General features: G+C 41.5%; 6 protein-coding genes across 6 annotated transcripts; 4 read left to right on the plus strand and 2 right to left on the minus strand.

Moving 5' to 3' along the window:
* Positions 1 to 4,564: 4,564 nt before the first annotated feature.
* Positions 4,565 to 5,527, plus strand: LOC139034153 (olfactory receptor 51I2-like). Its single transcript, XM_070464578.1, has one exon. It carries the CDS (start codon positions 4,565 to 4,567, stop codon positions 5,525 to 5,527), a length of 963 nt encoding a protein of 320 aa, XP_070320679.1.
* Positions 5,528 to 17,553: 12,026 nt separating this feature from the next.
* On the plus strand, positions 17,554 to 18,600 carry LOC110131870 (olfactory receptor 51I2-like). Its single transcript, XM_070464583.1, is given in 1 exon segment — positions 17,554 to 18,600. A coding segment is annotated over 1 exon segment (1,047 nt).
* Positions 18,601 to 29,191: 10,591 nt separating this feature from the next.
* LOC110131856 (olfactory receptor 51I2-like) lies at positions 29,192 to 30,154 on the plus strand. Its single transcript, XM_070464587.1, has one exon. The coding sequence runs from the start codon at positions 29,192 to 29,194 to the stop codon at positions 30,152 to 30,154; it is 963 nt and encodes a 320-aa protein (XP_070320688.1).
* Positions 30,155 to 36,254: 6,100 nt separating this feature from the next.
* LOC110131871 (olfactory receptor 51I2-like) lies at positions 36,255 to 37,265 on the plus strand. Its single transcript, XM_020884833.2, has one exon. The coding sequence runs from the start codon at positions 36,306 to 36,308 to the stop codon at positions 37,263 to 37,265; it is 960 nt and encodes a 319-aa protein (XP_020740492.2). The 5' UTR covers positions 36,255 to 36,305.
* Positions 37,266 to 39,805: 2,540 nt separating this feature from the next.
* LOC110131864 (olfactory receptor 51E1) lies at positions 39,806 to 42,811 on the minus strand. The gene has a single exon (XM_070464571.1). It carries the CDS (start codon positions 42,773 to 42,775, stop codon positions 41,822 to 41,824), a length of 954 nt encoding a protein of 317 aa, XP_070320672.1. The 5' UTR covers positions 42,776 to 42,811; the 3' UTR covers positions 39,806 to 41,821.
* Positions 42,812 to 59,709: 16,898 nt separating this feature from the next.
* LOC110131868 (olfactory receptor 51D1) lies at positions 59,710 to 60,683 on the minus strand. Its single transcript, XM_020884830.2, is given in 2 exon segments — positions 59,710 to 60,458; positions 60,461 to 60,683. Coding segments are annotated over 2 exon segments (972 nt in total).
* Positions 60,684 to 70,054: the final 9,371 nt, after the last annotated feature.

Consider the following 70,054-nt stretch of genomic DNA (forward strand, 5'->3'; position numbering starts at 1 on the left):
ATAAAGTAGCATCTAAGTTGCAGAGTTTTTCTGGGCTCTTCAGAATGACGGGCAATAGAGAAGGCTGCAATGACAGGCGGGGTGAGTAACTTGGGTTAGAACCTTTTTTACACTATTAAGAAGGGTGGGGACCTGGTCAGTGAGTCTGAAATTCTCTCTGGCAGCTGCTGTCATGTTGAGGAATCAGTGGGATGGAGGATGAGTAGATGCCAGAAGCAGGAAGAAAAGGATTCCAGACCTTCATGAATGCTAGGTCTGCATCACCAAATAAGAGAGAGGAAGTGAAAAGGCTACTTTCCTGAAAGCACAGATATTGTCTAATTCAGATAATTATGCAGAAACCCAGACTCTGTGTCCAAGCAGATTAATACCTTTTTATTTCTCTAAGAAAGTCATCAATGTAAGGGTATCTTAAAAATCCCACTCCAAAGAGCATCTTGTGGGTGATCTGAATGTTTGCTTGGTTTCTACACTCTCACTATGAGATTGTCCTTTTCATTTTTCTGAGTAAGAAGAGCCTTTTAGAAAAGAAGTTGACTTAAATATTGTGAAATAACTACAACATAGTATTAGATAGCACCTCCATCATGTCACGTAATTACAAGATTTCTTTCTTTCTTTCTTTTGTAAAAAAAGAAAACAACTTGGCTTTGAGGTCACGTAAAGAGTGTATGTTGGATTCAGCCTTTTGTTTCTGAGCTGTTTGACTTTCCAAGACACACGGAGTCACAAGATAACACAATCCTGGAGTGCTAAAGTGGAAAGGATGGAATTCCTCAGGGGAGAGCTATAATTTAAAATTATCTTTGACCCTTTAGTGTCCTGGAGATAATAATAGAAGACCAAACCTGATCTGATTCCAGGTTAAAGTGATTTATTACAAAATGCTGAGCTACATGGGAAGCAAGAAACATTAATCCAACTTGGCTACTAAAATAGGCATTTTAGTAGAAGAACAGGGAGGAAAAAAAGCCTTTCCTTTCTTTCAACACAAAAAATCTTTCTCAATGTTCAGTTCAGTTCAGTCACTCAGTTGTGTCTGACTCTTTGTGACCCCATGGACTGCAGCACACCAGGCTTCCCTGTCCATCACCAGCTCCTGGAGTTTACTCAAATTCATGTTCCATGAGTGTGATGCCATCCAACTATCTCATCCTCTGTCGTCCCCTTCTCCTCCTGCCTTCAATCTTTCCCAGCATCAGAAGAAGTGAAGTGAAGTCACTCAGTCTTGTCTGACTCTTTGCAACCCTGTGGACTGTAGCCTACCAGGCTCCTCTGTCTGTGGGATTCTCAGGGTCTTTTCAAATGAGTCAGTTCTTCGCATCAGGTGACCAAAGTATTGGAGTTCCAGCTTCAGCATCAGTCCTTCTAATGAATAGTTGGGACTGATTTCCTTTAGGATGGATTGGTTGGATCGCCTTGCTGTCCAAGGAACTCTCAAGAGTCTTTTCCAACACCACAGTTCAAAAGCATCAATATTGGACTCCTCGTAACACTGTAATATATATTAACAAAAGAAAGGTAGAAAGGTCATTATCTGGATATAAAGGGGAAAACGGCTTGGTTGTACATAATTTTTGGCAATATGCCTTAAGTGGTATACTATAATTTTAACCCCTTAAGCTCTGAACTTCTTATAATGTTTAGCTTAAGTTACCATTTGGATCCTGATACCACAGCCAAGAGTAATAGATAACACAAATGCCAACAGTTGCATGGGACCTACATATCAACTATGGAGAAAGTCAAGTTCTAAGATAAGGGATTTGAGAATAATTCAATAATAGGTCAGTTAAGGCAGGGTGAAAGAAAGAGAACTGTGACATTCATCCCAGATAAAATTAATCCTCAGATTCCTTCAAATTAAGTGGAGAGCTGACACATTCTATTTTGATTTGTGCTGCCAATGACAAAGAGTATCTCCTGGGTTGATCCTAAGCAAATCCAAATAAAATTGAATAGTAATAAATATTAACTGAAGAAACCACTGATCTTTATACAAAGTATATAGTTTAAGTTGTGAACATATGGACCTATGAGGTGCTATGTTAACGGCTGAGATAAGGAGAACCAGAAAATGAAATTAAGGTATTTTCATTCAATTATTCATTTTCTTGTTCATTAACTGATTATCCCTGAAAAAAAGAGGATAGAAATTTATGAAATCGTCAAAATCAGAACAGTAAGATGGAATGAGAGCTGAAGAAATATATCCTGGATTAGTGAAAAGAAAAGAAGGAGCAAGGAGATAATTAGCACAATAAAAGGCAAATGTCTTTATAAGAAGGACACACAAGGTAACAGAATTAAGATTTTTGGAGAAACAGGAAGGGGCTTCATTTGCAGCAACTTCAGTCCTATTAACATGGAACATCAGAAGAGAACAATCTCTTCTTGATAATTTGATCCTGTCAGCCCCACACTTAACAAAGCTCCAGTATCTAGTACAGCCCACAGCCAACACAGGAGGTTTAAGACTGTTGAAAGCATGTAAGCCAAAGAGACCTAAATTTGAATTTGGTCTCTTTCCTGGCACAACCTAGACAAACTCTCTAAGCCTCTTCCTTCCAGTTTAATGTATTTTTTTCCTTTTTTTTTTTTTTTTTTTTTTTTGGTGTGTACCATTTTTAAAGTCTTTATTAAATTTGTTGCAATATTACTTCTGTTTTATGTATTGCTTCTTTGGCCATGAAGCATGAGGGATTTTTGCTCCCAAAAAGGGATAGAATCTGCACCCTCTGTGGATGGTAAAGTTTTAACCACTGGATCACCAGCGAAGTCCCTATAATTTTTATTATTTATTAAAAAGATACAGTAACACTTACTTTATGTCTTTTTTTTGAGATAGAGCGATATTATTCACAAACAAGAATGTTGGGGATCTAATATCTGGAACACAAGAGCTTCAATAATTGTTAAATTAGGAAGTTAATTTGCTCAGCATTGTTTTGTTGTTGTTGAGTCACTCTGTCATGTTTAACTCTTTTGCAACCCCATGGATTGTAGACCTCCAGGCTCTTCTGCCCATGGGATTTCCAGGAAAGAATACTGGAGTAGGTTGCCATTTCCTTCTCCAGGGGATCTTCCCAACCCAGGGATCGAACCCATGTCTCTTGCACATGTCTCCTGCATTGCAGGTGGATTCTTTACTGGTGAGCCACCAGCTCAAGATCAGATGCTAAAACTACTAGTACAGATTCCCCCGAACCCTTAAAGAACCTAAATTTATGTCTCTGATTTATGTCTTCAGTTGGCTTATGTGGAAATTCTAACTTGGAGAAGAGAATCTTAGGTCTCATCTTCCTGCAGCTGTGGCCCTCCCAGCTAGGGCTGAGGTCAATGATCAGAGATTACAGGGAGGCCATTCAAGGACAAATCAAGTCTTCCAGATGAGTGTGCTAAGAGGCTGAACAAAAGGTTTAGCTGGTATTCTAAACACTACAGCAAATGTTCAACGAATGCAGTGAGCGAATGATTTCTGTTTAGCAACTTGTAGCCTGGATTGCAAGGGCACCCAATGACCTAGACAGATATTTTCTGGGCAAGGCAGAACTTGACCCCAAACTCCTAAATGCTCTCAGGGGCCTGGTGAGAACCAAGTGTCTCTTCATTTACCAAAGTTTCTTAGTACTTAATATAATTTTCAGCCTAGGTATTTATCAGTACTGAATCTTGATTAGAAGACAGTGTCCTAGGATTTGTACTCAGACACTCCAAACACAAGAAAATCTCAAGTTCTAATAGTTCAGGAAAACGCTGCAGTTTTCTCTTCCTTTGTTGGACTTCAAAATTTCTCTTTTCACTTTAGATAAAATATTCCACTTCTCTATCAGCAAAGTAAATATGAGAGAACATGTGATGACTATGTAAAATTGGGCTTCCCCGATGGCTCAGTGGGTAGAGTCCACCTGCAATGCAGGAGATCCCTGTTCGATTCCTCTGTCAGGAAGATCTCCTGGAGAAGGAATAGGCTACCCACTCCAGTATTCTTGGGCTTCCCTTTTAGCCAGCTGGTAAAGAAATCACCTGCAATGCGGAAGACCTGAATTCAATCCCTGGCTTGGAAAGATCCCGAGGGAAAGGCTTAATCACTTGAAATATAACATCATTTAAAATATAACAAAATTCATTCTCAATGGAATAAGAATAACAACCAGGACACAGGGAGGAGGATGACAATGATCATGAGCATTTTGAATGTGCTGTACATACTAAAGAGTGCTAACACACATCAATTTATTTAAAGAAAACATTGGATGGAAGGGTATAAATTGTATAAAATTTACGTTTAGTAAAAACTAAATCCATTTCAGTCATTTATTTTGTGGTAACCATAGAAAATTTACACTATCTCCTACATGCCTCATCTGTTTTGATGACACAGTGGCTAATGTATGTACATTCCTAGAACAGTTAATAATATAAAGTTAAAGCTGAGAAATGGAAAATCATTAATGAAAGAGCCTACACAGCATAAATATTGACAGGTGTCGGGTCACTGTCTTTGTGTCTGTCTAGATTGAAAAAGTCACAAATATCTGGAGACATCATCTGGCCCCTAAGGATGTTCCCTTCCTGGTCCTTTGCCAACATCTCCTTCTTCCAGCCACCTGCTTTCCTGATGATTGGCATCCCAGGCCTGGAGGCCGTTCATGGCTGGGTCTCCATCCCCTTCTCCTCCATGTACACTGCAGCCCTCACTGGAAACTGCTTGATTCTCTTGGCTGTGAGGAGGACCCCCAGCCTGCACCAGCCCATGTACTACTTCCTGTCCATGCTGGCCCTCACCGACGTGGGCCTCACCTTGTCCACAATGCCCACCACGCTGGCTGTGCTCTGGTTTGACCATCGGCTCATAGGCTTCAATGCTTGTCTGGCCCAGATGTTCTTCCTCCACTTCTTCTCCGTGGTGGAGTCCTCGGTGCTCCTGGCCATGTCGTTTGATCGCTTTGTGGCCATCTCCAACCCCCTGCGCTATGCCTCTGTCCTCACAAACAGTGTCATCATCAGGATTGGGATGGGCATTGTGGCTCGCGCCACTGTGTCCCTCTTCCCATTGCCCTTCTTGCTAAAGAGACTGAGCTTTTGTCCTGGCAAGATCCTCCTGTCCCACTCATTCTGTTTCCATGCAGATGTCATGAAACGAGCCTGTGCTGACATTACTGTCAATATCATTTACGGGCTGTATGTGGTTCTGTCCACGATGGGAATAGACTCCTTGCTTATTGTGCTGTCCTACACCCTTATTCTTCATACAGTGATGAGTCTGGCCTCTCCCAGGGAGCGTATCCGGGCCCTCAACACTTGTGTTTCTCATATTTTGGCTGTTCTGGTTTTCTTCATCCCAGTCATAGGTGTGTCCATGATCCACCGTTTTGGGAGACACCTTCCCCCCATAGTACATGCCCTTGTCGCCTACGTGTACCTGGTGGTGCCCCCTGTGCTGAACCCCATCATCTACAGTGTCAAGTCCAAGCCCATCAGGGAGGCCATGCTCAGGGTGCTGAGGGAGAAGAGGAAAGGTTGATGAAATCAAAAAATAACCTCAGGTCTCAGGGAAAACACGGTCAGACAGTCATAATGTATGTCCGGAAAACTCATTAACCTCAGCTTTTTCATTCAGAGTTTACTTGTGCAAGACTCTGTAGTTGTTATAAGGAATAATATCAAATGAATCATAGGTAGCCTCTTCCCTCCATTAAAGGATAGAAGCTCTAAATAAACAATTGCAGTAAGTATAATAGGGCTGTGAGGGTTTCACACGAAGAGTTATAGGAATGTGGAAGAGGGTTTGCTCCCTTGCCAGGAGAAAATGAGAAAGGAGTCAAGGAAGGAGGCTAAAAGGTGAGTCAGTTAGTTGTCAGGAAGGCAAGAGGAGGTCATACATAATCACTGGAAAAGATTTTAAAAGTGAATAAACTGAGATGTGGCGTTTTCTGGTTGCTTGAGGAAAGGTGAGTGGTCAGATGTGGTTCAGCATGTGTGTATGTGCTGGAGGCAATGCAAGTGCAGTACAGCTCTTCAGAGCTATGGATCCAATGGACATTCCTCGCTCCAAAAGTGTACCTCCTTACTCAAAAATGGCCTTTCTCTGGCCTTTGACTATCACCTGAGATTCTAATGTCAGAGACTCTAGATTTTAATTACACATCATTCACTTCTCCCTCACCTCTTAAAATTCCATGTCCCTTGGCTAGGAGCACCTTCATAGCAAGGTTATCACAAAGAGACCACTCAAGTAGGCACTTTCTGCATTGGCAGCTGCACTGGCAGAAAATCAGGGAGCAGGTAAATTTAAGCAGGGTTTAGGCCTATGTTTTGAAATAAATATTCTCTTATGATGCTACTGCACGTATCTTTTACATCCTGGCGTCCATTTTGGTGGGCATATATTCAGAAGTGATAATTAGATGGTATAGTAGCTCCATATTTAATTTTTTAAGGAAGCTCCATACTATTTTTTTAGTAGCTATACCAGTTTATATTATCACCAATGATGTAGAAGGTTCCAGATACTCCACATCCTCACCTAATGCTTGTTATCTTTTTAGTGGTAGTTGTGAGGCAACATCTCATTGTGGTTTTGATTTGCTTTTTCCTAGAAAGTAGCAAGTTTAGATGCTTTTTATATATGTATTAATATTTCTTCAAAGAAGTGTCTATTCAGTTCCTTTGCCCATTTTTTAATCAGGCTATATTTTTATTTTTGAGTTACAGGAGTCCCTTATATATTGCTATATTAATCCTTTATCAGATATGTAGTTTGCAAATATTTTCTCTTTTCTGTAGATTGCCTTTTCACTCTGTTGATAGTGTTTCCTTTCCTGTGCAATAACTTTTGAGTTTGGTGTATCCCCACTTGTCTAATTTTGCTTTTGTTTGCTTGTGATTTTGGTTTCATATTCCGTAGGTCATCACCAAGTCCAGTTACATGAAGGTTTCCCCCACGTTTTCTTCTGCTAGTTTTATAGTTTATTATCGTCAAATATTTAATCCATTTTTGAGTTAACTTTTACATAAGATGTGAGATCTGGTTCAATTCTATTTATTTGCATGAGGGCATCTAATTTTCTCAACATCACTTGACAAAAAGAATGTCCTTTCCTCATTGTACATTCTTGGGACCCTCATTAAAAAGTAGTTGAGTATATATGGGTGAGTTTGAATCTCTATTGTACAAGACAGGTTTTATACCAGTGAAAGTGAAAGTCATTGAGTCGTGTCTGACTCTTTGAGAACCCAGGGACTACAGTTCATGGAATTATAGGCCATAATACTGGAGTTGGTAGCCTTTTCCTTCTCCAGAGGATCTTCCCAACCCAGGGATTGAACCTAAGTCTCCCACATTACATGCATATTCTTTACCAGCTGAGCCACAAGGGAAGCTTATACCAGTACCATACTGTTTTAAATTGCTGTAGATTTGTAATATATTTTGAAAGCAGGAAGTGTGTGATGCCTTCAGCTTTGTTCTTCTAATTCAAGTTTGCTTTGACTATTGAAAGTGAAAGTGAAGTCACTCAGTCGTGTCCAACTCTTTGCGACCCTATGGACTGTAGCCTACCAGGTTCCTCTGTCCATGGGATTTTCCAGGCAAGAATACTGGAGCAGGTTGCCATTTCCTTCTTTCCAGGAGATCTTCCCAACCCAGGGGTTGAACCCAGGTCTCCTGCATTGTAGGCAGATGCTTTACCGTCTGAGCCACCAGGGAAGTCTGACTATTGAGGGTCTTTGACTAGTAGGGGTCTTTTATTCTGTAAAACATATCATTGAGATTTTTATATAACTTTCATTGACTTTGCAGATCATCTGGGGTAAAATGCACACTTTGACAATATTAATTCTTCCAATCCATGAACATAAAGTGTACTTTCATTTATTTATTGTCTTCTTCAGTGACTTGTAGTTTTCAGTGTACAAATCTGTCACCTCTTTAGTTAGGTGTATTCTTAAGTATTTTATTTTCTTCAATGCTATTATAAAACAGATTGTTTTTTCTTATTTTCCATTTTGGATAATTGATTGTTAGTGTAATAAAAACAAAACTAATTTTGTGTACTAATTATGTACCCTGAAACTTTCTTGAATTTATTGTAAACAGTTTTCTTATAGAGCTTTGGAGATTTCAAATACATAAGATTGTGTAGCCTGCAAACAGAGATAGCTTTATTTCCGATTCTCCAGTTGGATCTCTTTATTTCCTTTCCTTAAGTCACTACTTTGGCTTGGATTTTAGTACTACATTGAATAGAAGCGGAAAAAATGAGCATACTTCCTTTGTTCCTGATTCTCGTTCATGAGAAAAATGTTTCAGTTTTTTACTATTGAGTATAATGTAAGTTGTGGGCTTGTCATATATGTCCTATATTAAGTTGGGATACATTGCTTACATGCTGGTCCTTTAATGGACTGGAACCTGGTGGTCCGGAGTCGATGATAAGAAAGTAAGAGAGAGAAAGAGGCTGATAGAGCTTGTTGGTCCTTTAATGGACCGGAACCTGGTGGTTCCGAGAGTAAGAGAGAGAAAGAGGCTGACATCCCCTGGTTTACGCGGAAAGCCAATAGAGCCCCGTTCTCAGGGCTCGCGCTGCTGCGGAGGCACCGGGCGCCTCTCGAGTGGGTGAAGGCGCAGTGCGCCTTCTCGAGAGGGTCTTAGAAGCCCGGGCAAGAAAGTGAGCTCAGAAATTAGCCAGAAATAGAGAGAGAGAGAGAGAGAGAAGAATAGAAAGAAAGAAAGAAAGACACGGGGACCAAAGCTCTGATGGAGCAAAGGTGTTTTAATCAACATGGCGTGGGCATATATACTGTCTTACAAGGTGGTTATTCTCAGCAAAGACAAAGATTAAAATTCCAGACTTACAAAACATAAGATGATCCCTATCAAAGAGAGAGTTGCAAATGATCACCTTTTACCATTTGGCTCATAATAAGGAAGAGGGTACTTATCTCTGTAATGAGAAATGCCTGGATTCCTCAGCCCTGGGAAAGGCGTGCCTCTCCTCTTAATTCCTGAATATTCAGGAATCAATAAGGGCCAGAGGGTTCCTGACAGATCCTGTGATGCCCGATGTCTGAATCCCCGAGCGGGAAAAGAGAAAGCCTCCAAGATAATGCAACTCACAAAAAGGGAAGTTTATTGCTGACTCGAGTCAGGGCTCCTGCCGCATCCAACGCAGTGGTGCGGGGTCAGAGAGCCCCGAGCCCAAGCTGTTACACAAATTTATAGGGTGAGCATAAGCAGTTGGTAGCTGGCTTAAGCGGATTGGTTACATGTTTGCAAAGCAATTTTATTGGTCCAAACTTTCGCGGGCTTTTTTCAAACTTGGGCGTTCGCGGGCTTTTCAGCTTTCCCCTGATAGGTTCCCTTTTTCTTACTGGGCGCATGTTGATTGGCTGGCTCCAGGTGGCCTGATGGGGTAGGGAATCTTACCATTTCGGGGGAAACCTAAACTTAGGTCCGGGCCGCCTGTCATGGTGTTAGCCCTGGCAGCCTCACAATCCAAAACAGCACACAGGAAGCCTTCTGTTAAATGCTTCCTGACACTTACATATCTAGAACTCCCATAGTCATTTCAGCATTATTCACAATAGCCAAGATAGTGAAACAACCCAAATGCCCATCAGTAGATGAATGGATAAAGAAAATGTGTTATACACATAAAGTGAATTATTCCTTAGCCTTTTAAAGAGAATCCAGCCATTTGCAACAAGGAAACATTTGGAGGTGATGGATATGTCTGTCACCTTGATTGTAAGGAATGATTTTAAGGGTATATAGGTATGTTCAAATGGATCAAATTATATACATTAAAGAAATTCAGTCTTCTGTATATTAATTATACCTCAATAAAGCTATTACACACACATACACACACACACAGATGCTTCTGCATGTTGGCTCTGGGGCCTCCTCATGCTTTCAGTATTATTTTCACTCTATTAGAAGTAAAGGAAGCCCCTGGGGATGGAACAAGACGGAAAGGACAGTGTCCTGGGTAGGAAGGCATGCCGCAGCTCTAAAACACAAGTCCAGAGACATGGATGAGCTCCCATGTCTTCCCCCATTCATCTCTCTGTGTCTTAAGCCGTTTATTCCCCCTCTGTCCTCCCAGGTTACTTGATCCATAGTTGCTATGAAACATGATAGTGTTTTCACAAAATCACAGGAAAAATAGACACAGAAGTGAATCTGCTTAACCTGCAAGGACAACCCTAGGAACCAAGAAGAGAGTGGGGAGAAATAAACACCACTCACCTGAGTGTCCGTAAGGCTCACTTGGAGGAACCAGGAAGTGTTCTGTGTGAGACCACATACTTAAAGACATTGTAAAAAAAAAAAAAAATTGAAGTGCCAACTAAAATCTCCTACAGATGTGATAGCAGGGATGAGCCTAGAGAGGATGTTTCCAGCCCTCTCCTCCACAAATCAGGTGCTCAATAATATAACTTTCCAACCAAAAATACATATTTTGCACATTTTCCATTGCCCAGGAAAGACTAAGCTGAGACTATCCTCTGTGGCTTGTGGCCAGGATGTCCCTGAGGAGCAGCAGCTCAAGGTATCAGGTATAAAGTAGGCTCTTAGTCGCAGAGATTTTCTGGGCTCCTTCAGAATGAGGAACAGTAGAAAAGGCTGCAACGACAAGCAGGGTGAGTAACTTGGGGCCCAGATACAGCCCTTGCTACACATGTTATTTAGTAGGAGGGGGCCCTGGTTAGAGAGTCTGGGATGCCCTCTTGATCAGCTGCTTTCATGTGGGAGAGCCAATGAGATGGAGAAAGCACATGTCAAGAGCAGAAAGAAAAGGAAGGCCAGCCTTCGCAGAAATGCCAGGTCCACACCCATACCCCTCCCCCTCCCAGGCAGGGAAAAGGAAGTGGAAGAGACCACTTTCCTGCAGCATAGAGACTGTCTAATTCAGATAATTATGCAGAAACCCCGACTCTGTGTCCAAGCAGATTAGTACCTTTTTATTTTTCGAAGTAAGGAATCAATATAAGGGTATCTTAATATTCCACCCCAGAGAGCATCCTGTGGGTGATCTGAATATTTGCTTGCTGTCTCAATTCTATGAGATTTGTCTTTCCCATGTTTTCTGAGTAAGAAAAAACTCTTAGAAGAGCACTTGGCTTAAATAATGCAAAATTGTTACACCATAGCATTAGATAGCACCTCCATCATGTCACATAATTATCATGTTTATTTCTCTCTTTTTCTGGTAGGAAAAAAAAAAGCACTTGACTTTTTTTTTGGGGGGGGCAGTGTATAGTTGTTTAATAATATTGTGTTGGTTTCTACTGTACAACGAAGTGAATCAGTTTTATGTTTGCCCTCGATGTTATGCCTCCCACCCACACCCCCTCATTCAACCCCTCTGGGTCACCACAGAGCACTGAGCTGAGGCCTCTGTGCTGTACTGTAGATATATGCCCCCCAAGTCCACATGGCCATTCTCTATGTCTGGATCTCTATTCCTGCCCTGAAAAGAGGTTCATCTGTACCTTTTTTCTAGATTCCACATATAATACACTGTTAACATATGATATTTGTTTTTCACTTTCTTACTTCACTCTGTATGGCAAACTGCAGGTCCATCCACATATCTACAAATGACCCAGTGTCACTTCTTTTAATGACTGAGAAATATTCCATCACATGTACGTACCACATCTTCTTTATCCATTCATCTATCAATGGACATTTAGGTTGATTCCATGTCCTGGCTATTGTAAATAGTGCTGCAATGAATATTGGGGTGCATGTGTCTTTTTGAATAATGGTTTTCTCTGGGTATATACCCAGTAATGGTATTGCTGGGTCATAGGGTAGTTCTATTTTCAGTTTTTTAAGGAATATGCATACTGTTCTCCATAGTGGCTGTATTAACATACATTCTCATCAAGTGCAGGAGGTTTCCCTTTTCTCCACATCCTATCTAGCATTTATTGTTTGTAGATGTTTTGAAGATGGCCATTCTGACCAGTGTGAGGATGCTTCACTGTAGTTTTTATCTGCATTTCTCTAAAAGTTAGTGATGTTGAGCATCTTTTTATGTGTCTCTTGGCCATCTGTATGCACTTGATTTTGAGTTCAAGTAAAGAAAGTATGGTGTATTCAACCTTTTGCTTCTAGGCTATTTGACTTTCCCAGACACACAGAGCCAGAAGATAACAGAATCCTAGAGTGCTAAAGTGGAAAGGATGGAATTCCTCAGGGGAGAGCTATAATTTAAAATATCTTTGACCTTTTAGTGTCCTGGAGATAATAATAGAAGACCAAACCTGGTCTGATTCCAGGTTAAAGTGGTTTATTTTAAAATTCCGAACCACATGGGAAGCACAAAACATATTAATCCAACTTGGCTACTAAAATAGGCATTTTAGTAAAATAAGAGTGGGAAAAAAAGCCTTCCCTTTTTTTTATTTTAAACACAGGGAATCTTTTCCAATATTAGACTCCTCATAACACTAATATACACAAAAAGCGGGTAAAAAGGTCATTATCTGGATGTAAGGGAGAAATTGACTTGGTTGTACATGAGTTGCTCATAATTTTTGGCAATTTTCCTTAAGGGGTATACTATAATTTTAACCCCTTAAGCTCTAAACTTCTTGTAGTGTTCAGCTTAAGTTACCATTTGGATCCTGCTACCACAGCCAAAAGTAATGTTGCTGCTACTGCTAAGTCACTTCAGTTGTGTCTGACTCTGTGCAACCCCATAGACAGCAGCCCACCAGGCTCTTCCATCCCTGGGATTCTCCAGGCAAGAATACTGGAGTGGGTTGCCATTTCCTTCTCCAACGCATGCATGCATGCTAAGTCACTTCAGTTGTGTCTGACTCTATGCGACCCCATGGACAGCAGCCCACCAGGCTCCTCTGTCCACAGGATTCTCTAGGCAAGAATACTGGAGTGGGTTGCTATTTCCTTCTCCAAAATTAATCCTCAGATTCCTTCAAATTAAATGGAGAGCTGACACATCCTATTTTGATTTGTGCTGCCAATGACAAAGAGTATCTCCTGGATTGATCCTAAGCAAATCCAAATGAAATTAGTTAATAATACCTATTAATTGTATTAATCTGAAGAAACCACTGGTATTTACTATATACAAAGTATATAGTTCAAGTTGTGAACATATGGACCTTTGAGATGCTATGTTAATGGACTGAGTGAAGAAGAGCTGGGTAATAAAATTACTGTCTTCATTCAGTTATTCATTTTCTTGTTCACTTATTGATTATCCCTGAAAAAAAAGAGGATAGAAATTTATGAAATCATCAAAATCAGAACAGTGAGATGGAATAAGAGCTGAAGAAATATGCCTGGGATTAGTTCAGAGAAAAGCAAAACCAAGGAAATAATTGGCACAATAAAAGGCAAATGACTTTATAAGAAGGATCTAAAGGGTCACAGCCTTTCCCCTGCTTAGAGCAAAGACTAAAAGAGTTTTGCCAAGAGAACACATTGGTCATAGCAAACACCCTCTTCCAACAACACAAGAGATGACTCTACACATGGACATCACCAGATGGTCAATACCAAAATCAGATTGATTACATTCTTTGCAGCCAAAGATGGAGAACCTCTATACATTCAGCAAAAACAGCACCGGCATCATGAACTCAGATCATGGACTAGATCATGGCTCAGATCATAAAACTCCTTATTGCAACATTCAAACTTAAATTGAAGAAAGTAGGGAAAACCACTAGACCATTTCAGGTATGACCTAAATCAAATCCCTTATGATTATACAGTGGAAGTGACAAATAGATTCAAGGGATTAGATCTGATAGACAGAGTGCCTGAAGAACTATGGACAGAGGTTCATGACATTGTACAGGAGGCAGTGATCAAGACCATCCCCAAGAAAAAGAAATGCAAAAAGGCAAAATGGTTGTCTGAGGAGGCCTTACAAATAGCTGAGAAAAGAAAAGATGCGAAAGGCAAAGGAGAAAAGGAAAAATATACCCATTTGAATGCAGAGTTCCAAAGAATAGCAAGGAGAGATAAGAAAGCCTTTCTCAATGATCAATGCAAAGAAATAGAGGAAAACAATAGAATGGGAAAGACTAGAGATCTCTTCAAGAAAATTAGAGATACCAAGGGAACAATTCAGGCACAGATGGGCACAATATAGGACAGAAATGGAGTGGACTTAACAGAATCAGAAGATATTAAGAGGTGGCAAGAATACACAGAAAAGTTATACAAAAAAGATCTTAATGACCTAGACAGCCATGATGGTGTGATCACTCACCTAGAGCCAGACATCCTGGAATGTGAAGTCAAGTGGGCCTTAGGAAGCCTCACTACAAAAAAGCTAGCAGAGGTGATGAAATTCCAGTTGAGCTATTTCAAATCCTAAAATATGATGCTGTGAAAGTGCTGCACTCAATATGCCAGCAAATTTGAAAACCTCAGCAGTGGCCACAGGACTGGGAAAGGTCAGTTTTCATTTCAATCCCAAAGAAAGGCAATGCCAAAGAATGTTCAAACTGCAACACAATTGCACTCATCTCACACACTAGCAAAATAATGCTCAAAATTCTCCAAGCTAGGTTTCAACAGTATGTGAACCAAGAACTTCCAGATATTCAAGCTGGATTTAGAAAAGGCAGAGGAACTAGGGATCAAATTGCCAACATACATTAGATCATAGAAAAAGCAAGAGATTTCCAGAAAAACATCTATTTCTGCTTTATTGATTACACCAAAGCCTTTGACTGTGTGGATCACAACAAACTGTGGAAAATTCTGAAAGAGATGGGAATACCAGACCACCTTACCTGCCTTCTGAGAAATCTGTATGCAGGTCAAGAAGCAACAGTTAGAACTGGACATGGAACAACAGACTGGTTCCAAATAGGAAAGGAGTATGTCAAGGCTGTATATTGTCACCCTGTTTGTTTAACTTATATACAGAGTACATCATGGAAAATGCTGGGCTGGATGAAGCACAAGCTGGAATCAAGATTGCTGGGAGAAAAATCAATAACCTCAGATATGCATATGCCACCACACATATGGCAGACAGCAAAGAGGAACTAAAAAGCCTCTTGATAAAGGCGAAAGAGGAGAGTGAAAAGGCTGGCTTGAAACTCAACATTCAAAAAACTAAGATCATGGCATCCAGTTCCATCACTTTGTGACAAATAGATGGGGAAACAATGGAAATAGTGACAGACTTTATTTCTTGGAGAGTCCAAAATCACTGCAGATGGTAACTGCTACCATGAAATTGAAAGACGCTTGCTCCATAGAAGAAAAGCTTTAACAAACCTAGACTGCATATTAAAAAGCAGAGACATTGCTTTGCTGACAAAGGTCCATCTAGTCAAAACTATGGTTTCTCCAGTAGTCATGTATGGATGTGAGAGTTGGACTATAAAGAAAGCTGAGTACTGAAGAATTGATGCTTTTGAACTATGGTGTTGAAGAAGACTCTTGAGAGTCCCTTGGACTGCAAGGAGATCCAACCAGTCCATCCTAAAGGAGATCAGTCCTGGGTGTTCATTGGAAGGACTGATGCTAAAGCTGAAGCTCCAATACTTTGGCCACCTGATGCGAAGAACTGACTCATTGGAAAAGACCCTGATGCTGGGAAAGATTGAAGGCAGGAGGAGAAGGGGATGACAGAGGATGAGATGGTTGGATGGCATCACTGACTTGAGGGACATGAGTTTGACCGAGCTCCGGGGGTTTTTGATGGACAGGGAGGCTTGGCATGCTGCAGTCTATGGGATCGCAAAGAGTCAGACACAACTTAGCAACTGAACTGAACTGAAACAGTCACAGAGAAACAGCAAGATTTTTGGAGAAACAGGAAAGGGTTTCATTTCCAGAACCTCAGTCTTATCACCATGGAACATCAGCAGAGAACAAGCTCTTCTTGATAATCTGATCCTGCCAGCCCCACACTTAACAAATCTCCAGTATCTAGTACAGCCAATACAGGAGGTTTAAGATTGTTTAAAGTCTGTAAGCCAAATAGACCTGAATTTTCATTTGGATTCATTTCCAGCACAGCCTAGAGAAACTCTTTAAGCCTCTCCCTCCAGTTTTATTTTTTATTATTATTGTCATTTTTATTATTTATTTAAAATATACAGTAATACTTGCATCATTTTTTGAGACTGAGTGGTATTATTTACTAATATACAAGAGAGTAGAATGTCTAATATCTGGAAGACAAGAGGTATCCAATAACTGATGAATTAGAAAACGTGTTTCCCCAAAATCAACCTAGAGGGGAGGGATGGGGAGGGAGATGGGAGGGAGGTTAAAAGGGAAGGGATATATGTATACCTATGGCTGATTCATGTTGTGGTTTGACATAAAACAACAAAATTCTGTAAAGCAAGTATTCTTCAATTTAAAAAATAAATAAAAATTTAAAATAAAAAAGGAAAAATGCTATAAAAATTTTTAAGATAAAAAAATTTTTTAAATGTTGTGTTAGTTGCAAACAAAAAGAAAATTTATTTCCCCAAAATCAGAAACTAAACTGACATTTCTAGGACAGATCCCACTGAATCCTCAATGAGCCTAAATGTATGTCTTTCATTCATATCTTCAATTGGCTTCTGTGGAAATTCTAACTTGGAGAAGAGAACCTTTGGTCTCATCCTCCTGCAGCTGTGGCCCTTCCAGCTAGGGCTGAGACCAGAGCTGAGAGATGACAGGGAGGTCATTCAAGGACAAATCAAGTCCTCTTGATGAGTGTGCTAAGAGGCTGAACAAAAGATTTAGCTGGTATTCTAAACATTATGGGGAACGCTCAGTAAATGAAGTGAGAAAATGATTCCTACAAAGCAATGTGTAGCCTGGATTGCAGGGGCATTTAAAGACCCAGGCAGATATTCTCTGGGTAAGGCAGAGACGGACCCCAAATATCGAAGTGTTCTCAGCGACCTAGTGAGAATCAAGTGTCTCTTCATTTACCAAAACTTTCCTTGTACTTAACAGCCTAGGTATTAATCATTATGGGTCTTGATTAGAAGGCAACATCCTAGGATTTGTACTCAGACCCTCCAAACACAAGAAGATCCCAAGTTCTAATAGTTTTAATAATTCAGGAAGAAGCTGCAGCTTTCTCTTCCTTTATTGGACTTCAGAATTTCTCTTTTCACTTTAGATAAAATATTTCCCTTCTCTATCTATCAGCAAAGTAATTATGAGAGCACATGTGATAACTATGTGAATCTTTTAAAATTCTGCAAAAAGGAATGATCATGAGCATTTAAAATGTCCTTTATATATTCAAGAGTGCTAACACACATCACTTTGTTTAAAGAAAACACTGGAAGTAAGGGTGGAAATAGTATAAAATTTACATTTATTAAAAACTAAATCTTAAATCTATTTCAGTCATTTATTTTCTGGCAATCATAGAGAAGTTATACTATCTCCTAAATGGTATATTTGTTTTCATGACATATAGGTTGTTATATGTACCTTCTTGGAACAGTTAATAATACAAAGTAAAAGCTGAGAAATGGAAAATAATTAATGAAAATGCCTACACAGAATAAATAAATATCTTCCTAATGATAGCTGTATAGTCAATGTCTTTGTGTCTGCCCAGATTGAAAAGGTCACAAATTTCTGGAGACCTCAACTGCCTTCCCAAGATGCTTGCTTCCTGGTCCTTTGCCAACATCTCCTTCTTCCAGCCACCTGCTTTCCTGATGATTGGCATCCCAGGCCTGGAGGCCGTTCATGGCTGGATCTCCATCCCCTTCGCCTCCATGTACACTGTGGCCCTCACTGGAAACTGCCTGATCCTCTTGGCTGTGAGGAGGACCCCCAGCCTGCACCAGCCCATGTACTACTTCCTGTCCATGCTGGCCCTCACCGACGTGGGCCTCACCTTGTCCACAATGCCCACCACGCTGGCTGTGCTCTGGTTTGACCATCAGCTCATCGGCTTCAATGCCTGTCTGGCCCAGATGTTCTTCCTCCACTCCTTCTCCGTGGTGGAGTCCTCGGTGCTCCTGGCCATGTCGTTTGACCGCTTTGTGGCCATCTCCAACCCCCTGCGCTATGCCTCTGTCCTCACAGACAGTGTCATCATCAGGATTGGGATGGGCATTGTGGCTCGCGCCACTGTGTCCCTCTTCCCAGGGCCCTTCTTACTAAAGAGACTGAACTTTTGTCCTGGCAAGATCCTCCTGTCCCACTCATTCTGTTTCCATGCAGATGTCATGAAACGAGCCTGCGCTGACATTACTGTCAATATCATTTACGGGCTGTATGTGGTTCTGTCCACAGTGGGTTTTGACTCCTTGCTTATTGTGCTGTCCTATACTCTTATTCTTCATACAGTGATGAGTCTGGCCTCTCCCAGGGAACGTATCCGGGCCCTCAACACTTGCGTTTCTCATATTTTGGCTGTTCTGGTTTTCTTCATCCCAGTCATAGGTGTGTCCATGATCCACCGTTTTGGGAGACACCTCCCCCCCATAGTACATGCCCTTGTCGCCTACGTGTACCTGGTGGTGCCCCCTGTGCTGAACCCCATCATCTACAGTGTCAAGTCCAAGCCCATCAGGGAGGCCATGCTCAGGGTGCTGAGGGAGAAGAGGAAAGGCTGATGAAATCAAAAAATAACCTCAGAATCTGAGGGAAAACTCAGCCAAACAGTTACAACCTATGTCCAGAAAGCCCATATACTGAGCCCTGACCCAGAGACATTATCAAGAGAATGACAAGCAAATCACCCTCATACATATGGGTGAAAAGCAGTCCTGATTTCTTTTTAAGTCTTTGTGGCCTCACATTTAATTTATTTGTTTATTTATTTATTTGTTATTTTTCACTGTGCTGCATCGCTTGCAGGATCTTAGTTCCCCAAACATGGATGAAACCTGGAGCTCCAACAGTGAGAGTGCCAAGTCCTAATCACAGGACCACCAGGGACTTCCTCGGTTCTGATTTTTCACTCCATTCATTAAATTCCATTTTTTAAATTTAGTGTTTATTTATGCTAAAATCTGTGGTTGTTACATGAAATATTTAAATGAACCATATGTAGTCTCTTCACTACTTTGAAGGATAGCAGCTTCTAAACACACAACTATAATAATGTGTAACAAGGCTGTGAGAGGTTCACACAAAGTGCTATAGGAGCCTAGAAGTGGATTTGCTGCCTTGACAGGAGGAAATGAGATAAGAGTCAGTGAAGAAGGAGGCTGAAAGATGAGTAGGAGCTTGTCAGGCAGAAAACGTAGGTAAAGGGAGGTCATACCTAATAAATGGGAAAGAATATAAAAAATGATAAAACTGAGGCATGGAGTTATCTGGTTGATGTGAAAAAGTGAGTGGTTAGATGCTGCTCAGCATAATGTGTTAGGTGTTGGAGGGAGAACTGGAGATAAGCTGGAAATGACAGGCAGTGGTGAGACCTCTTTAACCTTTCAGATCTGATTGGACCATTTGGTCTTCATTCTTTGTTTAAAGGTCAGCCTTGGAAAAGCTACTGCAATGTAAGAAGTTGTAGAGGCTTTACTGTGTATCACAAATTAGGAAGGTGAAAGTGAAGGAGAAAATGAATGCAAGAAAAACTTTTAAGAAGTTGTTTTAACAGTCTAGAAAAAAAGAATGTAAACTAAAACTAAGTCAATAATTTAAAAAAAAAATAAATGTAATTTTTTCTTTAATTTCATCTCCACATATCTCTTCTCTGTCTTCTGAAAGTACCTGGAAGCAATGATACCATCATCAATGAGCAAGACTAGTATCTATTCGCTTCTAAATATCATTCACCACTACCTATAACCTAGGATTCTTGGAGTAGTGGCTAATTCCAGGTATCCAGGTATGAAGCAGGGAGAACACAAAGTGAGATGGAATAGTTTATGCCTGAAGAAATAAAAAAACACAAAGACAATAGGAGCATTAAAAAAAATACACAGAAACTCATTCAAAAAGTCTACCAGTGGCCAAATGTAGGCCAATTAGAACATTAAAAATAGTTTTAACAGCAATTGATTATAGCAAATAGAATTCTTTAAGAAAAGTATGAGTCCCCAGTGATACTCAAAATGAAGAGATAGAAAAGAAGAAAACTCTTTTTATAGAAGAATGTCATGAAATAAATGCAAAAGTGTTGATTTATTAATAGATAACCTCTTTGCCATTTTTAAAGCATTTTAAATAATCAATAAATGCTTAAAAGATGTTCAGATACAATATTCACAGTTTCAAAGTACACTGCACAACTTACCTACAAAATAGGAAAGGATAAATCTGTTTGAACAATAAAGAGACTGGCAATAATAAGCAAATAATCAAATTTAGGCTAACCAATAAGATGTAATCTGACCTTATGTGCTTTCTGATAAGAATAAGGACACAAAATCACATATGTAAAAGTCCTACCAAAAATACTCAACCTGAATCTACTATGAGGAAATATCCAGGGAAACAATAAATATGGGAAGTACCACACACACACATACTTACACTAACATACATACATACACTTACACACAAACTAGTAGCCTGGGAAAGTTTTCAAAATACAGTGCTATAAAAGTTATGTCAGGGGACTTAATCTATATTAAAAGAGATCAAAGGGACATAAAAACCAAATGCTAGCATTAATTAGCCATTATTAGAACAATCATGGAATTCAAATATGTATTGTATATAGGCAATAGTGTTCCGTTCAGTTCAGTTGCTCAGTCATGTCTGACTCTTTGCTACCCCATGGACTAGAGCAGCACACCAAGCCTCCCTGACCATCACCAACTCCTGGAGTTTAGTCAAATTCATGTCCTTAGAGGCGGTGATACCATCTAACCATCTCATCCTCTGTCATCCCCTTCTCCTCCTGCCTTCAATCTTTCCCAGCATCAGGGTCTTTTCCAATGAGTCAGCTCTTTGCATCAGGTGGCCAAAGTATTGGAGCTTCAACTTCAGCATCAGTCCTTCCAATGAATATTCATGACTGATTTCCTTTAGGATGGACTGACTGGATCTCCTTGCTGACCAAGAAGACTCTCAAGAGTCTTCTCCAACACCACAGTTCAAAAGCATCAATTCTTTGATGCTCAGCTTTCTTTACAGTCCAACTCTCACATCCATACACAACTACTGGAAAAACCATAGCTGTTGACTAGATGGACCTTTGTTGGCAAAGTAATGTCTCTGCTTTTTAATATGCTGTCTAGGTTTGTCATAACTTTTCTTCCAAGGAGCAAGCGTCTTTTAATTTCATGGTGGCAGTCACCATCTGCAGTGATTTTGGAGCCCAAAAAAAAAGTCTGTCACTGTTTCCATTGTTTCCTCATCTATTTGCCATGAAGTGATGGAACCAGAGCCATGATCTTAGTTTTCTGAATGTTAAGTTTTAAGCCAACTTTTTTACTCTCCTTTCACTTCATCAAGAGGCTCTTTAGTTCTTCTCGCTTTCTGCCATAAGGCTGGTGTCATCTGCATATCTGAGGTTATTGGTATTTCCCCTGGCAATCTTAATTCCAGCTTGTGCTTCATCCAGCCCAGTGTTTCTCATGATGTACTCTGCATATAATTTAACCAGTGTGACAGTATTCAGCCTTGACATACTCCTTTCCCAATTTGTAACCAATCTGTTGTTCCAAGTTCAGTTCTAACTGTTGCTTCCTGACCTGCATATAGATTTCTCAAGAGGCAGATCAGGTGATCTGGTATTCCCATCTCTTGAAGAATTTTCCAGTTTGTTGTGATCCATACAGTCAAAGGTTTTGGTGTAGTCAATAAAGCAGAAGTAGATGTTTTTCTGGAACTCTCTTGCTTTTTCAATGATCCAATGGATGTTGGCAATTTGATCTCTGGTTCCAATGCCTTTTCTAAACCCAGCTTGAACATCTAGAAGTTCACAGTTCACATACTATTGAAGTCTAGCTTGGAGAATTTTTAGAATTACTTTACTAGCATGTGAGATAAGTGTAATTGTGCTATAGTTTGAACATTCTTTGGCTTTGCCTTTCTTTGGGATTGGAAGGAAAACTGACTTTTTCCAGTCCTGTGGCAATGGCTGAGTTTTCCAAATTTGCTGGCATACTGAGTACAGCACTTTCACAGCATCATCTTTTAGGATTTGAAATAGCTCAACTGGAATTTCATCACCATCCACTAGCTTTGTTCATAGTGATGCTTCCTAAGTCCCACTTGACTTCGCATTCCAGGGTGTCTGGCTCTAGGTGAGTGATCACAATAGTATTAGGCTGGTATGATTTGCCTAGGTTTAAAAATAGTTTTGTGATTAGGTAGGAAAATCTATTTTTAGGAAGTGCATGCTTAATATTTATTAAGAAGGGTTGTAATAGCTATAATTTATTTTCAAATGAGTTGTCAAAATAAAATATATATGAGTGCAAGTGTAGAGAGTAAGGGGGGGAAAGAGAGATAGAAAACAGTGTTAAAAATGTTGCTAATCTAGGTGATTGGAATACACGTATCAGAATATTCTTTTGACTCTTGCAGACATTTTAAATTTATAAAAATGAGAAAGTGTAAGTGGAGCATATCATATATATACACATATATATAAAGAGAGAGAGACAGAGTGACCCTCATGCCCATGGTCCTATATTTCAGGAGAGATAGGACAGCCTCTTAGATAATTATTAGATACTGAGGAGATCCTAAGACTGAGCTTGGGTATGCATGTTAGGGATGCTGAATTAGAATTCAGAGTTAGCAAAATAATTATACCTCCTCTTGACTAGAATATCATTTTACTCAAAACAGTAATTGGGACTTCATGAACTCCCACCCACCCCAAGCCAAGTCAGAGAGTTCAACAGTGATCACTGAGCACCCAGTGTTTCCTTCAGTTGTAATACTTGATACACTATATCATAATTATGGATAAAAAAAGAAAGCTTACCACTCAGTGCAGGATGCTTTAATGGATGGATGGATGGATGAACACAGGGAGAGAATGTATCAGTAGCATAGGGCCTCTGGGTTCTCTTCAGAAATGGAGATCTCTGGATGCAGGGTCTCTACTCCTCCCCTAGTTTACCTTCACATGTAGGTAGCAGAGGGCTGGCCCACCACGGCACACCCCTGGGGAGAGGACCTCCAGCTTCTTTACTGCTAGAGTCCCCTACTCCTACTCTCACCATCTTATTTAGAAGACTCTTCTCCTTCCGGAGGAGATAAAAGTTCCTGTCCTCTGGGTCTGTGATCTTCTCTCTGCTACTCCTTTTTTTTTTAATATTTTATTTTATTTTTATTTCTTTTTTTTTCCATTTATTTTTATTAGTTAGAGGCTAATTACTTTACAATATTGTAGTGGTTTTTGTCATACATTGCCATGAATCAGCAGCCATGGATTTACCTGTATTTCCCATCCCAATCCCCCCTCCCACCTTCCTCTCCACCCAATTCCCTACTCCTTTTGTAGCCTGTACACACCTCTCCTAGAACTCTTACCACTCGCTGTTGAAACCATGCTTTGTACTGACAGTTTCTGGAAGGCAACAGTGAAACCTAATTCACATTGAATGCCTTCATTATCTGTAAATGAGATTAGCCCAAAAGTGGCTTCATGAATACTGCTTGAATAAACCTATTTATGAATCGTAACTCCTAAATAAATGCACTGAAGTTTATTCATGTATTTATTCAACAACTACTTATTAAATTTACATCAAATCTCAAGCAATGAAAGCTGGAGTTACAGCTCTTCACAGCTGTGGATCCAATGGACATCTTTGTTGCTCCAAAAGTGTACCTCCTTGCTCAAGAATGGCCTTCCTCTGACTATTTGCTATTGCCTGAGGTTATAATATTAGAGCCTCTACATTTTAGTTACACATAACTCTCTCTGCCTCACCTTGTAAATTTCTGTGTCTGGGATAGAAATACCTTCATTCCAAAGTCATCCCAGAGACCACTCCGGTAGGCACTTTCTTCACTGGCAGCTACACTGGCAAAAAATTGGGGAGTGGGTAAATTTAAGCAGGATTTAGAGGTCAACATCTGTAAACATAAATATTGTCTTAAGGTGATATTGCAGATATCGTCTAGATCCTGATGTCAGTTCTTTTGAGTATATATTCAGAAGTAGAACTGCTGGATGACACAGTAGTTCCAAATTTAATTTTTGAGTAAACTCCATACTGTTTTCCATAGCAGTTTCAACAGTTTACAGTATCACCAACAGTGTACAAAGGTTCTAATTTCTCCACATCCTCACCAATACTATTTTTTAATGACAGCCATCTTAACAGTTGGATCAACTTAGAAAAGACGATGATTCGAGCCCTCTCCTCCACAGTTCAATTGCTCAAATAAACCATTTTTTTTATAAGTTTTCATCCAAACACATATATCCTACATGTTGTCAATTCCCCAGGAAGGACTAAGCAGAGACTCTCCTCTGTTGCCTGTGGCAGGGCCGTCCCTGGGGAGCAGTGACTCACTAGGGCACCCAGTCAGTGGTATAAAGTAGTATCTTAATTGCAGAGTTCTTCTGGGCTTCTTCAGCATGTGGAGCAGTAAAGACTGCAACAACAGGCAGTGTGAGTAATTTGGGGACCAGATAGAACCCTTTCTACACTATTTAGAAGGATGAGGACCTAGTTAGAGAGCCTGAGATCCCTCTCTGTCAGTTGCTGTCTTGAGGAGCCAGTGAGCTGGAGGATGAGTAGATGCCAGGAGCAGGAAGAAAAGGACCTTCCATAAATGGCAGGTCCACACCCCCAGGTAGGGGAGAAGTAAAGAAGGCTACTTTCTGAACACACAGATTTCCTAATTCATATAATTATTAAACCCAGGCTCTGTGCCCAAGCAGGTGAGTACACTTTTGTTTCTCTAAGTAAGGCATCAGTATAAGGGAAATCCCACCCGTCCTGTGGGTGATCTGAACATTTTCTAGGTGTCTATACTCTCACTATGAGATTTTTGTTTCCATTTTTCTGAGTAAGAAGAGCCTTTTATAAAAGACTCATATATTACAAAATGATTATACCATAGCATTAGATAGCACCTCCCTCATGTCACATAATTACCATGGTTTTCTTTTTTTGTAGAAATTTAAAAAAGAAAAGAAAAGCACTTGGCTTTGAGGTCAAGTAAAGAAAGTATGGTGGATTCAGCCTTTTGTTTGTAGACAATTTGACATTCCCAGACATACCCAATCACAAGTTAACAGAAACCTAGAATGCTAAAGAGGAAGTGCTTGAATTCCTTGGGGGAAGAGAGCTATAATTTATAATATCTTTGACCCTTTAGTGTCCTGGAGATAATAATAGAAGAACAAACATGGTCTGTTTCCAGGTTAAAGTGATTTATTATATAATACTTCCGAACTTCATGGGAAGAAAGAAACATGTTAATAGAACTTGGCTACTAAAATAGGCATTTTAGTAAAAGAACAGAAAATAAAATATTTCTTTTGTTTCACTATAAAGAATCCTTTTCTAATTATCAGACTCCTCATGACACTGTAATATTCTCAAAAGGGGATAGAAAGGTCATGCATGCTCTGATGCAAGGAAGAAATTCTTGTGATTGCATTGGAGTTGCTCATGGGTTTGGCAACTAGTCTTAAATGGTATCCTATCATTTTACTACCTTTGCTCTAAGTTTCCTGAAAGTTCAGCTTAAATTACCATTTGGATCCTTCCACCACAGCCAAGAGCAATAGATCACATAAATACCCACAATTGCATGGGATCTACCTATGAACTGTGGACAAAGGCAAGTTCTAAGATAAGAGATTTGTGAATAACTCAATAATAGATCAATTAATGCAGAATGGAAGAAAGAGATTTGTGATGCTAATCTGACATAAAATTAGTCTTCAGATTCCCACAAGTTAAAAGAACAGCCCAGAATTCACCTTCAGCTATCACATTATCATTTATGTTACCAATGACAGAGGGTATTTCCTAGTTGATCCTAAGTAAACCTAAATAAAACTGGATAATAATAAATAGTAATTGTATTAATCTGGAAGAGCCATTGGTTTTTAATATATGCAAAATTTATTCTTTAAGTTGTGAACATATGCACCTAGGAGGTACTGTGTTAAGGGTTGCAGTGGAGGGGAAAGTGAAAGCGAAATTTGCTCAGTCATGTCCAACTCTTTGTGAACCCATGGATTATACAGACCATGGAATTTTCCAGGTCGTAATACTGGAGTGGGTAGCCTTTTCCTTCTTCAGGGGATCATCCCGACCCAGGAATCAAACTGGGGTCACCTGTATTACAGGCGGATTCTTTACCAACTGAGCTATCAGGGAAGCCCCATACTGGAGGGGAACTGGATTATAAAATTTAGGGTGTCTTCATTCAATTATTACTTTGTTGTTCATTCATTGATTATTCTTGGGGGAAAAAACATAAATCTGTGAAATTATCAAACTCAAAACACTGAGAATGAATGAGATTCTTGAGGAAATGTGTCTTGGATTAGTAAAAAGAAAAGCAGTAACCAGGAGATAATTAACACAATAAACAGAAAATTTTATTTCTTTATAAGAAGGAGCCAAAGGGTCACAGAGTGGAGTAAAAAGATTTTTGGAGAAATAGGAAGGGGCTTCAACTGCAGAACCTCAAATCTTGTCACTATGGAATATCAGAAGAGAACAGGGTTTTCTTGATAATCTAATCCTGCCAGCACTCACACTTAACAAATTTTCCATATCTAGCACCGCCCATTGTCAATACAGGTGGTGTTAGACTCCTGAAAGTGTGTAAGCCAAAGAGGCTTGAATTTGAATTTGAATTTGAATTTCCCCAGCATAGCCTAGGGGAAACTCATCAAGCTTCTTCCTTCTTTTTTAAACATTGCCTTATTGTTGCCATTATTATTCCTTAAAGGTTGCAGGAGGGAAGAGAGCTAGGGAAAGGGGCAAAATAGGTGAAGGGGATTAAGAGGTACAAACTACTAGGTATAAAATAAGTTATAAGGATATGGTGTACAGCACAGGGAATATAGTCTTATTTTATAATAACTTTGTATGGAGTATAATCCATAAAAATATAAAATTACTATGAATTTGAGTTGAGCTATTTTAAATCCTAAAAGATGATGCTGTGAAAGTGCTGCACTCAATATGCCAGCAAATTTAGAAAACTTCAGTGGCCACAGGACTGGAAAATGTCAGTTGTTCATTCCAATCCCAAAGGGCAATGCCAAAGAATGTTCAAACTACAGCACAATTGCACTCATCTCACATGCTAGCAAGGTAATGCTCAAAATCCTCCAAGCTAGGCTTCAACAGTATGTGAACCAAGAACTTCCAGATGTACAAGCTGGATTTAGAAAAGGCAGAGGAACCAGAGATCAAATTGCCAACATCCATTGGATCATAGAAAAAGCAAGAGAATTCCAGAAAAACATCTACTTCTGCTTCATTGACTATGCTAAAGCCTTTGACTGTGTGGATCACAACAAACTGTGGAAAATTCTTCAAGAGATGAGAATACCAGACCATCTTACCTGCCTCCTGAGAAACCTGTATGCAAGTCAAGAAGCAACAGTTAGAACTAGACATGAAACAGTGGACTGGTTCAAATTGGGAAAGGAGTACGTCAAGGATGTATATTGTCACCCTGCTTATTTAATTTATATGCAGAGTACATCATGTGAAATGCCAGGTTGGATGAATCACAAGCTGGAATCAAGATTGCTGGGAGAAATATCAACAACCTCAGATATGCAGATGATACCACTTTAATGGCAGAAAGTGAAGAGGAACTAAAGAGCCTCTTGATGAAGGTGAAAGAGGAGAGTGAAAAAGCTGGCTTAAAACTCAACATTCAAAAAACGAAGATCATGGCATCTGGTCCCATCACTTCATGGCAAATAGATGGGGAAAAGTGGAAACAGTGGCAGGGAATGCTCAATGAATGCAGTGAGGGAATGATTCCTGTAAAGCAATGGATTGCAAGGGCATCCAAAGACCCAGGTGGATATTCTCTCGGCAAGGCAGAGATGGATCCCAAATACCTAAGTGCTCTCAGCGACCTGGTGAGAATCAAGCATCTCTTCATTTAACTTTCTGAGTACTTAATATGACATTCAGCCTAGGAATTTATCATTACGGAGTGTTGATTAGAAGACAATGTCCTGGGATTGTACTCAGACTCTCCAAATACAAAAAGATCTAATAGCTGAGTCAGGTGAAAGCTGTAGTTTTCTCCTCCTTTCATGGACTAAAGAATTTCTCTCTTTTTACCTTAGCTAAAATATTTCTCTTCCCTATCAACAAGGCTAAAAATAATGTACTGTGTGAAAGCACATATGCAAAATATGCTATCATTGGAATAATAATAAGGCAAAGGGATGATGATGAGCATTTGGAGAGTGCTTTACGTAGTGAAGGGCTTCCTGGTAGCTCAGCTGGTAAAGAATGTGCCTGCAATGCAGGAGACCCTGGTTCGATTCCTGGGTTGGGAAGATCCTCTGGAGAAGGAATAGGCTACCCACTCCAGTATTCTTGGGCTTCCCTTGTGGCTCAGCTGGTAAAGAATCTACCTGCAATGTGGAAGACCTGGGTTCGATCCCTGGGTTGGACGATCTCCTAGAGAAGAGAAAGGCTACCCACTCCAGTATTCTGGCCTGGAGAATTCCATGGACTATACAGTCCATGGGTCTCAAAGAGTCAGACACAACTGAGCAAATTTCATTTTCACTTACATAGTGAAGTGTGTTAACAAACATCACTTTTTTCAATATTAGAAGATACTGACTGCAAGTAAAGGGTGGAAATAGTATAGCATTTATATTTAGAAAGAAAGAAATTCTAAATCTATTTCAGTCATTTATTTTCTCCTGGAGGAGGAAATGGCAATACTCCAGTATTCTTTCCTGTGAAATCCTATAGACAGAGGAGGCTGGTGAAATCCCATGAATAGAGGAGGCTGGTGGGCCTCTGGGGTGCATGGGGTCCAAAGGGTTGCAAAGAGTTGGACATGGCTGAGCAACCAAACACCCACCCAGCCATGGAAAATTTAATCTATCCCCCAACATGCTGCATTTGTTTTGAGGACACATTTGTTTATGCATATACATCCCTGGAACAGTTAATAATACAAAGTAAAAGCTGAGAAAAGGAAAAATAATAAACAAAAAGAATAAATAAATGTCTTCTTTGACAGATATCTGGTCGGTGTCTTTCTATCTATCTGGCAAGACTGAAAAAGTCACAAGTTTCTGGAGACCTCAACTGCCTTCCAGAGATGATCCCTTCCCCATCCTTCAATAACATCTCCTTCTTCCAGCCACCTGCTTTCCTGATGATTGGCATCCCAGGCCTGGAGGCCGTTCATGGCTGGATCTCCATCCCCTTCTCCTCCATGTACACTGTGGCCCTCGCTGGAAACTGCTTGATCCTCTTGGCTGTGAGGAGGACCCCCAGCCTGCACCAGCCCATGTACTACTTCCTGTCCATGCTGGCCCTCACCGACGTGGGCCTCACCTTGTCCACAATGCCCACCACGCTGGCTGTGCTCTGGTTTGACCATCGGCTCATCGGCTTCAATGCCTGTCTGGCCCAGATGTTCTTCCTGCACTCCTTCTCCGTGGTGGAGTCCTCGGTGCTCCTGGCCATGTCATTCGATCGCTTTGTGGCCATCTCCAACCCCCTGCGCTATGCCTCTGTCCTCACAGACAGTGTCATCATCAGGATTGGAGTGGTTATTGTGGCTCGTGCTACCCTGTCTCTCCTCCCAGTGCCTTTCCTGCTTAAACGTCTGAACTTCTGCCCTAATAAGACCCTTTTGTCCCATTCATTCTGCTTCCATCCTGACGTGATGAGAAGAGCCTGTGCTGACATCACCATAAACATCCTCTATGGGCTCTATGTGGTTGTGTCCACTGCGGGAGTAGATTCCCTGCTCATCGTCCTGTCCTACACTTTCATCCTGTGCACGGTCCTGGGTCTGGCCTCTCCCAGGGAGCGTATCCGGGCCCTCAACACTTGTGTTTCTCATATTTTAGCTGTTCTGGTTTTCTTCATCCCAGTCATAGGGGTGTCCATGATCCACCGTTTTGGGAGACACCTCCCCCCCATAGTACATGCCCTTGTCGCCTACGTGTACCTGGTGGTGCCCCCTGTGCTGAACCCCATCATCTACAGTGTCAAGTCCAGGCCCATCAGGGAGGCCATACTCTGGGTGCTGAGGAGGAAATGCCAGAGTTGATGATGCCAGATGCCTGCAAGATTGGGGGCCTTGAAAAAAGCTTGGCAAATCAAAATTTCAACTCCTGAATAGATCAAGTCCCACCATGGCACTGTTTGCGGCATCTGGGAAAAGAGGTGATTAATAAGCACGGGAAACTTTCATTTATTTATTTATTCTCTCATTATTTCACATACATTTTTTCAGTGCTAACTTCTTTCTAGTCCTATGCTAAGTACAAGGAATACAGAAATGATTTATAAATGGTCTTTCCCTTCAAACATCTCACCTTCAAATATACATAAAAATTACATGTATAAAAAAGTTTAAGTAAGTGTACGTGCTCAGCTGTGCCTGACTCTGCAACCCTGTGGACTATAGCTCACCAGGTGCAGTGGTAAAGAATCCTCCTGCCAATGTAGGAGACATGGGTTCAACCCCTAGGTTGGGAAGATCCCCTAGAAAAGGATGGCAACCCATTCCAGTATTCTTGCCTGGAGAATCCCATGGACGGAGAAACCTGGTTTTTCATAGCTTTTCTTCCAAGGAACAAGCATCTTTTAATTCTGTGGCTACAGTCACCACCTGCAGCGATTTTGTAGCCCAAGAAAATAAAGTCTGCCCCTGTTTCCATTTTTCCCCATCTATTCGCCATGAAGTGATGAGACAGGATTCCATGATCTAAGTTTTTTGAATGCTGAGTTTTAAACCAGCTTTCTGCCATTAGGATGGTGTCATCTGCATATCTGAGATTGTTGATATTTCTCCCAGCAATATTGATTCCAGCTTGTGATTCATCTAGCCCAGCATTTGGAATAGAAGTTAAATAAGCAGGGTGACAATATATAGCTTTGACATACTCCTTTCCCAATTTGGAACCAGTCCATTGTTCCATGTCCAGTTCTGTTTCTTCTTGACCTACATACACATTTCTAAGGAGGCGGGTAAGGTGGTCTCGTATTCCCTCTCAAAACTGACATCCTGTTATGCACCTGATAAATAGGTCAAATGATTATTTTCAAGTGTATAAGTGCTCTCTCTAAAATCTGAGGAAGACTAATAGGTTCTGTACCTCTTTAGAGGAAGTAGGAAGAACAAGGTAAAGTAATTTGCCCTTTACTTTGGAGAGGGTAGGCTGACAGGACACAGAGCACTGAACCTGTAAGAGCTTCACTGATGTGTCTGGCTGCCTAATATTTGAGCACTTTATCTCTTGCTCTATGATGTACAAATGTCTTTTTTTATATATAATTATTTTAATGATAGTCTTAGCCTATGGATAACCAGAATTGTGGTTGGACCAGCCCTTGGATTTCTTATTACTTTTTCAAGATTTTTTAAAGGTTTTCTTGAATTTCTTACAATATTGTTTCTGTTTTATGCTTTGGCATTTTTGCCACGATGCAAGTGGGATCTTAGCTCCCCAACCAGGGATCGAACCTGCACCCCCTACATTGGAAGGTGAAGTCTTAGCCACTGGACCACTAGGGAAGTACCCTATGTACATATGTTTTATGAGGATATTCAGAGGACTTACCACTTCCTGGTCTATTCTCCAAAACCTTGGCCAGTGATCTTAACATCCATGTCCAAATATCATGCTCCTTCAACTCTTAAAAGTTCTTTTGGTGAAAAGCATTTTTCCTTCTGTGACATAAGCATTCCTTTTTTCCTCATGACCTACTTCTGAGTGTTCAGTTTAGTTAATGGTCACAAGTAATGTCATCTCTGTGTTGGCTAATTCTGCCTCTTTCCAGCAAAGAGAAAGGTATTCTTTTTAAAATGATGTGAACAGCACAGATGGGCCCCTGAATCATCAAAACCTGTTGAAAGCAAGTTTTACAGAGGGCTGGGGTAGATAACCAGAGAGTCTCTACATTTCATGAGTTCTGATGGCTCATATCTCTAATTGATCAGGGTTTCCCTTTCTCTTGAAAGCTCCCTTCAGCCTCCTCCATCTTTCTTACCCTCTCATCACATTCTCTAATCCCAGGGGTGAAGCACAGCAGAAAAAAATTTCTCTGTAACCCAAAGCCTGATATCCCTAGAGATGGGCTGCATTCCCCTGAAGCAGCATAAAAGGGGAGTGTCTTGGCTGCAGAGTTTTCCCGGGTTTATGTAAGAAGTGGCACAACAAAGCAGCCTGGGGAAGCAGCCAGGGTAAGTAGCCAGGGCCCAGACTCAGAGCCTTCTTTATGTCCAGAGTCCTGGAGGACACTTCTGTTACCTTCCCCTCTCCTTCAAAATAAGAGTTAAATGGAGATAAGTGACAGAAGGCAGAGGTAGCAGAGAAATATGGAGTAGAGATATATGGAGTACTGAGTACCCTCAGTGGTAGTTTCATATTCTGCATAAGGAAAAGGTTAAGGATAATCTCTTCCTGTGGCTCCTGGATTAGCTCAGAGAAGGCCTCAAAATCCCAGGCTCTGTTTCTAAGACTGATGTCTATATTGGTGATCCAGACTGGTAATGGTTAAGGGTACCAAAATCTCTTCTGGGCTGCCATTCTAGAAAAATAGAAGGATGCATGCTTGGCAACACACAAGGATAGTATGCAAATTACTCTAGTGACTTTCATTCATTCACTTGTTTATCACAGCAACCAAATTCCCAAGATATACCATACATTGTACTGAGTAGATCCTTATGAATATTAATCAGAATTGCTGTTCTTGGGAGGCTCAAGCTAGCTGAGAGGAGAGAGAAATCAGAAATCACCAGGTAAATGACTGAATGGTTGAATGTGATTTCTAAGAGATGTGAATGAAGAAACAGAAGGGAGGGAAAAAAATGTCTGGGCATGTGGAGGGTTGTTTAGCAAAAACAAAAGTTTAGGAGCATAAGAACCTTAAGGGAAGGAGAATCAGAGGGGAAAAAAACAATAAAAGGAAAAGGTAGGAAAGTGAAAAACAAATCTATCTTAGGAACACTGGGTCTTGCAATCATAGAATGCCAAAATTAGAAAGACAGATAATCTGTCTCAGTTCCCCGATTTTACAGATGAGGAAATTGAGGATCACGAGGAGAAACTGACAGATTTTTAGCAAGCCTGGTACCATGTGCAGTCTGTGGAAAACAGTGCAATTTATTTGGAACAACAAGATATGTGACAAACAAAATTAAGATTACATCATTCAATGCTATATCCTCACTAGAAACTTTACTTCTCCAAGCCTCAGTGTCTTCATTGATAGGAAAAGTTAGATATATCCCACCATGTGGCTTCAGAGTGGGGGGAATTCATTGTTCATCATAACTTGACTAATTTCTAATCTGTGCCATACATAACCAGCACAACTCAATGATATAGTGGCATAGCTCTAATTCTCTACATTAAAATAAATTGGAATGCATCGTATCTGCTGTATGCTGTGTGATAGTGTTACTCCACCAATTACAAAGCGTGGAGACAGAACCGAGGGTCTCTGCTCCTGTGGTTGCCCCAGAGATTCTGAAGCCCTGAAGGGATGTACACCCAGGTGACAGTACAGAGCTCCAACCAAAGGCACTGGTGGACTGGCCTAGAGAATGATTAAGAGGTTCCATGGTGCAGGGATACACCAATTTCAGTGTGGAAAGGAAAATTAGGAAAACTGAACTGATTGAAGTAGCTTGAGAAATCTGCCAGGGGAGGAGGTGTTTGTGTAGGTAAGAGAAATGACACCAGCCAAGCAGCCACCCTAAGAAACTATAAAGGAAATGATGAGATTATGAACTATTGAATTAGGGACTGAATTAGAAGAAGGAGAGCACAGATGTAAGGCATATTGGGCAGATAGAGGAAGCTGGTGAAAGGACATCTGTTAGCTTCAATTCTAGGCAGATTATCCAATAGTAAGGTTGTAAGTACACATATGTCTGTGAGGACCCCCATCACACTTCTCAAAGCAGTATGGATAGACCCAAATACTTGAGATTCATTGTTGACCTTAATTCTTTTCATAAATTCATTTTCAAAAATTTAACAAGACCCTTCATTGGGCATTTCTCTTATGCCAAGTCATCCATGAATCAAACATGTTTTCAATTCTATAATGCATTAATGCCTAGGATAAGACCTCAACTACCTTCCTCTTTAAAAGCAGCCCTTTTCCCAATATTTGGAAGATAGGGGAATAGTAGTTTTCTTTTACTTCCTCTCCTTTCATTGAGTTTACAGACTTGATTATTTATTTTGTCATTTATTTATTCAAACAAGCAAATATTGACTGAAAATCTGCTCTGTTCCAGGCACTGCACAATGCAAGAGCTCTGTGTCAGCAAATATAACCATATGGCTATTGTATTCATGGCTCTTACAGTCTAGTGAGAGAACAAAAGATTTCAAGGAAAGAAGCAATCATAAAATCTTAAAATATGTGGAGTGGTATCAAGGAGACTAAGTATGTGTAGGGTGAGGGTAATGGGTTTGGTATATGGCTCTCGGCACCTACTTAATGAGGGTCAACCCAAATGGTCTCTGAGAAAATGATATTCAAGATCTAAGGACAGAGGAGTGAGCCAGGAGAAAGCAAATAGAGGGATAAAGGATGAATAGGAAAGCCCCAAAGCGAAGCAGTAATTTGGCTTTTTTAATAAACTGAAATAAGATCTGTGTGGTTAAAGAATACTAAGCAAGAAGTTTCCTGTTCTGTGATAAGGGTGGAGAGTTAGGCAGGTGGGGTTGAGAGGGATAAATTGGGAGCTTGGGACTGACATATACATGCTACTATATATAAAATAGATAACTAATAAGGACCTACTATATAGCACAGGGAATTCTACTTACTCTGTAATTGTCTATATGGGAAAAGAATCTTAAAAATGAGTATATATATATATGTATGTGTATAACTGATTCACTTTGCTATACACCTGAAACTAGCACAACATTGTAAATCAACTATATCCCAATTTAAAAAAATGTTTGAAATGATAGGGGTCAGTATCACCATATAACATCATATCACAAGCATTTTATCAGAGTGCACTGAGGAATGACTGAAAGGTTTTAAGTAGAGGAGTAGCATAAACAAGTCACTTCTCTGAATCTCAGTTACATTATCCCTAAAGTAAGGATAGTAATCCCTTCAGAGTCTACATCACAAGATAGTTGCGAAGATTAAAGGAATAATATGCAGTGAAAGATTTAAAGAAATACATATTACACAATAATAACAAAAATCATCCTGTGGTGCTTTGCACTTAAGACAGTCTTCAAATGCTGTGTCTCATCTGAAGAAGTCGCAGGAAAGAATATTGGATTTGGAGTCAGAGAGACTCAGATTGAATGTCAAGGACTACAATATAGGCGCAGTTCTCTCAGAGGCCAGCCACTAGAGTTGAGTCTCAGTTTTCTCATCGGTATAATGGGAGGGGGGAGGTGGCCTTGTCCAAAGTCTCTGCTGGTTCTGAGATGGAGAAATTCAGTCAAAAATGCTTATGCACAAATCAATCCATTTATTATACTCAAAATGTTTTATACAAAAGTCAAAAGCAAGAGAAACATAGCACCTTAGGAATTCCTGGTTTCAGGAAGTGTAAGACATCTCCATGGGGGAAGAAAGCAGCTAGTCACTCTTTCAGACCCTGTCTCTATCAGACTGCATGAGCTCTCATCCTTGCCTCTCCCTGGATGTCTGATTCAATTGTCCCTCTCTCTCTCCAAACAGGCATTCTTCTTATATCCCAATGCACATAGCAATATGTCCTCAATTTGAGCAACAAGTAGACAGTGATCAGATTCTCTGAATTCTAATTGCTATTTCGCTACAGAGAAATTTCATCAGCTCATACCTGGGCTCGACATTAAGGATGGTAAATTTTGCAAGATAAAATTATGTCTTAGTGACGTGACTCATAGGGTCCAATACTGTGGATGAGGGGGAACAGCTTTAAAAAGAAATTTATGACTTTAATAATGCAATGAGAACATCTAGACAAATACACTAGCATAGTACATGGAATATAATAGGGGGTCTGCCAATATTTAAATTGTTATTATCATTAGGTTTTAGACATGTTGGTAAACAGTACAACCAGTTACTTGATTGTACTGGGACTTGATCAGGTACGGGACTTGATTTTTAGAATTCGGATTCAATATTAGATTTTTCTTTTCTCTGGATCCTCTCAGTGCCTGCCCAGATTGAAGAAGTCACATCTTTCTGGAGACCTCATCTGTAAACTAAGGATGCTCTCTTCCTGGTCCTTTGCCAACATCTCCTTCTTCCAGCCGCCTGCTTTCCTGATGATTGGCATCCCAGGCCTGGAAGCTGTTCATGGCTGGATCTCCATCCCCTTCTCCTCCATGTACACTGCAGCCCTCACTGGAAACTGCCTGATCCTCTTGGCTGTGAGGAGGACCCCCAGCCTGCACCAGCCCATGTACTACTTCCTGTCCATGCTGGCCCTCACCGACGTGGGCCTCACCTTGTCCACAATGCCCACCACGCTGGCTGTGCTCTGGTTTGACCATCGGCTCATCGGCTTCAATGCCTGTCTGGCCCAGATGTTCTTCCTCCACTTCTCCGTGGTGGAGTCCTCGGTGCTCCTGGCCATGTCGTTCGATCGCTTTGTGGCCATCTCCAACCCCCTGCTCTATGCCTCTGTCCTCACAAACAGTGTCATCATCAGGATTGGGCTGGCCATTTTGGCCCGTGCTACTCTGTGCCTCTTCGCTGTGCCATTTTTGATTAAGCGTCTAAACTTCTGCCCTGGCAATAATGTCCTTTCTCACTCATTCTGCTTCCATCCTGATGTGATGAGAAGAGCCTGTGCTGACATCAGCCTCAATATACACTATGGGCTCTATGTGGTTGTGTCCACTGGGGGCATAGATTCCCTGCTCATTGTCCTATCCTACACTTTCATCCTGCGCATGGTCCTGAGTCTGGCCTCTCCCAGGGAGCGCATCCGGGCCCTCAACACCTGTGCCTCCCATATCCTGGCTGTCTTTGTCTTCTTTATTCCAGGTGTCACCATGTCCATGATCCACCACTTTGGGAGGCACCTTCCCGCTGTGGTACATACCCTTGTTGCCTACGTGTACCTAGTGGTACCCCCTGCGCTCAACCCCCTCATCTATAGTGTCAAGTCCAAGCCCATCAGGGAGGCCATGTTCAGGGTCCTAAGGGGGAAAGACAAAGGCTGATGTAATTATGACATGCTACAGAGTCTGGATATCACAAAAGACACTTTCTGTAGCCTCATAGGGTCCTGCTACCCTCAGCAAGCACTGACAGTTCCTAGTCTGTGCTCATGCGGTGGGAAGACAATGAGGCTTCTTCATGATACAAATGGACATTCACCATTTACTTTGTACCAGAAGCAGTGCTGAGAAGGAAAGGCTAAAGACATGTAAATACACAGAGTATAGATTTATACATACCATAGTAAAGTTCAGTGCAAGAGATCACCAAGGACAGTAAATCCATGCATGCCAGAACTTTCCTAGGAAGATCAGACAAACCTCTACAAAGGGGAGAAGGCTTTTTATTTCATCTTGGAAAATGTATAGGGTTTTTCTAGGCAAACTGTGAATTAAGGAAAAGGAAAATCTAGAGGAAAAAAAGACATGAAAAAGCCATTTTTCATTTTTTCATAAATTTTTATTGAACAAGTGAATAAATGTGTTAATCATGTGATATGGTGCCACCTGCCTAAGCACTAACTCTTCTTGTAACCCCACTCAGGAGTGTCTTTTTCTCCAAGAGACTCACTTGCCTGACAGATTCCATGGTGAAGTCTGACACTGACAGTTGCATCCCCTCCTATAACCACAATTCAGATTTCCAACAGTCTTCATACCCTTATTCTTCAAGTGTGTTAGAGTTAAGAACTCTACATCCTTGTTGGCTTCCTTAGGAATAGTAAATTACAATCTGGTTCTGCATCAGCTTCATATTCTTTGGATCAAATATAAGATAAAAAAAAATCTATGAGACTCCAGGGGAATGGACATGAAGTTTGAAAGTACTTTGCTTAAGAGATAAACAAGAACACCAACTCTGAAAGCCTAAACCAATGTTATAATATAATCCTTTCCCAAGTTCAGATCTGCCTATGTGAAGGCCAGCCATAGTGGAAGGGAATGACCCTCCACAGGTATGTCCATTGCATACAAGGGAATCTTTCCTCAACTTAATTAAAAGAGTGATATAAAATAGGTTATTATCTTAGACAGAACTCAGAGATCTCATTCTAGCTTTTCTGAACTGAAAATGGTCCAGTTCTAAAAATCTTCAAGAAGTCAGAGCACACTGAAGAGAAAATACTGCTTCTGGCCTGACAAATCATGGATAGCTTCATTTTATAAGGAGTTACTAAAAAAAGGGGGGGGGGGGGGCAAAAGATCAGTTCACTCAATGGGACAGAGTGAAACAAAGGCTTTAAAAATTCATAAAATCAACCAGAGACACCAAGTAGATGAATAATACGTTGTGTGGAAGAATTATATATGTTATACTGAAAAAATAAGACAGGAACAGGTATAAAAGGAAAAAGTGTAGCCTACTGTCTTTCTGAGAAGTAAAAACTTTTCACGGGAAGTAACAAAAGATCTTTGATGGATTTTAAGCCAGGAAGTTAATCAGAGGTGTGTTTGGAAAAAACTCCTACTAGCTCTGTGGGATTTAGAACTGGTGCAAATGATATTCAAAGCAAGGAGACCAGTGTGAAGGTTTTGACAATTGTCCAAGCAGCAGGGGAGTATCTGGGCTAGAGAGCTGGTAGTCATAACTGAGAACACAAGACATGTTTATGAATCATTTCTAGGTAAAACCTAAAAAGAAAAAAAAAATGTGTAAGTGACTTAAAGACTGAAATTTCATGTTGTTCCGACTTTTCTAGGACCCAGCAAAGATCCAATTAGCTGCAGTGGTGGGACCAGAGACAAGAATATCTAAACAAGGGAAATGGGGCCAATAAAATGATGTCCAAGTAAAATGTATATGATAAAGTTCTTAAACGTGAAAGTGTTAGTTGCTCAGTCATGTTTGACTCTTTGCAACCCCATGAGTTGTAGCCCACCAGACTCCTCTGACGGTGGGTTTTCCCAGGCAAGAATACTGGAATAGGTTGTCATTCCCTTCTCCAGGGGATCTTCCCAACCCCAGGGTTCAAACCCAGGTCTCCCTCATTGCAGGCAGATTTTTTAACTGTTAAAACTACCCAGGAAATGTCTAATTTCCAGTCAACTCTCCTAAAAAAGGCAGCCTCTCTTTTCATCCTAGTTCTTACCTCTGGGCCCTCTGGATGACCCGGTAAGTACTGAAGTAAATGACCAAATATAGTTTTGTCCCTAAATCTGGCATTTAGTATTTATTGAGAAACACAGGAAGGTAGTGGAAGTGTTGATGTGTGTGCATGTGTGTTTACATTCACCAAATGGTTAATCCATTTAGGATCAAAACCATGAAACTTTATCCTGAGCATATTAACTATTATACACTTGGAATCTCTTTTGAAATCTAAGCTAATAGCTGCATCTCCAGAAATAAAAATAAAAAATGTGTCTGTCTGATTTGTCTCTTTTTACTCATTTATCTATGACTCTTGTGGGATTTCAACTATAAAACAGATACTCACATTTATCATATACCCATACAGAAGCATGTATACAAACACTTATTAGAAATCTGGAAGAATAAACACCAAAAGGCCAGCAGTACTTTTTTTTTCTTTAGGGTGACAAGTTTATTGGAGTTTTTATTACATTTTTATTTCTGTTACATTTTCAGAATGTCTAAGATCTTTGTTTACTGTGATCATATACTGGTTTCCTAATAAGAAAAAAGTCTTTATCTTCTCTCTCATTCTGTTTCTTTCTTTCAATCTCAGTGTCAGGGCACTATTGGGAACTGGGATGATCCTCTATACAGTTCAGAGTGACCCTAGCTGGCATTGACTAATTTATATCCCTCCATCTGCTGGTCACCACTCACTGGGCACAGCAGATTCCACATGCTCACAATTCTCATCTTCTGGATTCCAGTCCAAGAAATTGGATATGCTCTCCTGATATCCTTTCTACCGAGTAGTCCTGTGCTTCTGGCCATGGCCAGAAAAGTCTGTTCAGCCATGTGCCATGCTCTCTACTCTCCTACCTGCTTCTCACACTTACCTACCTCTCCTTAGGTCTGCCTAGCACTCCCCTGTGGGTGCAGATCTCATTCCTCCTCCGTTCATTACTCATGAACTCCTGCAATGCCCACAGACATTCTTCCCATTTGGCTTCCTTCTGGAAATGCTATACTTGGCCTGTGGGGCTCCTGGGTGGGCCTTTGGAACCATACTCATGCTAAATACAGCTATCAGGGATACAGTCTTAACAAAAAAAAGTCTATATTGCATGACACAACATGTCAGATCTTAATTCCCCAACCAGGAATCAAACCCGTGGCACTTTGATGCTGTGGGTGTCCCCAGCAGGGTATCTCAGAACCCTGGGAATACATGTTGTCCACGTCTATGCTCTATTCACTTTCTGTGCACCTATGCTTGCCTTAGCTTTTCTTCCTCACTAGTCACCTGGGCCACTGACCCTACTCAGTCTCACAATGCTTTGTGCTCTTGACTCCCTGGTCTATGGTACCAGCCCTGCCCTTTCTGCCATGAGCTTCTAAGTTTTCTCAGCTGCATTTCTCTATAAAGTGTCTCTCCAGATATCCAGTGAATGCCCCAACTACTAATCATACTATTACCCGAAATAGCCACTGTTTGGGAATTACCCAAACATATTCCTGTTGCTACAACATAAGTACAATGGCAAGTAGTCTGGGAACCTTTGAAATTAAAGCCATCAACAACATTAACAGGGAATTCCTAAATACAACACTGAATGAGAAAGGAACTTAAATACAGAAAATTCAACACTCTAGAATGTCTGACTTACTACCCCACTAGTCTAACAACCCCTCCTCAAATATGGGATTGGGCATCAAAAGATAATGTTTTAAGCCCGTGTGATCTCATTGAACATCCGTCTCCCCATCAGTACAATGGGGACACTAATCATATTCCTGCAGAAATCAAAAGGTTGATAAGAAAATTGTAAAATAAGGAAAACTGTCCAGAGTCTATGAAAATGCTCAGATACAGTATCATCTCTCATTAATGTAGATAAATGTAATCTTTTGTGAATTTACTTTCAATCCTCTTCTTTAGAACTGGTAGTCAGAAAAAAAAAAGAAATCATGTTTTCTCTGTGGAGATCACTTTGAAGAGGGAAATCCAGGTATGTCTCCTTTCCTAAGATCCAAATGGTAGGGGATTCTGAAGAGGAAATCAGTTTTAAGCCAGATTATCTAATTGTATTATGTTCTTATATTTAATTTTTGTCATACCCAAACCTTTGGTAAACATCCTTTAGAAATATCGCCCTTATCTCAGAATGCTATGAACTATCAGCACAAGCAACTATCTGAATGGTTTGGACTTGAAAATTGAACTGAATTCCAACCAAATAGGAAGCAATAACCCTCCAACCTCAACTACCCCAAAGAACTAAAGGGAAAAATAATATTGAAAAATAAGGATTGGGAGTATACAGTTCTGCTGCCCCTGCACACATGGAGATCCTCTAACCAGTTTCATCTTTGAAGGATCAGTTGTGTTTTGATTAAGAATTTTTTTCCTAATACTGTCTTCCAAAATGTTGATATTAAAATCTGAACTGAAAGACTTTGCATGAAAAAGAAATTTGACCCCTTAGGGATCCAAAGTGTGGGTGGTCACATGAAAAAGACGAAGGATACGCTGCCGGATCTCCTTGGTCTTCACTCCGTAGACAATAGGATTGAGCACGGGAGGAACAAGCAGGTAGGTGTTGGCCAGGATGATGGGCAGGAGGGAGTCATGCGGCTTGCCAAACCGGTGCACCATAGACAATCCAATGAAAGGTACATAGAATATGAAAACAGCACACACATGAGAGACACATGTACCAAATGCTTTTGCCTGGGCTTCACGTGTCAAGCCCAACACAGTCTTGAGGATAAGCAGATATGACAAAGAGATGAGAAGTGAGTCCAGGCCAATGGCTGAGATGATGACGATGAGGCCATAGATGATATTGACGTGGATGTCAGCACAGGCCAGCTTCATGACATCTTGATGCAGGCAGTAGGAATGGGAAAGGATATTGGATCGGCAGAAGGGTAGCCTTTTGATGAAGACAGGTAGGGGTGCCATAAGTGCAACCCCCCGCACCACAGCAGCCATGCCAATCTTGGTTACACGAGGCAATGTTAGCACAGTGGCATGGCGTAGTGGGTGGCAGATGGCCACATAGCGGTCAAAGGCCATGGCCAGCAGCACTGTGGACTCCATGCCAGATAAAGAGTGGATGGCAAACATCTGTAACAGACAAGCATCAAACTGGATGGTAGTGGAGTTGAACCAGAAGATGGCCATCATTTTGGGCATGGATGAGGTGGAGATGAGAACATCGAGGCCAGAAAGCATGCAAAGAAAGATGTACATGGGTTCATGTAGACTGTGCTCCGTCCGCACAATGTAGATGATCGTCAAGTTACCTAGCACAGCAATAAGGTAGAGGGAGCACAGTGGGAAGGCCAGCCAGAACTGAGCTTCTTCCAAGCCTGGCAGGCCTATTAGGATGAAATACGTGGCACTGGATTCATTGCCATTGGGACCCACCATTGTGAAGAAGCTGAGCTGCAACCAGTGCCAGGCAGGTAGAGGCTGGAATACAAAGATAAGCCATTGTCAGATCCTCTAAGATTTTTCTGTCATTTTCCTCCCCGCCACCCCCTCCCTATTCCATGCCCTATTCTTTGACAAGAACTCTAACTTCATTGCCTATGCAAACTCTGATCCTATTCTAAATTCAACCTAACTATCCTTCATAACTCAAGGCCCAAATGAGCATTCACCCAGTCTTACTTACTAGCCTCAACTCAAAGTGAATTCAGAAAACAAATAAAATACTGAAGCAAAAATTCTAAGTGTTTTAAATCATGTAGTTCACCGATAAGAGGTAGTTGACTAAGTTCATATCAGACATAGATGATAAAAACTCCCATTGCTTCTATCCTAACTACCCTGTGCTCCCCTATCTTTAATACCTACTGTAATTCTATCATTCAGTTCAGTTCAGTTCAGTCGCTCAGTTGTGTCCGACTCTTTGCGACCCCATGAATCACAGCATGCCAGGCCTCCCTGTCCATCACAAACTCCCGGAGTTTACTCAAACTCATGCCCATCGAGTTGGTAATGCCATCAGCCATCTCATCCTCTGTCAGCCCCTTATCCTTCTGCCCCCAATCCCTCCCAGCATCAGGGTCTTTTCCAACGAAAAGGCCTTCAACTCTTCGCATGAGGTGGCCAAAGTATTGGAGTTTCAGCTTCAACATCAGTCCTTCCAATGAACACCCAGGACTTATCTCCTTCAGGATGGACTGGTTGGATCTCCTTGCCATTCAAGGGACTCTCAAGAGTCTTCTCCAACACCACAGTTCAAAAGCATCAATTTTTCAGTGCTCAGCTTTCTTCACAGTCCAACTCACATCCATACATGACTACTGGAAAAACCATAGCCTTGACCAGATGGACCTTTGTTAGCAAAGTAATGTCTCTGCTTTTTAATATGCTATCTAGGTTGGTCATAACTTTCCTTCCAAGGAATAAGTGTCTTTTAATTTCATGGCTGCAATCATCATCTGCAGTAATTTTGGAGCCCAAAAAAATAAAGTCTGACACTGTTTCCACTGTCTCCCCATCTATTTCCCATGAGGTGATGGGACCAGATGCCATGATCTTAGTTTTCTGAATGTTAAGCTTTAAGCCAACTTTTTCACTCTCCTCTTTCAATTTCATCAAGAGGCTTTTTAGTTCCTCTTCACTTTCTGCCATAAGGGTGGTGTCATCTGCATATCTGAGGTTGTTGATATTTCTCCCAGCAATCTTGATTCCAGCTTGTGCTTCTTCCAGCCCAACGTTTCTCATGATGTACTCTGCATATAAGTTAAACAAGCAGGGTGACAATATTCATCCTTGACGTATTCCTTTTCCTATTTGGAACCTGTCTGTTGTTCCATGTCCAGTTCTAACTGTTGTTTCCTGACCTGCATACAGGTTTTTCAAGAGGCAGGTCAGGTGATCTGGTATTCCCATCTCCTTCAGAATTTTCCACAGTTTATTGTGATCCACACAGTCGAAGGCTTTGGCATAGTCAATAAAGCAGAAATAGATGTTTTTCTGGAACTCTCTTGCTTTTTCGATGATCCAGCAGATATTGGCAATTTGATCTCTGGTTCCTCTGCCTTTTCTAAAACCAGCTTGAACATCTGGAAGTTCTCAGTTCACGTATTGCTGAAGCCTGGCTTGGAGAATTTTGAGCATTACCTTACTAGTGTGTGAGATGAGTGCAATTGTGCAGTAGTTTGAGCATTCTTTGGATTGCCTTTCTTAGGGATTGGAATGAAAACTGACCTATTCCAGTCCTGTGACCAATGCAAGTTTTCCAAATTTGCTGGCATACTGAGTACATCACTTTCACAGCATCATCTTTTAGGATTTGAAATAGCTCAACTGAAATTCCATCACATCCACTAGCTTTGTTCATAGTGATGCTTTCTAAGGCCCACTTGACTTCACATTCCAGGATATCTGGCTCTAGGTGAGTGATCACACCATTGTGATTATCTGGGTCATGAAGATCTTTTTTGTACAGTTCTTCTGTGTATTCTTGCCACCTCTTTTTAATATCTTCTGCTTCTGTTAGGTCCATACCATTTCTGTCCTTTATTGAGCCCATCTTTGCATGAAATGTTCCCTTGGTATCTCTAATTTTCTTGAAGAGATCTCTAGTCTTTCCCATTCTGTTGTTTTCTTCTATTTCTTTGCATTGATCACTGAGGAAGGCTTTCTTATCTCTCCTGGCTATTCTTTGGAACTCTGCATTCAAATGGAATATCTTTCCTTTTCTCCTTTGCTTTTTGCTCCTCTTTATTTCACAGCTATTTGTAAGGCATCCTCAGACAACCATTTTGTCTTTTTGCATTTCTTTTCCATGGGGATGGTCTTGATCCCTGTCTCCTGTACAATGTCACGAACCTCTGTCCATAGTTCATCAGGCTCTCTGTCTATCAGATCTAGTCCCTTAAATCTATTTCTCACTTCCACTGTATAGTCATAAGGGATTTGATTTAGGTCATACCTGAATGATCTAGTGGTTATCCCTACTTTCTTCAGTTTAAGTCTGAATTTGGCAATAAAGAGTTCATGATCTGAGCCAGAAGCTCTATACAGTCAGCAAAAACAAGACTTGGAGCTGACTGTGGCTCAGATCATGTGGCTCGGATCATCAATTCTATCATTAGACTATCTTTAAGACTAATCACAGTCCAATGTAGCAATACTCTAGTAACACAGACTAACATTGAAATATAACCTTATCACTAATTCTTATGACCTCTCCAATTCTAGACTTAACCCTAACTTTAGCATTAACCTAAGGCTTAAATCCAGTAGCTATTTAAAACAATGTAAAACTTAATAATGGCCTTCCCAGGTGTCTCAATGGTAAAGAATCCACCTACCAATGCAGGAAACGTGGGTTTGATCCCTGGGTTGGAAAGATCCCCTGGAGAAGGAAATGGCAATCCACTCCAATATTCTTGCTTGGGAAATCCCATGGACAGCTCCAGTCCATGGGGTCATGAAAGACTTAGATACAACTTAACAGCTAAAAAACAAAGACTTAACTCTTGCAGTTATTTAAAACTTAATGTAAAACTTAATAATACCTATTTTATTATGGTAACCCTTAATTCAATTTTTTAAAAAAGATACACTAAACTCTCCTGAACTTTAACTCTACATTCTTACTCTTGCTCAAATGTTCACCCAAAGTCTTACACTTGTTCAGACTGCCCAGTTTATATCATTAAGGAACAATGACTGCAATGGATGCCATTGGTGTCCCACTCAGATCCCCTTCACCAAGCCAATGCATCTGTCTCCCTTCTGTAGTGGATGCTGAGTAAGACAGGCTCAGAATTATCCCTTTCTACAGAAAAATTTTATTTACCAAATGAGAGGCACTTCACCCAGAAAGTCATGTTATCCCCACCAGGGCAGATCTAGAGGTCAATGAGTGCCTGACACAATGGTACACAAGGCCAGCCTCCTTGACTCCAGGTGGGACCAAAGCTGGGATGCAATGTGTGCTCCAAAGCTTCCTGAGGAACCAAACCTGTAGCTGGTCTCCAGCTGAAACCACAACCTCACATTATTTTCTTTCCCTGCTCTATCCTATTTCCCTCACTCATCTTCTCATGACAATATGTCCTTTAAATAAGAATTTCTATTTAGGTTCTGTTTCTAGGGGACCTACTAGGCTGAAGAGAGTAGGACTGATACAGAGGACTAAACGTGAATGATGATGTCATTAGAAGCACTGGAGGAACAATCAATCCTATACCAGGGTTCCACCATCCCCAAATCTGGCTATTGAAGTGAGGGATATAAGTAGAGATTCCTGAGGTGGGAAATATCAGACTTGAGTTTTCTCAGATCACATCTCTCTGTTGAAACAATTAGAGAGTTAACTAACTTTCTCCCTTTTACCCTTTCCTCCATTCATTCACGTATATTCACATGCTCCTATTATTTATTAGATTATATATATTGTATATATAGGTGTATATATTATATGTGTGTGTGTGTGTGTGTGTATGTGTGGCTTTCTCCTCTTCCCATTATGCTAGGGTATATTTAAGAATTTTATCTTGGTAAGAAAAAAGGGGACTTCCCTGGTGGCTCAGACAGTAAAGAATCCACCTGCAATGCAGGAGACCTGGGTTCAATCCCTGGGTTGGGAAGATCCCCTGGAGGAGAGCATGGCAACCCACTCCAGTATTCTTGCCTGGAGAATCCCCATGGACAGAGGAGCCTGGCAGGCTATAGTCCATGGGGTTGCAAAGAGTCAGACATGACTGAGCGACTAAGCACAGCATAGCAAGAAAAAAAGGACTAGGTTCTTAAGATTTGGTCCTTGATAACTGAGGTAGGGGCTTCTGCATGGGCTACCAGACAGCAGGTGAATGCAGAGAAGAGCTCACAGCCAGCATCAGGAGGGGTTTACACCATTCACTGGGTTCAGAATGTGTTGATGGTTTTTGTTCCACCATTGATCTGTCACCCAGAGGTTCCCTCAGGCCAGACACAAAGGGGAAAACACTGAGAGCATGAGCTTTAGAACAGAGACAGACAGAGTTTAATTCCAAAAACTGGAGGGAGAAGCTCTAAGGAGTCATGCTTAATGAAGAACTTCAGGTTAAGAGACCAAAGTCTTCAAAGTCACTTAAATCTTCTGTACTAAACTCTCCATAGTATATGACACTGTGATTATTTCTCTCCTTCTTAAAACTTCTCCTTGATCCTTCTGCTTCTCCTCATTTCTCTCTGACCATTAGTTCTTGGTTCTTTCTGGATCTTCAGCTCCTTCACTTGACCCTTAAGCATGCTTTTACATGACAGTGCTCTCAGAATTTTATCCTCAGAGCCCTTTTCAATCTATATACATTCCCTGAGCTATCTCACCCGCTTCAGTAAACCTTCAGTAAACTGTTGATTCCTAAATATTCTTGGGAGGGCCTGAATTATCTTTTGTGATCCAGATTCACAATTGTAAAGTCACTAAAAGAATCCACCTAGCTGTCTCTGAAGCACATCAAACTCTCCATGTCCAAAGATCAAGGTCTTCCAGGGGCAGTATTGTACAGCTGTTAAGACTGGATTTAAATGGAGCCTGGATTTAAATCCCAGGCAACAATTTTGTTAGCTGTACGATCTGGGGCAAATCATTTAACCTTTATAAGCCTCAGTTTCCTCATCGCTAAAATGAGGATAATAGTCCCTGCTTAATAGAAATCAATGTAAAGTTTAACTGAGATGATCAGTGTTAAAGCTTTTAACACAATGCCTGGAACAGAGTAAATCTGCACACACACACACAAAAATTATATGTGTTGCTGTTAACTGTTTTCCTGTAGTGTTTCCCTTTTTCTATTATGGTGGCCTAAACAGACACAGGACTTCCCAGGTGGCGCCAATTGTAAAGAACCCATCTGCCAGTGCAGGAGGCATAAGAGACCCGGGTTTGATCCCTGGGTCGGGAAGAATCCCTGGAGGAGGGCATGGCAACCCACTCCAGTATTCTTGCCTGGAGAATCCCATGGACAGAGAAACCTGACAGGCTACAGTTCATAGGGTAGAAAAGAGTCGGATAGGACTGAAACAACTTAGCAAACAGACACATAAGCTAAATACTCTGATTCTGATAGCCACACCCCTAGTGTTAACTTTGTTATCAGCACAATCCCAAGAATCTTCTACCCAAATGAAATTAGGTCACCATTTATTGTTTTAAAAAATACCTTTGAAAACTTCACAGTAATTCTGGAATAAAGACAAAACTGCTAGGGTGGGGCAAAGCTCCGCCTTTCAGCATCCAGCCCTAGTTTCTCTCTGACCACTCTTCCCCTGGCCCCTCTACTCCAGACACATTGGAATACATACCATTTCATAAATGTAGCATTGATTTTGTGCCTCTATTTGTCTTTTTCTTTTTAACTTCTTTTTGTCACTTTCCTCCTAAATCTCCCTCCTTATCTTCCCACTAGGCGAGATTGCATCTTCCACCTCCTAGTTTACTGCCTCTCTCCTGTGCACTTTGCTGAACCTCTTTCCCCTTGATCCCCGGGGTATAATTAAATGTTTCCTGTTCTGTGCTCCCAAAGAACTTTGTTTAGGTCTCTTTTTATGCATTTACCATCCTGAACTAGAATTATTGCTATGTTTGTTTGTCACTAAATTTTTAATTCCTAAATGGCAGGGACCCAATCCTGTGTTTAATTAATGTTTGTTGAAAATAAAAAAGAGTTTTATCACAAGAAGAATTCCTCAGTAAATGTCTGGTGAGGGTAGCACATCATCCAAGGGGATAAGAAAGACTGCCAATTGTCTGAACTATAGAGATTTTTGAGAAAAAATAAAAACTGGAAATTCATAGCAGAGTGTTGTAAGTTCAGAACAAGAATTTTTAGGATCAAACTGAAAAGATCTTTCTCATTCAGGGATCCAGAAGGCATGAGAATGGATACATGAAGAACAGGGCAAGAGCAAAGCCTTGACTCTAAATAAATGCAAAATGGACATATGTAACTGGGAAGGGTTAAATCTGACTCCATACTGGATCTGCTTCTCTGACTTTATGTCTTATTTTGCCAATTTTGTTATTATGTGGTTTAGTCGATAAGTCCTGTCAGGCCCTTGTGACCCTATGGGCTGTGGTGCCAGGCTCCTTCGTCCATGGGATTCTCCAGGCAAGAATGTTGGAGTGGGTTGCTGTTTCCTTCTCCAGGGGATCTGCCCCACCCAGGGGTTACCGGCAGATTCTTTACCAACTGAGCTATGAGGGAAGCCCTTTTGTTATTATAGGCTTTCACAACGGCTTGCCCTGGGCTATGGTTCCTTTGACTCACAGGCAGATAGCCTGACCCTGCCCACCTGTGAAAGACTGGGACATTCTTGAGCTCTTTGTGTGGGAAATGGTGCCCTTTGTCTCTTGCTTACCAGCTTGGCTCAGAAATTCACATGTGGAGGGCCGGAATCGCAGATAGCTGTGGCATATTTGTTTATTGATATGACGGGAGATACTCCATTTCATACCACCTGTGAAATGACTGTAAGGAAGTGAAACCAACACATACCCCTGCCGAAGGCTTGCCATTCTAGGAAACATTTGCAAGAATTAAATGGTCTTTTACTTTGTTTCCTCACCACCCTCCCCCACCTCCCCATCTCTGATCCATAAGAGAACCTAGCATCTAAGCCCTGGCATCCAAAACAATAGGACTATTTTGAAACACTAGTCTGCCATTTTCTCAGCCAGCCAGCCTTCCAAAGTCATATCGCTTGCCTCAATACCTCATCTCCCGGATTTATTGGCCTATCGTGTGGCAAGCAGAATGATCTTGGGCTCGGTGACGCTTGCAGCACAGTTTGTACCTAAGAGAGAGGGTGACCAAGGATCCCTGACCTGGAGATGTCAGCAAAAAGGCTCTGGTGCTCCAGAGGGTCAGATATCAATACCATCCAGTTTCACATGGACAGACAATGCAAAACTGGGCAGTTCCCAGGATAAAGATGCGCCGCCTTAGGAAATATACTGAGAAGAAACTATGGGTTGGCACATTCAATCCTGTTACCTAGAGGGCAAACTGATGTGTCGAGTGGAGCCCTGGGACTACAAATGCAAGTCCTGGGTCCAAGTAAATGCAAAGGATGATAATAATCTCATTGTGCTGTTGCAAAATCAGCGAGGTCGGGAATGTCAAAAGACATCATAAAACAGCATCACAGTGTACTAAGTGTTTTTTTTTTCTCATGTTTGCATAAAAATGGGGAATAAGGGCTCTGAAAATGGCTGAGTTTTCCAAAAACTTTTTATCACCCCCTCATTTGTCACCTTAATTTCCACTTTACCTCAAGCACATCCTCATAGACACACACATACTAACTAGCAGCCAATCTCTCCCAAAGGCAAAGCCTGAGAACAGAGATGGAGACACCAGAAATCAGAGAGAGGAGGATTTAGCTGGCCCAGAAGAGAGGTGCCTCGACAACATAAAGTGGACAGCTATCTGAGGTAAAATCGGGCTGGACCTCAGATGCCAGCAGCAGGAGAGAAATGAAGGCCTGGAGGGGGAGCCAACCCAACGACCCAAGCATCACCCTTCAGACTGCTCAGCTCTGAAGCACCCCAGTCTCCCACAGTCCTGCCAGCTGACTGCCAGCCTGGGCAGCTGTTAGTAATTAAAACCATGGGCACACACACAGATAACATTTGGAAGCTCTGAAGGAAATTGGAGCTAAATCACTCTATTTTGAAAACAGAACATAATCAAGGAAAAATAAACAAAGAAAGGGTTTTTTTCTTTTTTAGAAAGCCTACACTGCCTTAAACCCCCAGGGGATAGCTCTATGCTTGAGATTTTCTCTGAAAAGTCACACCATTTTAACAAGCCTCGGGAATGTTTCTTGGAGAACTGTGAAAAAAATCTCAGCCCTTTCTTGAGGACAGGGCATTAGAGCCTCCAGTGAGGTGGAAGTAGAAATTTACGTTGAGGCTTTCAATCCTCCACATTCCCTCCCCCTGGCCTCCAGGACTCAGTCCCTCAGTGCCAGCTCAGCCCCATCCCAGCCCATCTTCAGATTCTTCCCCAGAATCTCTAAATCCCATGTCAGAGAAGCATGGAAAAACGGTTGGGGATATGCTATCCACGAGAACAGCGAGATCACTGCCAGCATTGATTCTATTGTTTTTGTGATTAAGATAGAAACCACAGACTGCCTACAAAATGCCAGATCCTGCCTGTATAGAGATTATTTAACCCAGGAACAATTCTCCATAAGACTTTTATGTATCATGTCTACATGGTACCCCACTCCAGTACTCTTGCCTGGAAAATCCCATGGATGGAGGAGCCTGGTAGGCTGCAGTCCATGGGGTCGCTTAGAGTCAGACACGACTGAGCGACTTCATTTTCACTTTTCACTTTCATGCATTGGAGAAGGAAATGGCAACCCACTCCAGTGTTCTTGCCTGGAGAATCCCAGGGATGGGAGAGCCTGGTGGGCTGCCGTCTATGGGGTCACACAGAGTCGGACACGACTGAAGTGACTTAGCAGCAGCAGCTACATTATAGGTGAGAAAACTGAAGCCACCCTCCCCCCGCCAAAAGTTAAATATTCCCAGGGTTTAATAGTTGACTGGTAAAACAGAAATTTGACCTAGGCTGTTCAACTCCAACACCTGTATGTTTTCCCCTTTAACTGTCTTTAATAGTGTTGCACCTTCTGAAAGCTAATCAAATCTGCTCCAGAGGCAAAGTAGAAAAGGGGCTTGGCAAGTAGAACACCTGTCCGAGCTAGATCCTTGGAAGAGAAACCAAGAGGGCAGCAAAGAGGGCCCTCCTGGACTGGGACTTGGGCACTTCCCACCTTTCAGCCCCAATTCTTCTGGCTGTGACTTGGGCAGGGCCCACAGTGGAAAGCAAAAATCTTTACCCTCTATTGAGTACTTCCTTCTCATTCAATACAGGCCTCTCATCAAGCTGTCAAGCAGACATCATAAATCCCATTTTGCATACAAGGATGTTGAGGCTTAATTAGAGCTCTTAGCATCATATCCATGTGCTTTCCAATATGCCAAGCTACTGCCCCGCCTCTCTCCCAGTCTCCTTTTGAACGATTTTTAAGGACTATTTCAAGGTTAATCCCCAAGGAATCCAAAATTTAAAAAACCTATAAGTCCAGAGAGCTTCTCTAGGACTCAGGACAACTGACCAGCTGTCTCCACTTGGGTTCAGTGGGGAAGGGGGACAAAGAGGGAATGGAAGAGGGGATTTGAGATCACTGCTCTTACCTTGGTTAAACACACAGAATGTTCTGTGCCTAGAACAGTGCGGTGGGGGCCTCTGGTGCCCCTGCCAGCATCTGTGGGAACATCTGGAAGAAAATGTCCTTTTAGGGAAGCCCAGGAATACCTGGGAACCTCTGACTATTACTGCCAGGCCATCGAGGGAAGGCAGACCTCAGGGATGATACTGTAACTGGCAGGACTACCAGGGCTCATCACTCAATTCATGGAGAGGGAACCTTCTCTTCAAACTCTATAAGGGTATGATTCACGCATTCTAAGTCACTTCAGTCATGTCCGACTCTTTGCGACCCCATGGACTATAGCCCACCAGGCTCCTCTACCCATGGGATTCTCCAGGCAAGAATACTGAAGTGGGTTGCCATGCCCTCCTCCAGGGATCTTCCCAACCCAGGGATCGAACCTGCGTCTCCTATGTTGCAGGCACATTCTTTACCACTGAGCCACCAGGGAAGACTCTGGAAGAGTCACCTGCATTTTCTGCCCCTCATAGCTTGCTTGTATTTTATAATGCACATGAGCCCTTACAGGTCCTCAGCCATTCTTTTTAGAATGGCCACAAAGAGACTGGAAAGATGAGAGAGTACGATTTCTGACTCACAAAAGGCAGAGTGAGGCGCCCATCACCACTCTCCCTCTCATCCCCATTCTCTTCACTCAATCCAGTCTGTCCCTCCAAAATCAACCCCAGTCAGAGCTCCAAGCGTTCATGGCCCTGCCCCTCCACTTCCCAAGTAGGACCAGCGCCAATAAGGTTCCCACACACCTTCACATTTTGATCCTTATCAGAGACCTTCAGAGCTTCTTTGACTATCGTCTATATGCAGCAGAACAGCCTGACTCGGACTTTAATATACATTTTTTGTTTTTGTTTTTTCAAATATCAGACTATGCCAGACTAAGCACCAGAGATACTAAAACACAGAGTAAAGAAGTCATGTTTCAGCCTTCCCGTGGGGGGCGGGGGGGAGAAATTGAGACAAATATGCAGCTATCATAACATGTTGTGATAAATGCTAGGGCAGGGGTAAGTACAAGCGGCTCAGAACAAAGCAGACAATAGTTCACCAACTTGTCAGGCTCTGAGGAGGTGACATCTGAGCCAAGACTTGCAGGGCCAGTCACAGTTAGCAGGGTTGGGGACACGGGGCCAGCAGCAGTTAGATGACAAAATACATCAAGTGCCTACAATGTGCCCCAAACTGGAAATAAAACAGTGGATACAACAGAAAAGATCAGTGCTCCTCTGGAGCTCAAGCACTAGGAGAGCCATAACAGAAAATAAACAAATAAGCAAAAACATTTCAGATAAAGATAAGTGCCCTGAAGGTAGGACAGAGTGATAGGAGAGAAAAGGACAGGGGCAGGACAGCCCTATTTGAGACAGGGGGTCAGTGAAGTCTTCTCTGAGGTGGTGACATACCAACTGAGAGATGTGTGATGAGAAAACACCAGCCATTCTAAGATCGAGGCAAAGAGTGTTCCAGGCAGAGGAGGGAAGAGAAAAAGGTCTTCTGCTTTGGGGATTCACAGGAGGAAGAAGGTCAAGGTGGCCAGAGTATCAAGAGCACAGGAGAGTTGTAGGAGATGAGGTCAGAGAGGAGAGGAGGGGACAGGTCATATAGGGACATGCAGGACATAGCCAGGATCTTTGATTTAATTCTGAGTGACTTGGGGGAAATTAAGCAGTAGACTTGATCTAATTTGTTTTCAGAAGTGCATTCTACAAATGCAAAGACCCAGAGAGAACGAGAACACACCCTGTTTGAAAAGCTGCAAGTGGTTCAGTGTGCGTGCATATGTGTGTGGTGGGGGAGGGGAGGGGTGCGCCTAAAGAGTGCAAGGCAGGAGAAGTCACAGCGTGGACACAAAATCCAGTTTTTTAAGCTGTCTGAAGACTGAACCCTGATCCTAGACATGGACTGGGTCAGGATCGGAAGCCCAGGAATTGTGCTAAGTTCTAAACTCAGCACAGCCTGACTCCTGATGTAAATTACAACATGAGCCCAGACCCCATTCAGAGCCCACATCCCACAAAGGGCTATAATCTGACCCCTGATCATAAACTGAGCTTCAACCACACCAACAACCTGGGTGGGACCAGCCCTGTTCACACACCAAATCCCAGTCCAACTCTAGAGTGGTCCCAGCCCCGTCTGCTCTCAACCCACCACCTTCATTTAGCCCCATCCCCCCCCAGGCTCAAGATGGGTGCCCCAGTAAACTGATCACAGGAGAACATCTTAAAAACTGCAAAAGTAGCATCCAGCACCAACCACGTTCCCTTCACCACATGAGCACAGAAGTTGCTGAGACCGTCTGTCCTTTGAGTCCGGGGCCTCCTTCACATCCCCGACCCCACTCCCTACTTCTTGTTCTCCCTGGCCTGGTTTCTCATTCACTTAGCAGGTCTAATGAAGGACCCCTAGCTGCAGGAAACCCACACCCCCAGAGTTACGTCCAGTCTCCCACACTCACCTCAATTGCACTGAAGGAACGAGTGCCCTTTTCTCCAGGACTCTTCCAGCAGTGATCTGGCAGGCTGTACCGTAGGGCCGCCCTCTCAGTCTCCGCCCCCTCCCTTGTCAGGCTTATTTATTCTGTCATATCTCCTCCCTTCTTTTGGCTTCTCCCTGCTGGGGGTAGGGCACTGCCCAGAGGGTCTATCCTCAGATACCCCTCGTAGCCAACTGTGGGACTGATGTCCTTCTGGGCTGCTGTGTCCTGAGAAGGTGTGCTTGGGGTATGGGGAAGAAGGGGTAGTGGTAAGGGGTCTCTAGAGTCCTCCCCAGATGGGCCCTGTGCCAGTTGGAGTATTTCTGCCAGTTCCCAACGTGAAGTTAGGGTGAATGAGTACGGAGAGTCTAGAGAAACTCTTGTGTGTGGCCTTGGTCTCTGGGAGAGGCTTTCTCTAAATTTCCCCCAGCCTCATCAAACTCCACCAGAGGAAAAGCAGGATATGCTTTCAGGGAGACCCCGTGATTAGGTGCCAACTCATCATCTTCCTGAAACTTTCTCTGGCCTCCACCTTCCTTCTCTGGGTGGTGCCTGCTTGGTCCTTGCTGGGCCTGCATCCCAGTGGACACATCTGCCTTTCCCGAAAGCTGTAGGACTGTGTCTTCTTTATCCCCCAGGTTCTAGGGTGCGTCTCTAGCTAATTCATAACAGGGATCCCTGGGGACCATGCCTCTGCCTTCTATTCCCTGACCTTGAACTTCTTGTTGAGAAAGGAGGATGTGGTTTCCTTAGCCCTCCCCTACCTCCAGCGCCAGCCATATAAGACCAATGCCATCTGGTTTCTCTCTTAAGGGCAAAAATAGTGAGAGAACATTTTAGAGGGTTAGAGATCAGTGGGAATGAGAAACTAAGTATGTTACATATTTAAATAATTTTTAATAAATCTATTAATAAAGCAAAGTGAATTTTCATTGGTTTCTCCTTGTGTTTTTACTGATCAATTTCACAACTGCAAGTTTTAAATTCACAACACAGAGCGTGCTGATATAAGCTATGCAAAATTAGACAATGTCAAATCAGACAATTCCAACTCAGACCATATCAAAACTAGCAATTACAAGATCTCCAGGTACCTGTAAATCTGCAGCCTGTCACTCATTGCTATCACCCTGGAGCCATCTCTGTTGCTTCCCTCAAACTCCCATAGACTGAGAGGGTGTGAAAGACACCCCAGGGACTTCTACTTCTGGCCCAGAGAGAATAACATGAGGGAACATCCCACCTGAAGGAACCTAAAATAGAGAGCATACATTAAAAACAAAAGTTTGCAAGATACTGGATATCAGGCAATGAAGGACAATGAGCCCTGAGGCGTGGAAAACAAGCTGGTTTCCCCAGCTTACTGCCTTGAGAGGTTCCCTGCTGCAGTCCAGGGAAGGAGAATGCAGAGTCCAGAGGACATCTTAAGTTAAGGATGTAGAGCTGATAGTCCAGGAAGCCCCAGCTAGCTAGAATTTGAAGACCAGGTATTGGAGTTGAGAGATCTATAGAGAGACAGAGAACTCTAGAGACATGCAGAGGTTCCTCTGCAAGAATCCAGCTGAGTACTGAGCCCACATGCATGTGAACAAGCTGCTTAAGACTGGGACAAAACCACCTGGAAATATTAGAGACGGTATCCCCAACCAGGGTTCACATAGGGTCACAGAAAGTGACTGTTCCTACCTACCAGGTTGGAGAACTTCAAGATTCACAGGGCATTGAGTAGAGAATACAGAAGGATCCTGCCTCTGTAGTGGGGAATAATTAACCAAATATTATCTGCAGTATAATGTGGGTTTTAGATCATAAGTGATCATTAATGGATGGGGAAAGTACTTTGTTGACTTTATAAAACAGTACCTGTCAAACTAAGGACTATAATTTATAGAGACAGGAGCAAGAGATGAGTGTGGATGGGGGTTGGAAGGGGTTTGGAGAGGGATAAGTGAATTTGGTTTATCTTAAGTAAGTAAACCAGAACCCACTCAGGCTCTCCTTCTCGCCAAGAGGCCCCAGACAGACAGCCATTGAGCACACAGTATGTCAGGCCCTGGAGACAGAGAAGCCGGGTCCTTGTCCTCGAGGGAGACAGACAACTATGTATATGGATATTTCAGTTCTGTGATGGAAGATAAACATACAGCCATCATAAAACTATTTAAGCTCTATGACAGAGGGATAAACATCCAGTTGGGAGAAAAAAAGGTTTAAAGTTTATGATTGAGGGAAACAGAATCTGTGGGAGCCTCGGGGAAGCCCTTAATGTAGTCTGGCACTTCGCCAAGTTCTCAAACCAGGGACAATTACCCCAGTCACCACCAGTTATCAAAATAAAGAGATTCTAGAGGACTCCAAGATTTCCCAAGGTCTCCTGAGAAAGAAGGCCATGAGTTATTCTAAAACCAGAGACACCATAACCTGGATAAGAGAATAGCTTCTGGCCTTGACACAGCAGGGCCTTATGAAAAGTGAAGTGTCTTGTTTGAATATTCCCTAAAATGGAATAAGTATACCTCATTTAATCAGTTTTATTATTTAAAACCATTACCACCATCGTGTATCGATCACTGTTTCTTTTCCATATGTTTTCACATCTGTTATTCTATTTAACCCCCACAACCACCCAACAGGAGGTACATTACGTTTCCTTTTTTACAGCACCTACAATTTCCAAAATTACTGTGTTGCAGTAGGCTAAGCAATGAGCCCAAATATTAAAGCTAGTGATCCTAACCTCTATTGACTCTAATCCCCACCCCACAATGTCTTTTCCTGATACAGCTATCAACCACATTTAAAGGAACTTCTTGGCAAGGTTGTGTTTTCTTCGAATTTCATTTGTAAATTTGAACATCACTTGTAAACCAGACACCAGCATGGGAAAATAAATGTCAACTTGTCTGGAGCTCTGTGAAAACAATTTATTACGAGATAGTAAATAACAATGTTTTCATTAATAACAGTAAATCAGGATGGCCACATGAGGCCAAACTGGTGATGCACTGCACAATATAGAAGCACCATTCACACGGACCATGATGTGGATGTCATTTCCTAAAGCTGTACAGTGAGACAACCATGACTATGATCATTTCTTGCATGTTTACACTTTTCAGTTTACCTAGGAGGTTCGTAGGATTTAAGCTTTACAGCATCACTGCCATTGTAGCTTCATTTTTAAGAAAAGGAAATGAGATCCAGAGAGGTTTTACAGTATGCCATTTTATGATATTTCCAGGATTTTAACCTTATAAGTCTTACTTCAGTATTCTTTCATCTCCCTCAAATGAACCTACATTATTTTCTACCTATAATTCTTCACTGTGAACATTTTTACCTAACAGTTTCCCAGTTCATTATGGCACATTCTTGTACCTTATAATCCACACCCATTGAACAAATGAGTGCAATATGCCTTAAAACATAGTAATCACAAACAATACATACATACACACACATATTTGTAAACACATACCCTTCAGATATTATATTCATCTATATATGACTAAAGACATATATATTACACAAAAGGATTTCATATCACAAATACTTTGCATCACAGGCATACACCCAAACATAAACAAGCCAAAAAACACAGCCATCCCAACACTACATATTCCACACGCTTATGTGTATTAAATAGTCTACATTGTTACAAATATGCAACATTCTACATTCTACACCCTACCATTTATATATTATTAATACATTCTACATTATTACATATTATATTCTACATTTACATATTAAAATATGGGGAAAAAAGGAGGCATCTATTCTCATTAGATACACATGCTCTCCAACCATTCTCACATAGGTGCATATCATATACCAACTAGCAGAGATCACATAAACACAATAAGTGTGGAATTATAGACATTATTCACAAAATATTATACATGACAGGACACAGCTGCCAGGGAGACCAGCTGGCACATATTCTGTGTACTCACACACACACAGGCTAAAATCACACATAGCCACACAAACAAACCTACATACTCACAGCTACAACCAAGATAAACATCACCCTTATAGAAAAATAATCTCCAATAGAACCACATAGATGACATCGGCAGATTCCACATGAACACACCCCCATATATATAGAAACATAAACACTTCATGGGAGCTGTCTCTTTGCTTACTACCATCTCCCTCCCCTCCCTTCAACCACCGTCACACAAATACCTTTATTAACCCTTAAAAATGACTGTGTTACCTCTTTGGGATCCAAGAAAGAAGTTATAGTTAACACATATTCACTGATGTGGATACATCAGAGCAAAATAATAAAAATCATACATCAAGACTGGAATGAATCATGATGTGTATCATTTACAGCCTTTGCATATCAAAATTACATGTATTTTCTACTTGGGAGAGAGAAATAAGGCAAGGTCACCATAGGAAGGGAGTGTAGGGTGATCGCTATCCAGCATGTCCTGTCAAAACTGGTTCTTCTGAAGTGACCCATTTCTGGAGATAGAAATTGAAAGTCTACTTAGATAACTTGGAGCAGAGAGCCCAGTGGGTTAGATGTTCCAATCACCAAGACGTTCAACAGGACCTGAACCCTGCTGTCTTTGGTAGGGACTAAGGACAGTCACTGGGGAGGAAATCCTGCTCACCTGCCCTTCTGCGAGAATATATGGAAGACCCGAGAACGAATCTCCTTGGTTTTGGCTCCATAGACTATAGGGTTAACCACAGGCGGTAGCAGTAGATAGATATTAGCCATAATCACATGGAGCAGGGAAGTGGGGCCACTCAGCCTGTGCAGCACGGACAGCCCGATGAGGGGCACATAGAAGACCAGCACAGCACAGAGATGGGAGATGCAGGTGCTGAAAGCTCTGAGCGCTGCCCCCTGAGAGGACAGCTCCAACACAGCCCTCAGGATGAGGATGTAGGAGGAGCCAATGAAGAGGGAGTCGACGCCCATGACCGAGAGGATGATAAAGAGCCCGTACACCACATTGACCGTGGTGTCAGTACAGGACAGCTTCATAATATCTTGGTGCAGACAGAAGGAGTGTGTGACGGTGTGCTTTCGGCAGTAGGACAGCCGCTTCAGGATGATGGGCAGGGGCAGGAAGAGTACAAACCCTCTGGTCAGGGCAGCTAGTCCAATCTTGGCGACCGTAGGCCCTGTGAGTACAGAAGCATACCGCAGCGGGTGGCAGATGGCCACAAAGCGGTCAAATGCCATGGCCAGCAGGACAGCTGACTCCATGGCTGACAGAGCATGGATAAGGAACATCTGGGCCAGACAGGCATTGAACTCGATCTCCTGGACACCCGTCAGGAAGAGGCTGACCATCTTGGGCATGGTGACGGAGGAGAGAACTAGGTCAGTGGTGGAAAGCATGGCCAGAAGAGGTACATGGGCTCATGCAGGTGCCTTTCCACACGGATGATGAGGACAATGGCCAGGTTGCCCAGGGTGGCCAAGGCATACATACAACACAGTGGGAAAGCCAGCCAAAAGTGGGTGTTAGGTCCCAGGCCGGGGATGCCCACCAGCAGGAAGTATGCTGGGTGGACCAGAGTTCCATTTGGCACAGTCATGGCAGGAACCAAGAGCCGAGGTTTCTGCATCCCAAGTCCGAGGTCTATGAAAGGGAAGAGGAGAAATATCACTCAGTCATGGTTCAGCGGAGAGAAACGCCTTAGGAAAGGGCACTGAAACAGTTAGGGCAGCAAATACAATGATGAAGTACTCCTGTTAATTCCAAAACTTCAGTCTCATTCTGCTTTAATTCTTTTTTTTTTTTTTAATTTTTAAAAGACTTTTTATCTTGTGTTGGGATACAGCTGATTAACAATGTTGTGACAATTTTACATGAGCAGCTAAGGAACTTGGCTGTATATATACATGTAACTGTCCTCCCTTAAACTCCCCTCCCATTCAAGCAGCCACATAACATCATCTGCTCTAATTTTATCATAGACGTACCTCCCTGCTAAGTCACTTCAGTCGTGTCCAACTCTGTGTGACCCCATCCCTGGGATTCTCCAGGCAAGAACACTGGAGTGGGTTGCCATTTCCTTCTCCAATGCATGAAAGTGAAAAGTGAAAGTGAAGTCGCTCAGTCGTGTCTGACTCAGCGACCCCATGGACTGCAGCCTACCAGGCTCCTCCATCCATGGGATTTTCCAGGCAAGAGTACTGGAGTGGGGTGCCATCGCCTTCTCCAGCACCTCCCTGAGGAGCCCATTAATCTCAGTGTGTAAAGCCCACCCAGGATACATGTGCAACGCCCTTCATTTCCAGAGCTGATGTTGCTGATCACGTATCCTGCTTTTGGTCCCTTCTAAACCAGCACTGCCAGACTTGCACAGATCCTTCAGAACCCAGCTTTGCTAGTGCATGTTAGGGTTAGGGTCTGTCTGGGTTCAGAGTTTGAGGCTCAGTCTGTGGTTGCTTTTAAAATCCATTCTCAACTGACTTCTGGGCAGGAAGTGGGGTGGGGGTGTCCCTCTGAGACTCAGTTTCAAGAGATGGGTTTGTGTTTCAGCTTGAGTACCATTTCTTAGCCTTCACTGATAGAATTAGCTAAAACTGTTATTGAAAACACTGTCTCTCAGGTTCTACTCCAGACTCAATTTTCCAGGGGAGGGGTCCAGAAATCTGGTTTAAAAAAGCAAGAAATCTCTTCTGTCCCAGTGATTTTTTTTTTTTTAATCAGAGAAATTTAGGAAAAGTTGTTCTGGTATTCTGGGAAGTAGGGAGATTCCAACCCTTAACAAAGAATGAAACATAGCCTTTCACTGGGAACTCTCAAGGCCCACATGAGAGTGAGTCTCAGATTGTGCTTAGCCAGAGTGTGACATGGAAACCAGACACAGCTGAGATATGAAAAGACAAATCAGTCCACATTGCTGCCAGTGCTATGTGGTATCCAGAGGCATATCCTCCTTCCTCCATACCCTCCTGGGTGAACACAGAACAAGCTCTACTTTCTTCCTCTACACAGACCACTCTGTTCTAAGCCTCTGTTCTGAGATCCAAACACATATAACATGTTTCCTCTTCATATTTCTACTTGGATAATCCAAGAGTTTCATATTTTGTCCCAAATAGGACCCCTCTGAATGGTACCAATGAGTCACTCATGTCATCCTGGTCAGGGAAGCTAGTCCCATCTCTGTTCTTTCTCCTCTACTGTGATTTTGTTTTTCCAAGTAATCTATCATGGCTCTTTTTTTATTCAACACATCCTCCCTCCCTCCCAACCTCATTATATCATTCATTCTGCTCTGATTATGAAAAGAACTTCCAAACTCACCTCCCTGCTTCCAGAATCAGGTTCTTCAATCCACCTTCCACATGGCTGACATCTAAACAGAAAAACTGGATATGTCAGGCTCCTGTTTAGCAAGTTACAGGTGACTCCCATAGCCTTCAAGATCAAATTGGAATCCAACAGTCTGCATTCAAAGCCCTTCCCCGTGTGGCTCCCACTTAACTTTCCTGCCAAACTTCTCAATTTCTTTCTTTATTTACCAATTGCCACCACCACCATCAACATACACAAATATTTTTCTCTGGGTAAATTAATTTCCCTTGCCTCATGTTTCGGTGAAGAGTGAGAAGCTAGAACTGAGGGGGTTCCTGGCACAGGGATAGACAAAGTTTGGAATGAGCCTCACAGCCGTTAGAAAGAATTCCTCTTTGGGAAGGTCCCTGAACTGGGTCTGGGATCCTGACGATGGATGCGGGAACAGGGCGCGCTGGCAGGCTGTGTGAGCAAAGGGCAGGCTTCCTTGGGCAGTGTGCCCTCCCTACCCGGTCTCCGCGAACATCCCAGGACATGGGCAAGGTTCCCTTCCCGTGCCCTCGCCTCCCCACCCTGACCTAAGCCTGGCACGCTTTCCTACAATGACGCTGCCCCAGGCAACTGCCCTTATATAGCTTCTCTGGGGGCTCTAGGGAGCGTGAGGGATGAACAGTGAACTTCACTTCGCCAGACTCCCTAGGAGCACCGCTCGGCTCAGGTACCCAAGGAAAGCTGAACTCCGACTCCTACCCCGGGGGGCTGCACTCTGTTACTATTTTAAGGCCCCTCAGGAGACTAGGGGGAGGGGGGCAGTGGAGGTGAGAGATGACCGGCACTGGAAGAAAAGAGCTACTGGAATGGAGGTGAGGGCGCGCACTTAAAACCACACAGATGTGAATACTCTTGTTCTCCCTCCGGACGCTCTGTCCTAGGGGATCCCGAACTGTGCTAAAGCCCTGCCTCTCGCTTCTCGATGGTGCCCCCTTATGGTGATATAGGCGAATTGCAGCCTCGTTGCTGCTTGCTCACAACTGAGGACTATGAACTAAGGACCTAACTTACCTTGTATCTGAGCTCCTGCCACTGCACTACAGCTGCCCCTAAGCTCTTTCTCCTCTCCCTAATAAGCCAATTCTTTATTCCTCAGGCTGCTAATAATACTCTCCTGTTCCCACCTCCCCATCCAAAATGAGACAGTGTAGAATAGCTGTTTAAATGTGGGGCTCTATCAAGGAACAAACTTATGTCCAAATCTGGGCTCAACCACTTAACATCCTTAGCCTCAGTTTGATGTGAAAAATAAAATGAGATACTAGCAATTCTCCAGTGAATGATTGTGACAGAGGATGAGACGGTAGGATAGCATCACTGATTCAATGGACATGAATTTGAGCAAATTCCAAGAGATAGTGAAGGACAGGGAAGCCTGGCATGCTGCAGTTCATAGAGTTGCAAAGAGTTGGATACGACTTAGTGACTGAACAATAACGACGACTAGCCATTCTCCAGTGAATTATTATGTTCATTATTATTGCTCAAAACAACAGGAAGAACCAACACAATAGGAGAAAATCTAGTTGAGATAGTGTTAGAACAGCCAAAGGAAGCAAATATATTAGGGAGAAAGGGTGGACAGCAGTGCTGGAGGCTGCTGAGAGATCAAGTAGTTGGAGTACTGAAGATGAAAGGTCCCTGGTTACCTTGTGAAGAACTGTTGAGGTGGTTGGTAGGAATGGAATCTTGAATACAGCAGAGTGAGGAGTGAGTGAGTTGGGAAAAATGGAGAAAGTGGATGTAGACCACTATCTTGATAAGTTAGTGTGTGAAGAGAAGGAATGAAATGGACTATACATGAAGAATTAGTAGCTCAAAGGAGAATTTCTACAAATTTGAAGCTTAAAGAGATTAAACACAAGTAAATGTCAACAGGATGGAATTAGTAGAGAATTCTTTATTTCTCTTATTCGTAGTGAAGTTCTTCAATGCTGTGACCCAGGTAGACCCTCTGTCCTTCCCCCTCTACATAGTGACCATGAGAAATCTTAATTGCTCCCATATAATCCCCCAAACAGGCCAAACCAACACCCTGAACTCCAGACATGGTCATGCCTACTGGACATTATTTAAGCATCCTTCAGGCATCTCAAATTCAATGCCTCCAACCACGTCCACTATCTCTGATCCTCAATCTAGGTCTCCAGTCTGTGTTTTCTGTTCCGTGTCTGTTGCCTCAGCCAGGCACCTAGAATCCATCATCTCTGCCTTCTCTCTCTCTTACCTCTCTCTGAGCCCATCCAATCAGTCACCAAGTTCTCTTTAATTTACTTCCTGGAAATCTTGTGAATCAGATTCTTTTTGTCCATGTCTTTTGCCTCCTAACCAAGATAACCTCTGCCTAGATCATCAGAATCATTTGTTCACCTGCCAGCCTCATAGAATATCTTTGCCATTGATTCACTGTCCACCAGTGTGATCTGCCAAACACACATCAGTTTATAACATTATCCCATTGACTTTAGAATAGAAAGTTCAAGTTCACACTTCATAATACAGTTTATTAAAGCCTTCATGTGCTATCTCCATTCATTTTTCCATCCTATCTTTAACCATTCTACCTCCCTTTCTGAGTGCCAAGTCCCAGACACACTGACATTGGCCTCCTGCTTCAATGTGCCATGCTTTCTTTCTTTCACCCTTCAACTTTCACATATTTTCTCTCATGGTAAAAATACTCACCCTCCTCCCTGTGTGAAAGTGAAAGTGAAGTCACTCAGTCGTGTCCGACTCTTTGCGACCCCATGGACTGTAGCCTACCAGGCTCCTCTGTCCATGGGATTTTCCAAGCAAGAGTACTGGAGTGGGTTGCCATTTCCTTCTCCAGGAGATCTTCCCAACCCAGGGATTGAACCCAGGTCTCCTTGCATTGTAGGCAGATGCTTTACCATCTGAGCCACCAGGGAAGTGAAGTTGCTCAGTCATGTCCAACTCTTCGCGACCCCGTGGACGCGAAGCCTACCACGCTCCTCTGTCCATGGGATTTTCCAGGCAATGGTACCAGTAGGTCCCCTTAAATTGTTCTTAGTAGCATCAAGTTGGCACAATTTTTGAATAGTGGGGTCTCATGTGCACATTTCAAGCATTTTTTTCACTGATTAGAGTAAAAAGAGTTGTATTTCACTGAGTAAGGTGAACTTTTATAATTACAGTATATCCCTATATTTTTGTTTCAATATTTTTCTAAAGAAATACAGAAAAAAATCATTCAACATACACAGAATGTTAAAAGGTCCAACCAATAATGGAGACCTCTGGCCAGAGATATACTCAAATTCTTGGCTTAGGAGGTACTAAATTACATGAACTTGCTGATAATAATTCCCAATTGATATCATGACCCACTGAGTGTCCCTCAACAAGGTCCTACACTGGAATTATCTCAGATCCTCAAATGAAAGTTATCTTTTTTTTACACCCACTTCCAAGCAATTGCTTTGTCTGGCACAGTCAACTTCTATATCTCTCCTTTACATACTAACCATTCTTAGATTTCACTGTAAGTACTGCTTCTACAAGGAAATCTTTCCTGTAAGAAAATATTCTCTTGTTCCCAAAGGTATCCAAGTTTCTTTTGCAGATGAGTAATGCCATTGTTTTTGTTAGGAAACACTGGTGGACATGGCTACACAAGGCCACAGACAGTCCTCATGAAAAGAGAACATGGCTTTAGAAATGAGTCTTTACATTAATAGTTTGTAATAAGATAAGAAAAAGAAATATATGGTGTGAGAATTAGAAAAATAACATGTAATCATGATCTGTGGATTAATGATTTTATATATGTGTGTGTGTATCTCCAAAAGAATAAATTAAATGGAATTTAATTTAATAATTTAATTATATCCCCCAACTTTTCAAAAGATTCAATGCAATCTCAATAATGGCCTAACAGGTCATTCTGTAGAACCTGACAAGCTTAATTAAAAATTTATAACAAAATGTAAATTGCTAAAAATAGCCACAACACTCAAAATATTGGACCAATGTGGAAAGACTTGCTATATCAAATATCAGGACTTATTATAAAGCTATAATAATTATGAAAGTATGATATTGGTACATCATAGACAATAGGGCCAATGATTTTCTAGTCATAAAAGCCCATTTCCTTTATTCATTCTTGTGTCAATGGACACTTAAATTGTTTCTATGTCTTAGCTTTTGTAAATAATGCTGCAGTGAACATGGCAGTACAGATATCTTTTTGAGGTAGTGATTTCATTTTCTTTAGATATATACCCAGAAGTGGGATTTCTGGATCATATGGTAGTTCTATTTATTTTTTTAATTTTTGAGGAACCTCTGTACTGTTTTCCATGATGGCTGTACTAATTTACATTCCCACTAACAGTACACAAAGGCTTTCTTTTCTTCATATCTTTGTCAACACTTGTTATCTCCTGTTTTTTTGATAACAGCCATCCCAATGGGTGTGAGGTGATATCTTATTGCATTTCCTTATGATTAATGATATTGAGCATCTTTTCATTACCTGTTGGCCATTTTCTTATCTTCTTTAGAAAAATGTCTTTTAAGTCTTTTGCCTAAGTCCTTTTCAATGGGATTGTTTTGTTTTTGGTTTTTGCTATTAAGTTGCATGAATGCCTTATGTATTTTGGATATTACCCTTCATCATATAGATAGCTTGCAGATACTTTTTTCCTGTTCCATAGGTTGCCTTTTTATTTTACTGATTGCTTCTTTTATTATTATGTCTGTTCAACTTAAAGTGAAATGATAATATTTTGCTTATCATTGTCCTCTGAACACCAAGGCTGCACCTGATATTTCTGTTTATCTATCTATATACCTTTGGCCCATGCAAAGCTATATAGCAAAAAGAAAGTTCAGCATGAAATAATGGTAAGAAAAGATAAAACATTACATTCAGGAAGGTTCTGGAAGTACATAAATATATCTTTAATTCTCTAGTTTTGTGTGTCAAAAAAAAAACTCAGCTAAGAAGATAAAATTCAGTAAGAATCTATAGTTCCATCGCCAAGAAAGAGCAAAAGTTCTTCTTAAAATTTGAGATTCTTGTGAATCTTTTGAGAATAAGGAGAAAAGCAACTCTCTTGGAGGAAGGCTCTCATAAAACCATGCTAGTAGGCCCTCACATCAGAGCCTCCAGTATTTGTGGAAAGAGCTCTACTTCATGTCTCCAGGAGCTGGCCAACTGACCTGTGCCATTTCTAATGATCTTCCTAAGAAGACACCCAACCTACAGTTCACTACGAAGAAGGCAGAACTCCATGAGAATCTACATCAGCTAAGAACAGTGACTTGTTAAACCATCATTCATAGCCATGAGCAAACAAAGGACACAAATAATGTGAAAAGTATCAGAACTTCAAGGAAGGGAATAAATTTGAGAAATCATATCAAATGCCCAGAAAAAAAACAGAGCAAAAATGAGAGAACTTAGAAAAAAAACTCATAGCATCAGTGAGAGCTGAGAAAATCCTGTTGTGTTAAAACAAGAACAGACTGCTATAGAAGAAAAGCAATGTGCAAGCAAAAAAAAAAAATATTTGAAATAATAATAATAAAAACAGAGTATATAAATATTATGGGGGAGAGTTGCTTGTTTCTTAACCAAGAAAGGGAAGATAGAGGAATATTTTCTTGAATCCTTTAATCCCCATGATGAAAACACAATAGCAAAAACAGAACCAAATGACTGAATAGAAACAGAACACCTGTTGTCTCTCTGCCCAACGTTCTAGGAGAACCTCTCAAGTTGACCATGCATAGCTCTTTGTTTTTCAGCAAATATACAGACTTGGGCAGGAAAAGGTAAAAGACATGGAGGGAAAATACAGAATTCCAGAAGGAAGGGAAGCAAGGTATGGGGCAGACAAAGTAAAATCAACAATCAAGGAAATACTCAAAGAAAATTCCCCAAAGCCCAAAACCTCTCTTAAGATATTCCATGTTCATTCAGTCATAAAAGATATATACTTAATTTCAGATGAAATTCCTAAATTCCAATAAAAAATAAACTATCCTGTATGCATCTAGACAGATATGCCTACAAAGTAATGCCAAGTTATACAAACCAGCATGTAAGTTCCACAAAGGCATTTTTCTATTTTATCCACTGATATATTGCTGATCACTTGAAAGAGTACTATTACATAGTAGACACTCAATAAATAGTCATGGATGAATTAGCTAACATTAAGGAATCAATCTCTACCTGAGGTTATGAAAATATTCTTTTGTTTTGTGAAGTTTAATTGTTTTGACTTTTATTGTTATATCTACAATACACATGTGAGTAGTATGAGGTTAGGGTTCATGTTTCATTTTTCCACATGGGTATTTGGTGTTTCCAGTACCATTTATTAAAAATATCCTTCTTTCCTCATTGCTCCATAGTACTACCTTTGTCATTTAACAATTGGCCATATATGAGCAGGTGTACGTCTGGGCTTTTATTTCTATTCAATGGCCCACTGGTACCCTGCACCAATATCACACTTTCATAATTACTATGATAACATGGAGAAATTAATTGAGAAATGTCATAGCAGATAATATGACTTGTCTTAGTTTGAGGGCCCCAGAAACAAACTGGAAACATGAATCCAAGCTCAAGTAGTTCCCAAGACAAAATAGTAGGAGTGGTGGGAATGAGAAAGGGAATGAGAAAGGGAGGGAAAGGAAGTCAATAAAGTGTGTATTATCAAGCAGGTTATCTCCATGGAAAGCTGGGCCTCAATTCCCTGTCACTCCTCTCCCTTAGCACAGATAGAGCCTATTCCACAGTGAGTCATTCAACTTGTCCTGGTCCACCTTGGATTAAGGCAGAGGGTTGGTATCTGTAGTTACAATCATGGGATGTATCCAAGACAGAGCATCACCTGAATCCCTGTCTGCCTCTCATGGCAAACAAAGCACCCTGATGGATGCCAGGAAGGAGAGCTGCTGTCTCTGTACAGTGGGTTGATCTGTCTTCAGAACTGCTCCATCCAGCTTTCTCCTAGTGAACACAAACCCCCTTCCCCAGCAACACTAATGTGTCCTTTTGCTGGGGCCCTTGAGAGTCAGTCATAGTTATGAAAAACTTGCCAAGTTACAAATGAAAAGGATCTTCCCTTTAACTGTTTTAACTTTACAGGAGCTCCAGACAAGTACCATTGACTCTTGAACAACACAAGTTTGAATTGTGTGGGTTCACTTACATGAGTACGCTTTTTGATTAACATTAGAAAATGTTTTAGAGATGTGCAACAATTTGAAAAATTTCATAGGTGAACCATGTAGCCTGGAAATACTGAAAAAATAGGACAAAGTTAGGTATATCATGAATGCATAAATTATATGTAGATACTAGTCTGTCCTTACATAGACATAAGGTGAGTAATATTTAATATAAAATAATGTGTTTGTTTCCTTGCTATTTCATAACTTTGCTTTCAAAGTACTACATTACTGTACAGTATGTCTCTCTCTCTCTTAAATACAGAAATTGTATATAAGCCTATCATCACAGGTAAGTAGCTTTATAAAACATGAAACGATTTCCAATACTGTGTTATTACTATGACCATAATACTGTATGCTATGAAAATTTTATAGTAATTCATTCATTAGTGTATAGGCTACAGTGAAGCAATCATATCAATT

The sequence above is a fragment of the Odocoileus virginianus genome, unplaced genomic scaffold (genome assembly GCF_023699985.2).
Source record: "Odocoileus virginianus isolate 20LAN1187 ecotype Illinois unplaced genomic scaffold, Ovbor_1.2 Unplaced_Contig_30, whole genome shotgun sequence".
In the NCBI taxonomy this organism is placed as follows: Eukaryota; Metazoa; Chordata; class Mammalia; order Artiodactyla; family Cervidae; genus Odocoileus; species Odocoileus virginianus.

Excerpts from the sequence above, each read along its gene's own strand:
- LOC139034153 (XM_070464578.1), top strand. The coding sequence starts at position 4,565 with ATGTTCCCTTCCTGGTCCTTTGCCAACATCTCCTTCTTCCAGCCACCT.
- LOC110131856 (XM_070464587.1), top strand. The coding sequence starts at position 29,192 with ATGATCCCTTCCCCATCCTTCAATAACATCTCCTTCTTCCAGCCACCT.
- LOC110131871 (XM_020884833.2), top strand. The coding sequence starts at position 36,306 with ATGCTCTCTTCCTGGTCCTTTGCCAACATCTCCTTCTTCCAGCCGCCT.
- LOC110131864 (XM_070464571.1), bottom strand. The coding sequence starts at position 42,775 with ATGGTGGGTCCCAATGGCAATGAATCCAGTGCCACGTATTTCATCCTA.